General features: G+C 33.5%; 4 protein-coding genes across 7 annotated transcripts; 2 read left to right on the forward strand and 2 right to left on the reverse strand.

Moving 5' to 3' along the window:
- Window positions 1-205: 205 nt before the first annotated feature.
- On the reverse strand, window positions 206-28,054 carry LOC140048655 (mediator of RNA polymerase II transcription subunit 14-like). 2 transcript variants are annotated; one of them, XM_072093424.1, is made up of 40 exons: window positions 28,001-28,054; window positions 23,014-23,213; window positions 22,350-22,376; window positions 21,836-21,941; window positions 21,136-21,230; window positions 20,650-20,728; window positions 20,121-20,250; window positions 19,608-19,648; window positions 19,206-19,293; window positions 18,741-18,848; window positions 18,491-18,534; window positions 18,092-18,180; window positions 17,650-17,797; window positions 16,826-16,894; window positions 16,687-16,729; window positions 16,175-16,300; window positions 15,857-15,935; window positions 15,463-15,625; window positions 14,943-15,153; window positions 14,666-14,829; window positions 13,714-13,790; window positions 13,259-13,370; window positions 12,772-12,820; window positions 12,092-12,229; window positions 11,724-11,809; window positions 11,092-11,241; window positions 10,758-10,832; window positions 10,346-10,472; window positions 10,161-10,228; window positions 9,531-9,773; window positions 8,945-9,044; window positions 8,054-8,173; window positions 7,406-7,600; window positions 6,970-7,214; window positions 5,731-5,854; window positions 5,468-5,529; window positions 4,984-5,091; window positions 4,412-4,531; window positions 3,683-3,857; window positions 206-1,897 (listed from the first exon to the last, which is right to left on the reverse strand). In XM_072093424.1, exons 2-40 carry the CDS (start codon window positions 23,175-23,177, stop codon window positions 1,827-1,829), a joined length of 4,419 nt encoding a protein of 1,472 aa, XP_071949525.1. In that variant the 5' UTR covers window positions 23,178-23,213; window positions 28,001-28,054; the 3' UTR covers window positions 206-1,826. The 2 variants fall into 2 exon arrangements, with proteins under 2 accessions (XP_071949525.1, XP_071949526.1); XM_072093425.1 differs by lacking the exon at window positions 28,001-28,054 and having other exon boundaries at window positions 23,014-25,760.
- Window positions 28,055-28,302: 248 nt separating this feature from the next.
- On the reverse strand, window positions 28,303-40,749 carry LOC140048520 (uncharacterized). Of its 3 annotated transcripts, none has more exons than XM_072093258.1 (6): window positions 40,436-40,749; window positions 34,510-35,040; window positions 32,978-33,120; window positions 30,876-32,714; window positions 30,324-30,502; window positions 28,303-29,995 (listed from the first exon to the last, which is right to left on the reverse strand). In XM_072093258.1, exons 2-6 carry the CDS (start codon window positions 35,025-35,027, stop codon window positions 29,909-29,911), a joined length of 2,766 nt encoding a protein of 921 aa, XP_071949359.1. In that variant the 5' UTR covers window positions 35,028-35,040; window positions 40,436-40,749; the 3' UTR covers window positions 28,303-29,908. The 3 variants fall into 3 exon arrangements, with proteins under 3 accessions (XP_071949359.1, XP_071949358.1, XP_071949360.1); XM_072093257.1 differs by lacking the exon at window positions 40,436-40,749 and adding an exon at window positions 37,063-37,097; XM_072093259.1 differs by having other exon boundaries at window positions 28,304-29,995; window positions 34,510-34,955; window positions 40,610-40,748.
- Window positions 40,750-41,147: 398 nt separating this feature from the next.
- LOC140048519 (uncharacterized) lies at window positions 41,148-49,039 on the forward strand. The gene is made up of 6 exons (XM_072093256.1): window positions 41,148-41,222; window positions 43,157-43,689; window positions 43,861-44,003; window positions 44,345-46,204; window positions 46,526-46,710; window positions 47,334-49,039. Exons 2-6 carry the CDS (start codon window positions 43,169-43,171, stop codon window positions 47,583-47,585), a joined length of 2,961 nt encoding a protein of 986 aa, XP_071949357.1. The 5' UTR covers window positions 41,148-41,222; window positions 43,157-43,168; the 3' UTR covers window positions 47,586-49,039.
- Window positions 49,040-52,619: 3,580 nt separating this feature from the next.
- Window positions 52,620-58,780, forward strand: LOC140049666 (uncharacterized). The gene is made up of 5 exons (XM_072094615.1): window positions 52,620-53,147; window positions 53,378-53,520; window positions 53,706-55,562; window positions 55,868-56,052; window positions 57,451-58,780. Exons 1-5 carry the CDS (start codon window positions 52,627-52,629, stop codon window positions 57,475-57,477), a joined length of 2,733 nt encoding a protein of 910 aa, XP_071950716.1. The 5' UTR covers window positions 52,620-52,626; the 3' UTR covers window positions 57,478-58,780.
- The last annotated feature ends 13,309 nt before the right edge of the window (window positions 58,781-72,089 follow it).

A 72,089-nucleotide genomic window follows, 5' to 3' on the forward strand; every position in this document is an offset into this window, starting at 1 on the left:
ATTTTTAATAAAGAAATAGCATACAATTGTTGTATTCACTATTTCATGTTTTATTTAAATTTTTTTTTTTTTTATTTTAATACTGTAGTAGAACAGGAAAGAAGATAAATATGGGACTGCAGACTCTTGAAGATATAATTATTTTAGCAATCTGACCAACTTTCCTGTTTATTTTAAACACCTCTTACAATACATGGAAGTGTGAAATGAAACAAAAACAGAAAGATAATTCATTGAAATCAATGTAATACAATGATATATATATATAATAAAAACGTGATATAAAGCATTTTCCATCCAATTAAAAGAATTCTTTTCTTCTGCTGAAACTTAAATACACCGTTTCATGTATTCCTTTTCTTCATTTTATGTTCTTTCCTGTTGTGTAAATCTACATAAATAACATAAAAACAAATCAAATATAACATTAAATAATGATGCAACTATTCATTCATTTCAACAATATTTATGAGAAGAACTTATATATTTACAATGGTTTTTTTTATTTAATAGTATGACGCAGCACTATATTTTGTAAAAGATGATTCCCAGTAAAGAACTGTATTCAAATAAACAACGTAATGTTGTATACTGGGATCAGTTTGAATGCGTAAATATTTGTTTTCTTCCATCTACAATCCTGAAACGAAAGCTTGCTATCACTTGCTATTACAACTGTAAACAAGAAATATTTCTTACTAAAAACGCTGCTCGCTTATTGAAAAATATTTTTTATTTTAAATGTTTTTGAATGCGTCATCATTTTATTGTCGCATAATAGTTATTTTACCTGAAAAAATGAAATTTAAAGCAACAAATACTTAAATTGTCTGTCAGACAATGGTTTTTGGGTTTCTTTTCTCTTTTTATATGTGAATAAATATCATTTTTTTGTTACAGAAGTGAATACTCAATTTCTGTCACTTTAGTTAATTTTATTGCTAAGGTCAAGTCTGGGGTCACTTCATCACTCTAGATATTTCAAGTGTGAAGTATCCTATTACAAACACAAACTTTAATGGACTGTTTCGATAATAATTCAATGAATATCTGACAGTGAATATACCAGAAATGCTTTGGGATTTGTAATTTTAGCATGTCCTAATAGACTCTTTTCCCAGACGTTTTTTGGGTCTACTGTAGCATCTGGAATCAATAAATTATAGTGGAGTTTCCATTTTCGCAAAACTGTTGTCCTTAGAACTATAACTGCTGCTTGCTTTAGCTTCTGATTGAGTAGTCCTAATGGGACGTAGCGGGCTAGAGCAGCAGCGTGAAAAAACCCTACAAGTAGCATTCACTAAAGATTGATGATAGCACAATAAATGTTCTATATTTACAGTTGTAACTAATATTGGTAAACAAAGCAAAACAGCATCTAGTTATTCTAGATTGTCTACGCGACTATAAAACATCCCATACATATGTAGTTTAAGTTGACTGCACCACTAATGAGTATGTTGCCACTGATCCAAAAGTGTTTGTCAATAAAGTTATTATTATTATATACAGTTTTCTTTGAATCTCTGTTGCAATTCTGCCTGTATTCCTGCCGATTCTTGTACGCTATCATGTTTACCAGTTGGAAAGCTGTAGCAACTGGCAGAAAAGAAGCTACTGCATAGTATCAGGAGAGACTATACAGTATATCATATGGGATGAAAGTTGATGTCATAAGCTGTGATACTGCACGTTGTTTATTGTTGCTGGACATGATACAGCTCCTGAATTCTTAATTGATGGCATGAATGCCAACAATCATGCATAAATCTAGCATAGCAACTTAATTTGATCATCCAAGTAAAAGATAACAGTCTAACATCATTTCATACTTTTCCAGCAGGTAAATTTAGACTTCCCATCAGGTCTCGAATTGCTGGAAATATGGTGCATTCACCTAGAAACGTAGTACATAATAATTTAATAATTAAAAATACATTTTTTTCCTGCAAACTTCAATTTAATTCAGTTCAATTAAACATTTATTCTTAAAAAAATACAGAAAAAAAATTAAGATAACAATAAAAACAGACACAATTAAAAAGACAAAAGTAGAAACTTGTAGTAGGCCCAATAGTATATATAATAATAATAGTTTATTCTTATATAGCGCATATAAGCAAGCTCTCAATTAAATTATTTAAATTATGGAAGAGAATTTTAGTAAACAATGTTCAGTTTTTACGCAAACACTTGTTTGAGGGAAGCCTTGATAATTTCGGGGTGAAGATGATATAGAGTATCACGGTGTGACGTCACAACGATAGAGAGCGCTGCATGGTTGCTAGCCAACCAAAAAATGCGTTCAACGCTACTATGTTGATAAACTGTAAAGATCTGTATTTCTATCAAATTATGTATCTTAGCTTGATTTTTTTAACTTAAACTGTAGTTGAAGAATAAATAGATTTTTAAAAACAAATATTTAGTGATCTTTTGAAATTTTAGTTTGTTTTTATTGAAAATTATTATGTTTTAAAATTTTATTTTATTTTTTTATTTTATTCAATCAAAACCAACAGCGATAAATACCGCCACTAACAGGTTTGAAACATAAAACAATACAACATCAAAAACGGTTAACAATAAAATACTACTTCAATAAGCCTATTCCAAACCATTGGTGACTTCGGAGTCATTTTTGGTTGCGCTAGTAACCACGAAGCGCCACCCACTGTCGTGACGTCAGCACCGTGATACTCTATATAACTTGGGACCAGTAAATTAGTCTCAGTGTACTGAACATAGTACAACCATACCACATCAGAGTAGGGTGTAAACCATTTGAATTACTCACCTACCTACCTGACCTTCATAGTAAAATGATCACCAAATAAGTAAACACATTCAAAATATAACATTTTTTTGCGCCACGCCTTGAGGCAGTTATATTCAAGAGGATGGAAGCATTAGGAAACTGTATCACACAGAGGCTTATAGTTTACTATGGCTGGAAAATGGGTATTTGGAAACCCGGACTAGGCATGCGCAAACCCCAAAAAACTTCTGGGAGAAAAGGCTATTATGAGATACAGTAGGCGAATGGTGCGTATAGATGAAGAATTGTTTGATTAGTGAGTACGTTTGTGAGTGGCTGGGAAATTTGTTTACTGGAATGTTGGGGTATGTGGGTCTCTACGGCCTTAAGAAGTCTCTACCCTGGAATTTGTAAAGTTGGCCGAATATAGTTTAGGACTTTTGGGACTACTTCAGACTATATTTACGTTACACGAAACTAATTGATAATAAATCGTTATTTCTTAAATTACAACAAATTTCAAGTAACTCGCTTTATATCCAAATTTATTTTGATTTTGAAATTATGTTTATTTTAGCAACTTAGTGTAGTAATTTTGTAAAATGTTGTTTTAAATAATATTATAGAACAAACCTCCCAACAAAGTTTGTTGGTATCAGTGGATCTCAATCTGTAAGCATAGGTAAAGGTTAAAGGGTCTTTCACACCTGTTCCAGCACGGTTCCGGTCCGGCGGCGGATAATCCAATCGAACGTCAATGTTTCGTTTTACGAGGCCACGCGCATATCGATTGGCGCATAGCCACATGAAAACGAAACATTGGCATTCGTTTCGCCGGACCGGAACTGTGCCGGAACAGGTGTGAAAGGCCCTTAATAGGGCAGAAGTGGAGGAAAAGGTATAAAAATAATATTGAATACTTACTGCTATTCATATTGTATTCGCTCCAATGTTTCAATACATTTGAAACGAGTAGGGATGTAGGATTATTTTGTAGTGCTGGCTGCTCCAATTGTAGTGTTGAGTTATTAGGGTAGTGGACAATGGGTATGATGATTGATTGCGGTTCTTGGTTAGGGACATTTCTGGTTAGCTGGATCTGAAAATGAGCAAATAAGGGCAAATTAATTGAAAGAAGAATTACATAATTAATAATAAGCAGAAACACTTCCCATTTGCAAGGTTCAACAAAGCAAAAATGGCTTAAAAAATCAATTAAACTTAAATATTTGTTGGTATTACTGTATTAAAAACAAACAAAACATGAAAGAAAGAAAGATTTAATGGGTCATACAGGGTAGGGACAGACATAACAAATAATTGTATGATCCTTAAAGCTCTACCTACACTATCAAACTAGTTTAACAAAAAAAGTGACATGCCAAAATATGGTAGTGATATGACACCAACGTATATGGACACATCACATTTGTTTGTCACATATATGATATGTAGACCGAGCTTAAAACAGAGGATCTCTCTCTCATACATACAAACATTTTACACATTTTTGGTCCAATTGTTTTTATAAACTGCTAAAAAGAGGTGCATTTTTGTTTTGCTTATTGAAGCAGAACTCTCCTGTCTCAAAAATATGGTGCGTGTCTACCCTGTCCTCCAGCTACACATTGGTGTAAATGTACATTGACTTACGAAGATTAGTATCTTTTTGCTGACAACCACAGCAAGACTACCAAACCCTGCCACTGCTATATTGTTTGGTGGAATTGTCAAGCACAACTGTAAAGACCATTTCAGAGTTCTATCGGGAACCTGAAAAATTAGTATCACAATAATTAGGATTAATTCACCAAAGTGTTGCACTAACTATTTTTAAATAAATAAATTTATTATTAGAAAAAGGAGAATAGGAAGGGAAATTTTAAGGAGAAGTAAAAAAAAAATACACACAACCGCACACTCTTATAGAAAAGTGAGAGTTTTTGTAAAACACAAAAAAAAAAACCTAAAAGCCCTGAATAGGCAACCAAAAACTCTGAATCGCGTCACACAAATGATAGAGGTAGGCATGACCAGTTTTACGTTGACATAAGCACCTACGTAAACTCACAGACATTAATCCCTTTTTTAACTTTACAATTTTTTAGCAGCAACTTTTCGCGAACCATGTGTAAAGCACTCGTGAGCTGGATTAGGCGTATGGTCTACTTTTAAGAACCCTGGATGTAGACCATCTTGGTTGAAAGTAAATCTTGAACACTTACCAATTCCAATCTCATTAGCTGAATAAAATCATGTAAAATACGAGTTGGTGCGCTAATCAATCTCATGAAGGCATTCAGGGTGGTTACTTTGTATGGTGGACATGAAACCTATAAAAAGAATAAAAAAATACATTTTTCAAAATTAAATATGTCCTGAACCCACAGTATGTCAAGGATTAAGAATAGTAAGAATAAGTCCTTTCTGTGTCTATATTAAACTACTGTTAGGTTGCATGCACACTGATTATCACTGTAATTTTGAACAAGTTGTAAGTATGATAATCAATATGGAGTATATGTATATATTACATGGTTGCAGTGAGTCTATTGAACTTTTACGAGGTGAACAGCCAAATATATTGCTTAATTTTGTGCTCAATTGAATTTTTATGCAATAAGTGATTGACAATGGTATAATTTAAAAGTCTTAAAAAAACTATACACAAAAATATATAAGCCTACATTGATAATTATTGGGTCTTACCTTTACTTCAAAGAATCTACTAAGGACATGCATCTCTTCTGTGGTCCAATGATCAGAATTATCTGAAACATAATTTAATGTAAAATGATAAATGAATGTTGTTCCTACTCAAATGTACAAATGAATACTGCTGCTACATTCAGTTGTAGAAAGAGCGACACAAACACCCATGGGAAGCTACGGAATAGATTATTGATCATTATTGAATATTGGTCATTATTGATTATTGATAATAATGAGAGTGATTTGCAGTGGTCCCTTACCTTGTACTGGCTTTGCATGGAGCTGTAGTGTAAGGTTGACGGCCGGGTTGAATAACACTCTAAATAGCAGAGTATCCGACTTGAACTGAATAACACCTGGTTCTGTAGATGGGAGCACTTGTAACTAGAGATAAACAAAATTGAAAAGTAAATTATCAAAATGATACAGTCAACTCTAAATCTCTGTCTACACTATCAAACTTTATGTGCCATAAAATGTGATGTGCCCATATATTTACATGAAGTCATATCAATACTATTTGAGCATATCACTACCATACTTGGGCACATTCAAAATTGTTTTTTGACAAACTAGTTTGATGGTGTAGGCAGAGCTTAAAGATTGGTTTTCATTAGGATGCAACAGTGGGACATACATAGGCAATTTGACCAATCAGAAGCGACAGACTGTCTATCCAAACTGTTTGCTTGTAAATGATAAAATTACGTATATTGAGCATACGTCCATGGGTTGCTTCCTAGGGAACCATGCTTAACCAAAACCCATTGTTTCCTATTTTTCACTAATAAATTTAAAGATGTATTGTCCCTTTAATTGTCAAATTCCAAAAAACTTAATATAAAAAGATTGCGAAAAAAAGTGGATCATTATGAAGTATCATAATAGTTATTAACTTTCACTAAAAATTAGTCGAAAAAAAATTTACTCAACTGAAATACAGACGTTTTTTGGTTCAAAAAATAACTTTGACTTCCAGTCAAAGTTTTCGATCAAAACATATCTTATTAAATGCAATGCGCTTATTTGGCTACTCTGTATGCATAATCCTAAAACTTCCTCTCGATCTGTGTGAAAACACCTTCTCAACCGTGACGAGTTGTAAACAATCCTAATTAGCATCATGCATAATGTATACTCATGGTTTGAAATCTTTGTTTACTTTCGCTCGCGACTATTTTCCAGACGAAATGTAATCAAATTAATTTAGCTGTTAATTACGTAAAATTGTCGTTTTTGGCTCGAATTTTCGACTTAAAGTGAATAACTTTAATATTACTTTGATATGGCCAATTAAAATTTAGTATATTTTGACCTTCATTTTTTTGTGTTTCAAGGGACAATACATCTCTAAGAATTTACAGTTTAACATGAAAGTTGTAGTAATACAGTACTTTAATTTCATGTAATATCTTGTTTCATGTTGAAGTGTTGTGCAAATTTGAATGTAATACCAGGTGTCAATCACATATTTAAAAAGTCAATGAAAAAATACTTACCAATTCCAATTTATTTTGTCCAGTTGCATGAAGAACTCTCAGTAAATGTTTCTTAAGGTAGATAGCGGACAAAAAGCGTTCCAGAGGGCAGCATTGGTATGGTGCTGCACCTGTTGTGCTTGCTAGACCACCCGGTGTAGCAGGTGTACAAAGTTTGTGCAAAGCATCATGGGACAGAATTGTGGGAATGGAGCCTGCCCAAGAACGTTGTGGGAGGGTGCGTGATGGTTGACTCTGGACTGATCCTAAAGAAAACATTTGTATGAATTAAAAGGGAGACAAAAACACATAATATTTGATTATGTTTAATTTTAATTCAATAAATTGAAAATAATGTCCTCTAAATATTCCAAAACTCTCTGGATTTATACTAAAAATAAGAAAATATTAAAAAATAAAAGAAAACGAAAAGTTACAATGCACATTATTGACTTACCTATCATAGCCGGTGGCTGTGAGGCATGTTGCTGTATGGCATTACCAGGGGAATGTATATTAGCACTCCCAGGGCTTTGATGCCTGATGCTAGGTGATAGACCAGGTACAGAGGGTGAGGCAGGCCAGGTACGTGGGCTGGGCATTGAAATACTCATGTTGGTGTATGGAGATCCGTGACTCTCATGCATGCCTACTGTTTGAAACAACAATTACAATATTAGTTAATATTTGATAATAGTATCAAGGTGTTTATATTTGTATTGGTGATGGATGATGATTGTGAAGCTCTTTACTACTTGCTACAGCTCCTCTAACACTTGCAATGTCTTAATAAATTAGGATAATTTGCCTTTACATATCGAGATATAAGGAAAGTGATATTCCCACTGGGAAAACATACTTTTACTGGTCCCCAGTAGAAGACTGTTCTCCCAGGGTAAACCACTTTCCTGTCATACAATTTCATATCTATTTCTTCTACTGGTCCATAGTAGAAGAAATAAATAAAATAATAGTAAAATAGTTTAATGCAGTCTTCAGTAAAAGGTTGAGGGAGACGTATTACTGTTTCACTGATGTAATTAGTCAATAAACCATGTTAATACGGGTATGGTGGAGAATATTTATTATATTTTATACTGCTTACCTTGGCTCATAAATGGGACTCCGGCCGGAGATTGAAGGTTGACACTCATTGGTGATGGTACAGGTACAAAACCTGGAGAAGGGGCATGATGCATATTACCAGGTGACCCTGCAGCAAATGCTAGAAACAAGAAAGTAAGATTAATTATTAATTCATCATAGTCATCAGTGGCATCATCAGTTCAAAGGTTGACATCTTAGTTGTCCATTTTAATCTTTTCACTGTTCTCTTCAGCTATTTGTATGAATATGTATTACAATGTATTTAACAGGCCACCATCAGGACCATAGAAAGTTTTCTCTGAATCTGAATAGGAGTTGGTCGTAGCGTTAAATCATAAGTTGCTCCTTGTTCGTTTTACAGGAAAGTATCCCTTTAATAGCTGAAAAGGTGTTCCCACTGAAAAGGGGTGTTCCAAAGGCAGGATGGTAATGTATATCAAGAGCAGGGATGAGAGTGAGGAAAAAAAAAGATGTAATTTTATAATGTAGATTTTATTATTGAATGTTTATGGTAAGATCGAGAGAGATGAATAAGAAACGTGAAACGCATGTCCTCCAACTGGAAATTAGGCATTTGTGAAGATATTAACCCCGCGGCCGGTTTCATTACACAAATATTTGAACAGTTCATGGTTACTGAAAATAATACCATGTCAATATACAGTAAATAGCACCACCAACAAAGGCAATAGTTTGCTAGGAAAACAATCTCATTTATATTTAAAAATCCAGATCGTTTGACACCCGGCCCACCTAAAAAAAACTCTTCGGATTTGAAATAATATCGAGAGGTTCAAAATAATACTAAAACGCAGAAATTCACAGATATTTTTCATCCCTGCAAGAGAGTGGACAATAACATGTGTTCAGCAATAAATGATATGCTTACCAGGTGATGGTGTTCCAAGCTTAGATCCTGATGGGGATGGTACAATGCTTGGCGGTGATGCCAGTGGGCATGCTACACCTGGTGACTGTAAATTATATTGCTGTCAAAGAGAATAGTAATACGATTACATAAGATAACATTAAATTTGATATTATACAATGTCAGAGTGCGTTTGTACAGATGCGGCGCACTCAAGGGTATTTACAATGTTGGCACAGGTTCAAGGTTCTCCATGGCTATAGGGTAGAATAAGTCTTTGATAAAGATTTCAAACTGGAGGTTCAGTGTACGCATCTGGGCTGCATGCACTTTTACCCATTGCATATTTAGGAAGCGTAGGGGGGGGGGGGGGGGGGGTTTACTCCAGTGTGATACTGGTCCATCTCAGCCCTGTCGTTTGTGGTAGGCACTGCACTGTGGCTGCCATGGGAACCAAATAATACAAATTTCCTCAATTGAGAATATATTAATACAAAAAAAAAGTGTATTTTTAACACAATTACACATACAATTTGTGGATTTGTAATAAAAAAAACAAAAACAAAGCTCTTTATTCATGTTAAGTAAAAAAACAACAGAAATTTACTTGTTGCAAAACTGAGGTATGTGGGGAGGCTGGATGAGCCGGGCTATTACCCACTCCATGCATATAGCCAGATGTGTTGTGCTGCCCAGCACGTTGCAAAGGGCTCGCCCCTGTTGGTTGCTGGGCGGGTGGAAACAGATCCATAGTGTCCATTGCAACCGGTGATGGTGGGTTGTCATCTTCTGTGATTGATCGTCGCTTAGCATGCAGGACGGTGTCATCAACAAACATGTCAAGAAAGACCTGTAAAAGAAAATGCATTTAATATAAATTTGAAAGTTATTTAAAATAGATTAACATAGACATTTATGGTGATAAAGATATATTTTTGTTTGTCCATAAGATTGGAAAGGATTGTGAAGAAATAATATATATATAAAAAGTCATTTTATAGGTTTTTAAAACAAGACACTGTGGTTTGATGTTTTTTTTTCTTTGCACATGGGTTTTACGCTACAAGTTTTGTAAAATCCACTATTAATGGTATTTTTTTTCTTGATTTAATTCGTTAAATTTGCTATTTAATTTTCTATGCACCATAAATATAAATAAATGTTTATGAAATTAACGAAATGTGCTTACTGTAGAATTGTGTTAAATAAAGACGAAAATAAAAAATAAAAATCATACCTTAAGACTATGAGTCGGGTTGAGTCCTGTAACAACTTTACTTGTGTCAAATAAACTATGAGCTCCATCTGAAATTATTAATTGTTTTGAGAAAGGCTTATATTCAAGTATAAATGTGTCTTTGGACAAGACTTAGCAACAAGATATTGGAAGGAGTAATACTCAGAGTGGTTGATTGTACATACCTCTGATAGCGACCATGTTCTTTCCTCGGCATTGTACATCTATACAGTAGATATTTCTATACACAATTCTAATATGCATTGACGATTGGGGTACCACAGTAAATTGTTGCAGAGGGTAATGAGGGTGCTAAAAATAAAAATAATAAATAAAAAAACACACAAATAAGGATGGTTAATTCAGTTTGACATGCATTTATTATTATTATTATTTTGTTGTGATTCATTTTTGTTTTTTCACAAGATAGAAACTATAATATTTAAAACTATGTAGAAAATTGATGGATATTATAACAGTAGTGCATTTCAGTCATAGTGTGAATAGGGTATTGAGTGATTCTAACAAAAATGCACAATTTTCTAAAAAACTATATTTGACATGACAATCTAACTTCTAAAAGAAGAGATGTCTTACCATGATTGCGCCTAGTTCAGGCCGTTTTGGTAGCTTAGATATTGCCTGTAGAGGGCTGTATGTATCTTGCAACACCTAGGAGAGAAAATTAATTATGGTGAATAAGTTGACAAGTAGAATGGAAATCTGTCTACAAATGAAAAGAGCAATGGTTTTTGGTATAACATTATTTATAGGCCTGTTTTGTGGCACAAAAACCTGGCTATATGATCAGTAACATTTAATACCTCTCAACGTGATATAAAATCGATCAATTAAATGGCAATAACCGACTTTATTATATTTCTCTATTAAGAATATTCAACCTCTCAATAAAGGATATCGTAATCCTTACCTGCATAAGTTGCGCAATGTTTTGGTGCTGGTTGAACTCGTGACGGAGTTGCTCCGATATGAGGACATGACAGTTGGCAGCCTTAGCCGATCCTCCTGTTCCCAGCGGCAGCGTAAAACCTTTCCGGTCAGGCTCCCATCGGATGGTAATCTTCAAAATAAAACAATGAAACTTTTGCATTTTATTGAGTTTGTTAAACCTTTATTTAACATTTGACTTCATTTTGTCATTTGGTTGGAGGATTGTAGGTCACATGATATTATATAAATGTTCTATTGCAATCTGTATGATGTCATCGAGAGTGCAATATCGTTATATGTGCATAAATATTGCATTCATTTACAGATTCATTTTGGTTATACAGTGACAAGAGGCTAGGCTAATCATGATTATCCTGTAGTATGCGCTGTCTATAATAGGAGTTCCGCATTGCCGAATGGTTTAGGCCTTCGTTAAAGTAGGTGTGTTATACAGAAGTAGTGAATGTTTTAATTCATGCAATGGAACAAATAATCTCATTAGGTGAAAAATGAAAATATGTTATAATCTGTGATTTTTTACCACATGAAATTATTTGAACCATTGCACTGATAAACATTCATTAATTGTATGATAGATAACAAAAAACTAACCGTGTTTGATTTGTCCTTTCCGTAAGACATTGTCAGTCGCTTGTATGAGAATGACCTCACTTCAACATTTAGCTGATTTCCAAATTCTTAAAATAGATAAGTCAGTTAATTCAGATAATTGCTACTACTGTACTAAGAAAACAGTCAAATCAAATCAGCACTGTAAAAAAATGTGATGTGCCCATATATGGACATAATGACATCATATCACTACCATATTTAGATACATCACACCTTTTTGTCAAACTAGTTTGATAGTGTAGACAGAGCTTGAAAAAAGGGTCTTGGCATTGTGTGAACAACAAACAGTGTTGAGTTGGAGGTGTGTTCTATATTATCTAGTTATAGTTGCATATTTGACTAATTACCATTGAGGACTGGAGCAAATTCAAGTACTGGTTTGTACAGCCGTACAATAGCATACCACTCATGTAAAAACTGCCTCCACATCACAGATGTACCACCTGATGTGTGTTCATATGCAAGAGTCACATGACGAATAGGAACTAAAAACAAAACAAAAAGTTATAGCTAGCAGAAATTTAACTAGAGAAAACCAAAAAAAATTACAGTAAAAGAGTATGTAAAAATAATTATACTGCAGTTGCTGCAGTAACTAGATTTTGTTTACTCTTTCACCTGTCTATGCAATTATAACAAGCTTCTTCAAGCTGTTTAATGCAATGTCTGCCTCATAAACTTACACACTGAAAAACACTAAAACCATAACGTTTTAAAACATGTAGTTACGGCAGTAACTGCAAGATGAATAGTTTTTTAATGATTCTTAAATTAATTAATAACATGTTTTTAAAAACATAACATACATATCAGAAACAAATCTGTCCCTTACAGCATGTTAAAAAAAACCAAAAAGTTTGTAATTTGGCTGAGCTTAAAATATCTAGTTTTCTGAATGCAAAATTGAATATTATGAAACAGCTTGGGATGTTAAGTCAATCCTGGTTTGTAGTTTCCATTATTTAGACTGTCTAAATAACAGTTTTAATTCCAAAGTTAATTGTATTTTAATACACAGTATTCTTACCTTGCTCCTTTGGGTTGGTGCTTTTTAATGGACAATTTGCAAAACATAACTAAAAAGAGAAACAAAATATCAAAAAACTAATGCACAATATTAACTTTGCAACTATACGTATAATATAAAAGTGATACAGCATTAATATACTGCTCTACTGTTGATCAATTATGTCACGTTATTCTACCCTCTTGTTATTTCATTCACTAGAGAGAATGCAGTGTAATGTTATGGATATTGGACTAACATCTGGCAGGCATTGTTTCAAGACCTGCCTGTGCCATATCGCTTGTATCATTGGGAAAGATATTTTCCTGTCATTGTTGCCTTGTCATTCTTGAAAAGCTATTAATGTACCTACATTGTACATGTGCATGCTAAAAAACTTGTTACACTATTTGGAAAGAGTACAAGATTGGTCTTTGAGGGATCATTGTCTTGGATGGGGTAGAACGGTTTTACAAGTATAAAGCAAACAGATAATCAATCGACCGACCTGCACTTGCCATCTCATGCTGCTTGAAAGCTGAAGTCGGAATGAACAGCTGACTAAATTCTTAGCAAGTTCCTCTGCTGCGTGTGTACATGGCCCTTCAAATGGTGGTGCACTAAAAAAGACAACAAAAACAAGGAATATTAGATTTAATCAATTGTAGATCATATTGTTAATTTAAAAAATGGTAAAAATCATAAATTTGGGTCATGGTGGAAACTATCAAAACACAGATTACCTTGTAAGCATTTGATGACATTTAATGACAGTATCATTAATAGTGAAGATAGTATCAATAGGATCAAATGAAAATGATGGTTTTGATAACTTAATAACCAACCAAATTATTGTACAACTGTTAGCTAAGACACCACCATTAATGCTGTACACCTGAACAGCTTCATAGCGTGGCTATTGTCAAACATTAAAGTAAATGTATTTTATATATATCTTCTTACCTAGTTAATTTGACAACCAGTCCAACTCCTTCCCCTTCCACCTGTACACCTTGATTTGATATGTTGTTTTTACTCAGCTAAAATACAATGAAATAACAAAGTTCATAAATAAAAATTGTCACCACCATCATGATTGTCATCACAGGTTTAAAATACAGACAAGAAATATGTTCTTGGTAGTTCCACATTTACAATTTTCACACCTCCCCAAACAACCACCATCCTACGTCTCTGGGTAATATTCTGCATATTCCATTTTAGGCCATCTGATTATTTGGGATCATATATTTTTATTTATTTATTTATTCGGTATATAAAAATATATTACAAAACGACAATCAAGGACTGAAATGAAATGTATTACAAATGACTAAAAATTAGTTAAAATTGCTATAAAAATAGAAACATCTTAATAAAATTAGATATCGTACCATACAATTAAAAACATACATGAATAAAAAACCTTAAAACATTCACTTATTACATATCTAAAAAAGAGCTAGTGGTGCCTATTAATTATATCCACCATGGTGGGAACTGGAGACGACCTAAGTCTGCTGGTTTTACAATGAGGTACTTCTAGAAAGCGGTTGAATCTGAGAGACCGAGCTGGCTTATGAAGAGGGGGAAGTATTTCTCTAAACAGCTCGGATTTTAATAAACCTTCCCCGAAAGACAACACAAGTTTGTTTCCAACCATTGCTCAGCATTGTCTATTTCTAGAGGCACATGTAGCCAGAATCTGCTTAGATTTGTAGTGTTTGCTAGGCTCGTGCTGCCCACATATCATATAATTAAAATATTGATTAGGGATATATTAATTGTCTTCAGATCAATATGGGCTATATTTTGAAAAACACTAGTGTTTATACTACTACTACACAAGATTTTAAAAATAACGAAATATATTAATATTTCTGAAATGTTGGAATGATAATTTCGCATAACATACCTCTTCTAGCAATTGAACATACGGAATACGCATGTCACAAAGAGAGGTAATGTGTGATAGACGATCTTGAAAGTAATGTACATGATCAAATCGGCGCTTCTTGACAACTGAAAAATGCTGGTAACCCGCCAGAGCATGCTTCCTTTTATTAGGTGCCAAATGTCCTGCAAGAAAAAACATTGTATTAAGGTTCTTACATACAAATAAAACCATTGGAGCTTAAATTATTATTTTGTTATGACCGTTTTTTTTGGAAATTATAAGTTTGCTAGCTGACCTTGAAATTCTGTATCTGGACCATAAACCAAACTTTCTGGCTCGATAGGAAAGATAGACAATGGGGCTAAGAAACTTTTGGCTGTATCAGGATCCGATTGCTGAGCATCATGGGGTATTTGGTCATAAAAAGTCGAAGGTCGAACTCGTAGAAGGTAGTACTTGATCTGTGTTTCAAATTCTCCACCTTGTTCTGTGATGAATTCAACAACCTATACAGACACAAGTACAATACAAAAGGTAGAATTATAGTACAGTATTTATTCTGTTAGAATTATTTTACAGTATTTGATCTGTTAAGTTATAAATATTTTACATTATTTGTTCCATTAAAGTTAAAATTATTTTACAGTATTTGTTCTGTTAAGTTAGAATTATTTTACAGAATTTGTTCTGTTAGGTTAGAATTATTTTACAGTATTTCTGTTAAGTTAGAAATATTTTACAGTATTTGTTCTGTTAGAAGTATTTTACAGTATTTATATAAAATAAACTTTAAAAAAAAATATACTATAACTTACCACATAGTAATTGTTATGCCTGGTCAACTTGAGATACAAACGATTTTGAGAGACTTTGTTTAATGGATGATCAGCCGAGATGGACACTAGAGGGAGTCTTTCAAGGCAGATAACTGGCTGAAGCTGAACTGCACGTTTGCAATGTTCAATACAAATGGTAAATCTGTGTTGAATTAAAAATAATTCAATGGCGGAGTTCTGTTTCGTGTTTCATGGAAATAGAGGGTGTTATAACATTTTCGCTTCTATGGAATAAGCAATGATACCAACAACTCCTAATATGGCAGGGATATAGCATGTAATGCAAACACATCAAATCGAGTATACTCAACATTAACTCATGCAAAACACCAATTTTTTTGTAAAATTCACAAAAACTTTATAGTAAACCTACTTTAGACGTATTATATACTGGTAGAGTTTAGTAGGGTCAGAGTTCAGACATTCTTCAATTTCTTCAAGAAGAGCAGCACCTGAAAACACAATGTATTTCTGTTAGTGTTATAAAAAATGAATTTCAACAAAATTGAGGTTCTATTGGACCAAATATGAGCATGAATTAATAATAATTTGATTATTTTCCTACAGGCATTTCTCCAAGAACCACAAAATCTAGGTTTTTCCCTAAAAAGTCTAGTTTTAAAAATTAACTTTCAATAATATTATTTGTGTTATTAGAAATTTAGTATGTGATAAAAGAATGATTACGTACCAGCGTGGGCAACATGTGGCTGGAATAGACCGGTCTGCATGTCCACCGAGATGGTCAAGTGTTCTGCTTGACTGCAGGGTTCTAGGATTGCAATACTCAACACAGGTGGATTACCCTGGATTATAGCTGTTAGAAGAAATAATATAAATTATACAGAAAATAAAAATTGTGACAAGGTCTTTTTATTTTTACAAAATTGTTAATTTTGTTTATTTCATACACATCCAACGAGTAAGTCGCCAATTAGATGATGTATAGACTATTTTATAATTTATCGTGCTTATAAACAAAGTCTCAATCGAGGGAGTGGTGAGTTACAACTTGGGATTGGAAGGCAAGCATGTTAACCATCAAGCTACAGCTCCATTACATATTGGTAAAATGACTGAAATGTATTTCAATTGCTTCATCTCATTCAATGGTGTCATCAATTCTGAATTATATTTTGTAAACAATAACCTTATTTAAATGCAAGAATGATTTTACCATGTTTAAAAACACTATGTAATTACCTTTAGATGAGATGTTGGCTTTCTTTAGATCAAGTTGCAATTCCTACAAAAAGAAACATAACAGATACAAATTTAAACACTTTTTGTTTGTTTGTAGCAGCATATAGAAGCATATATGTCATATACATTTTTTATTTACCTTCAATTTAGCCTTTGACCGGATAAGAATGGATTCAACTAGAAGCCTTTCAATAGACAGCAACTCACTCTAAAAACATAATAATAAAAAGATTTCTGTGAGCTTGAACCCATCATAATTAGCCTACCTGGGATATATGCCATCCTCACATGCAAGCCCACACTAGTGGAGCTAGATGAGCCTAACTATTCCTTTTGTAAGATTAACTAATTCTTCCCACTTTATTTATGTTTCTGGCCCTTTAATTTGGAATCAATTAGATACTAGTATTGTTAACTCTTCCTCTCTCCCAACTTTTCGTAAAAAACTTAAGTAATTTGTTATCATTGTACTCAAACTAGACCTTCAAACTATTTTTGTCATGACTTTTTTATTTTATTTATATACAAATGTATTTTTTTTTCTTTTGTTTATGGGTCTTGCGTGACAAGTATTCTCTTCTTGCAAGATCCTCTATTAATGGTATTTTATGTATTTTCTCATTATAAATTATCATTCTTTTTTATTGTATTGTTTTACCATTGATAGAAACTAATAAATGTTGAATTATTATTATTATTATTATTAGTGTATAAGCCCATTACAGGGTATAAGCAAACCCAGGTGTATAAGCTCAACCTGGCACGTAAGACCACCTAGGTGTGCAAGCCCATCCTAGTGTGTAAGCCCACCCTTGGGTACCGTATAATCCCATAATGAATGTGTTTTCTTAGATAACGATTTCTGTTAATCGGGTGTTGTCTTTTAAGGCAACGAGGTCACCATAATACCATATAATCCAAAGGTAAATTAAAAGTTATAGAGCAATGAATGCTTTGGTTTACCTTGATTGCCTTGTTGACTATTGCAGCTTCTGATGAGGTCAAAGGTGGAGTATGCTTAACGTCCAATGGTTGTGACGAGTCTTTATCAACACATATGGTAACCGAATACAGCTGATTTTTGGACTTATCTAGGGAGCAGTTTTGTGCTCTGTAAAAAATATCACATATGAGTTATATATCACATATTGATTTATATATAACACCTTAATGAATTGGACAATTGTGGGTCACATGGAGTGCAATAGTATATAATATTTAATCGAGTAAGAATAAGAGTACTTATTTTTAATTTTTTTTTCATGTATGAATAATAATTAATTTCTGTTTGAATCACATTTTTCAGATAGCTATTTGCTATTGAAAATCACTAATGTATGCATATAAACAAGCCTTATCATATATTCATTAATCATTAGTAAAAACAATAAAATTGTATATCTACCTCCAATAGGCCAGTGTGAGATTCTGTGCTGCAATGTAACTAGTGGTTGTGATGTGCTCTCCCCACCTCTCACGTATCAAACGATGAGCCTAACCAACAACAAGGTGAAACATACAAGTCTTAATTACAATTTTTTAAATAAAAACCAATGGATTTTTACTATTTATCTAATCCCTTAAGGGGATGAGGTGGAAGTCCTATATTAGGATTTGTCTTTCTTAAATTAGACTTCTTCATCTTTAATATGCAAATACCAAAATAATTTCCAAAGTTTGTAAAATTACTACAAAATCTGATGTCTTATGTGTATAATTACAACAAAAAATTGTAAAAATGAATCAAAATAACAAAGATATTTCTGTTGCTAGAGAAAATAAATATGCAAATGAGTACACTCACCTGTGAATTGAGAACCTCTAGCTGCAAAGATTGACAAAAGCTATCTGATCATTTATATAAGGAATCTAAACTTTCAAAATCTACCTTTCTCTCTCATTATTACCTTAATTACAATTATGGAAACACCTACCCTAACAATTTTGAGGCATTTTGATGTTTGGATTTATTTTGTAAAAAGTATAGTGCCCTCTATGATTTGACCTTGCGTTACAAAGTATTCTAATAATCATACTTGAAGCTGAAAGGATACGGAGTAAGATATACATGTCGGCAAGTGGTTTTTCCTCTGTGAATAGTCTTGATTGGACCAATTGATGTAGATAGTGAACCTGCATGTTATGTACCAAGGCTTTGCCATCTAAAGTTAACAACAATCGCATTGTATCAAAAACACAGTAAATTCTAGAATAAATTAAAGATGTATTGTCCTCCAAAAACATGAAAAATTTAGATTTAAAAAACTTTGAATAGGCCATTTCTACTATATTTATTCACTTTCATAGAGAAAAAAAAGGGGAAAAATTACTTCACTAACTTTAAAAAAAGACAGAATAAATTAAATTTTTTTTGCTTTAAATTACAGATTCAGGTAAATATATGTTTTCAATCAAAATTTTGGTTAAAGTGAATAACTATTCTGTGACATTAAATGGCATATTCAACAACAAAAATTGTAAACATTATTTTAGCAAAATGTTGAGGGGTAGGCACATACCTCCTGTATCTGGGTCTTTGACTAAAATGTCCACATGAAGCAGCCTCCAGGGTATACTCTGGTCATCTCCCATTAATGTTAGGGTTGCCTACAACGAAAAGCAGACAACACATAATTACACTACAACAGACACTATGAATGATTTTGTGTTTTCATAAACGTATTAACATACTACTTAAATAACAAAATTACAAATGAACTACATCTTCTGATAGCTAAATTTTCTAGCTTTATAGACGTGCAAATCAAAAATATAATTGAAAAGGTTAAAACAAGTTTTATTAAACACTATGTGGTGTCGGTTTGTGGCATCAGTAATGTTATATACAAAGGTATACAGTATTTTGATTTAACAATTAAACAAAATTTTTAACAAATGTTTTCTAATATAAGTGTTCTTACTTCAAACTCCTGAGGAACATGGAACTTAACTGTGCCGTCAACTATATAAAAAAAGAAGAAATTCAATTATTTAAACACTGGATAAAACAGAACAAAGCTGTATATGAAAGCCCATTCACATCGACGATAAATGGATAAACATACATGACGTCATTTGATTGGATTTAAAAAAATATTATTTTTATCAAAGACAGCATTAATGGATGTAGTCTTAGAATGAAATGAATTTATTTTGTTTTATGTAAGAAAAGTGTATGTTTATCGTCGATCGTTATCGTCCTAGTGAGTAGCAGTCTTTACGCAGTTTCTCAAATGTACCAACAACTGCTGTTATAAAGTCAATGTTAATTTTGTTTGTCAGTTTTCAAAACAACCTGAGCAAATATTTTTCATATTAAATTAAATGATTTAGATTAAAAGTTGGTTGATTTGAAATAAAATCTCAGTTTTTCACTTAAGCACTTATTATGACTTAAGTAAAGACATGAAAACCTTGGACAATCCTGTACCTACCTATAGACAGATTTGAGAGTTGACTTGGCATCTCAGATGTAACCAGTCTATGTTGAATGATCTGGTTCAACCTCAACAAAACTGAAGTTTTTTCTGAGGCAGTTATTGGGTCTGCTGGTATAATACGGTCCTAATAAAATACAGTGTAATCATTTCATCAAAATTAATTTTAAACATTGTTTCAACCCTTAAGAAGTTTCGCTTGGATTAACAAACAAAAAAAAATAGATTTTTCGCAACAGAAATAGCATGCGCATTACTTATAATTCCCCTAAGAGTTCATTCGTATCAAGAAACCACCAAATAACGTTAATTCAAGCTGAAATGGACTAGTACACAACAGGGTAACTCCTACACCTCTGAAAGATGGACTGGTGTCTTTAAAGAAAAGGTGTGCTATACAGTATATGTACACTGTAACTCCAGTTCTACCACCAGAACTATTATAGTGGAGCAAAGCCTTGACTGACCTAACTGCTCGGCCACTCGATTATAACATTATATTATACCTTTATTCTATAAAAAATACCTTAATACATGTAGGTAGCCTTCTATATCTGCCAGTGGTCAACACATCAACAGCACAGGGTATTGAGAAATTTGGCAATCTATTGAATTCAACCATACAAAATAATAAATATCAGTTTTATTTTCAATCTCAGTCAACAGCAAATTAAATAATTTTAATAGTATTGAAGACTTTGGAACAGTATCTCTTTAAAAGGTATACACATCCAACAGTGAGCATCTAACTAATTAGAGGATGGATAAATTATTTTATAATGTATTGTGCTTATTATAAACTAAGTCTCATTTGAGGTTTAGGGAGTTGAGTCGTGAGTTACAACCCTGGTACTAGATCTGGATAGAACCCTAGACCTTGGGATTGGAAGGCAAGAACATTAATCACCAAGATACAGCTTCACAACATCTAAATTTAGAGACTTATTATACAATACAAATATTGATGACAGTTAGAATAAGCACTCAAGCTTAGGCCTAGAAGAGTACATACCTGGCATGTACAAGGTTTTCTCTAGCCATACGGGCAAGCATGTCTGCTGTGTCTACTAGTAGAAGTCCCTGATGGTCCAGAAAAGCTGATATAGCCTGTTATAAACAACTGTATGTTAATTCTTTTAAATACAGGTATAATCCTACTGTGGGGCATCAGCCAATGTAGTGTACAATTATTGATCAAGGAAACCAATAAGTATTATTTTCTTATTATTTGAATAATTTGTAATCTTATATTCTACTTGGATAAATGACAACATTCATAACCGTAATAATTGTGGTAAACCAAGTACTTTTATTTTTTTTATTTTATTTTTTTTTTATTTTATTCAATTTTCAGGTACAACAATACATGACAATACAGCGGTGCAGCACCCTGAGGATTGCCATGAGTGCAAAGCACTATCGAGATGGCTCTCCATATACTGCACTAGAACATATAAGACAAACATATACACAAGATGCTCTACATAAACAAAGACTTATTATTAAGTCGTTGGGAGTGGAGTTGTAAATTGTCATGAGAAAAAAAACCCTGACATATGACAGGACTTGAACCCAGGACCCTTAGATTGGTAGCCAAGCATCATAACCACCAAGCCACAGCTCCACTCCGAGCTTATTTTTTATAAACTAGACTTTGATCTACTATAAATAATGTTGTATTTATTACTACTTAAAATTGTTGATATACTTACTGCACATTTGTCTACTTTAGCAGCACTGCTTGCCCACTTCACCAGAGCCAGAAGCCTAATAAATGACTGCCGTGTTTTACTGGCAAACTTTACAATCTCAATTTTCCTAAGACACAAATGAAAATATACAAAACACAAATGTTGTGAAGCAAATATACAATGTTGCAATTATTTAAATGTTTACAATATATCTATTAATGATAATTTATTATTATTATTCAGCATAATATATATATATGTAAATCACAGTACATTAGAGTATAGGAAAATCTGTGGAAAACACTAATCAACACCCCTACACTAAGAGAACACTTTCCCATTAAATGAAAGAGAGGCAATATGTTTACATTAATGGTACACTATAGCTAAACCCCTATTCAGGGACAATTCACTTCTACGAAAAATTATTTACAGTACCACCGTGTTAAATTACCCTATTGGGTGGGGGGGGGGGGGGGGGGGGGAGACACTTTGTTGGGTCCACAGAAGGTTCTACTGTATTTAAATAACTTACTTTTCCATGTCCATTTTTCGTGGTAGTCTATATGAAAAAAGCAAACCATTAAAAATGTTAACATTGTATTTTTTTTATTTTTTTTTATTTTATTCAATTTTCAGGCACAACAATACATGACAATACAGCGGTGCAGCACCCTGAGTGCCATGAGTGCAAAGCACTATCGAGATGGCTCTCCATATACTGCACTAGAACATATAAGACAAACATATACACAAGATGCTCTACGTAGACAAAGACTTATTATTAAGTCTTTGGGAGTGGAGTTGTAAATTGTTATGAGAAAAAAACCCTGACATATGACAGGACTTGAACCCAGGACCCTTAGATTGGTAGCCAAGCATCATAACCACCAAGCCACATCTCCACTTGTAGTAGTCATACTAGGCCTATGTAATAATCTATATCTTATCTAATTTTAAAAACACAAAACTGCTACTGTATTAATTATTAATATGTGGCTTACTATTATTTTTCATCAAGAGTATTAATATTATGTGTTCAGCACAAACTTTGTGTTTGTAATGGAATTTTGAAAATTAAAAAATAAGTAAATCAAAAATAAGTCAAATCTAAAAATCATGATAGTCTATATCACTGATAAAGGCTGAACAATTTCTTATTTTGAATATACACATACAAGCATCATGTACAAACTTACAATTCTGAGAGCACTACAAGATCATGATATGTTCGTTGTATCAAGCTATCCAATAAAAAAGCTAACGATACATTTTGTCCCGCAGCATGATGTTGTGGGAATCCACCTATAGCGCCCATTGCCATGACGGCCATCTCTGATTGGTTGCTTTCAATGGGGGCCATGACTGTCTAACACGGTTAGATTTCAAACAAGGTTAGCTATGGAAAAAAATACATACATTTTTTAATTGGTGTGGATGGTGATGTGGACAGTTTCTTGAACAATCTCCAAGTCTTAGTCCAAGTCTTGAATGATATCTCAGACTTACTACCATGTACTAGTATGTTTGTAAATTGAAATATCAGGCACCTCCCCTCTCTACCGATAATATTTTGATTTTGGTTAGTTTCTTGTTATTTTGACTCATCCTCCCGCAGGGTGTGCACATTCCACCAATTGATTTTTTTTTAGGTAGAGAATAGAGGTATACTAGCGTCCAGGGCGTTTCTACTAGATTTCGTTTTTACGCCGAACTTACAATACACAAACGAAACAGTTAATACCAACGGTATCAGAAAAAAATACATTTAAATACATCTGATTGTTTAGTTCAAACACCTTGATAAGAAGTACACAAAATTATAATATAGGCTTCTTCTACTAGGCCTACTAGGCTAGGGGATCCAGTCAAGTCGCCCCATCGCAAAGTCGCCCCATACAAAGTCGCCCAATACAAAGTCGCCCCATCGCAAATTCGCCCCAAAACAAAGTCGCCCCGGCACAGTCGCCCCATCGCAAAGTCGCCCCATTACAAAGTCGCCCCATCGCAAATTCGCCCCATCGCAAAGTCGCCCCAACGCAAAGTCGCCCCATCGCAAAGTCGCCCACGGTTTTAATCATATTGGTTGCGTTTGATATCGATTGCGTTGTTACTTGTATACAGTATGTTTATCCTATATACATAATTTGTGTTTTAATTTTTATTTTACAGGTTTTAATGGAGTGATGTGCTTTTTTAAAAATCATTAAAAAAATAATCCCTTGTTTGAAAGTTCTAAAAAGATTATCCCTGATTTATAGTTTTGAAAATGTTAATTTAATATGATTTTAAAATTAGTTACCAGAGCCACAATTACGAATCTTTCTTCAACCTACGCGTGGATCATACCAGCTAATTTTTTAGGATAATATAATAAATGTATAAATGTGTAGTAGCCTAGGCCTTCGTATAGATTTACAGTAGTTAAAACAATAACAGTGTTGTAAGACAATGAGTGTTTAGGCTACTTATTGATCATTTTGCATCATTTGCAAGTTATGTGTCTTAATTTTATAATGACTTTTCAAAATAAAGAAATTAAAAAAAAAGGATTTCATCGCCGATATGATTGTTTTACATGCAGGTATTTTAGTAAAATTAAAACGCTACATTTTGACCATGGAAAAACCATCGTACAGTATCGTGTGCGTGTTTTTTAAAAAGGGGAATCCCCGACGGTCAGCAGAAAGACGTAGCAGCTGAGGAAACAGATACCAGAAGGCGCAGCTCCGATTGGTTTCAGAGAATGTTTCAGATGGCGAGTCGCCTTTTATTCAACAGCACAATGATCATTTTACTGAAGAAATTCTTTTCAACCCTTTTGGTTAGGCCTAGAACATTCTAATTATCATGCCTAATAAATATCCTCATATCGGGTATTTATTTAATTTTAAATTAAACAAGACAGTGAAGAGGCACGGAATAATACGTACACGGACGTACGACGAATACACACACGCACGACATCATTTACGACATATAGTGGGGATATGATGCAATTTTATAATGGATATAATGATGGGATTGCCTTTCCAGGCTTACAATCAATGTTCATTACGTAATACTATGTATATAATAGTAAACTGAATGTTTATAAATAAATTGTTTTACGTAATTTGTTGCATATAAAATAAAAGACACAGACGTAGCCTACGTTTCCTATAAAATATTTCACATTTAAATAATTATGTACTGTTAAATGACATTATGCTGGATAATATTATAATCTTAAACTATGTTTACAAATTATTAATATAGGCCTAATAATAATAATACATATTCATCGACCAAAGTAAAAATAATCTAGATCGTATAACATCATTTTATCGCGACCAAATTTAAACGCGACCGATTTCGAACGCGACTGATATCATCGTAAAACTCCGGCGGGGTTTCCCCATCTTCAGATGGTGCGTTGTAGTGCGACAACGGCGGAGTAATTACGGGGGTTTCCCTCTGGTAAGCTAGCACGTTAGTGCGACCGCGGAGTGATTAGTCGGGGGCTTCCTCTCTGATGATGGGGGTGCGTGCGTGCCGATCGTGTGACCTGAGACTACATGGCGGGGCTTCCCCTTTTTATGCCTTAAACGTTCCGTGTTATTTTGTGTATCATTGCGACATTTTACGCACTTGTAAACTATTTTTTAACGTTTTGGGGCGACTTTGCGATAGGGCGACTTTGCGATGGGGCGACTTTGCGTTGGGGCGACTTTGCGATGGGGCGACTTTACGATGGGGCGACTGTGTCGGGGCGACTTTGTTTTGGGGCGACTTTGCGATGGGGCGACTGTGTAAGGGGCGACTTTGTATGGGGCGACTTTGCGATGGGGCGACTTGACTAGCATCCCTAGGCTAGTACCAGCCCTTCATAGCTAGGCCTAGCCTAGCTAGCTATAGGCTACTACCTAGATGAGTAAATTAATGTTTATAATTAGCCTAGGCTAGGTAAATTGGCTTGTTTGGTCTAAAAAATGAAAGTGAACCGAATCGTTCCGGATTCACATGGCTTTAGTTAGCCTATAGCCTAGCTAGGTTACTTCCTAAATTTTTAAATTTAATTTACAGTCTTTCAAACAATATTACATTATAGAGGTAAGTGAAAGAATCATTTTAAAACAAAAATTATGAAATTTGGCCAATTATCACCAAAGATATTGCAATTTTAGTGTCGACCTTTTGTAACCCGATATCCCTATTATATAATGCATTATTATTGTTTCCCTTGTGTGTAATCAGTGTGTATTTAGCCTATGTAAACAAATACACAACAGAAAATTACCAAGTACCATTTGTATGAATATTTTTTAATAAACTTCTTACGAAACATTAGTACGGCAACACCAACAATTAAGTAAGTACTTAAATTTTGCAACGAGGTCAAAGGTCATCACATATGAGGTCAAAGGTCAATTTGTAATAAACACTAATAAATATATATTTACCATCCTAAAAACCCAAATTTTTTGAAGAAAACATACTTTAAAAGGTTAATAGATATAATGATGATATATTTGTATGTTTATTATCATAAGATATCATTGAATATCTACATAAATCCAAGATTTTATGTTGGTTAGCAGTTAAGTTCATACACTTAGTACAGTAAATTTAGAATATGGAATAAAATATTAACATTTTTCAATGCCTCAAGACCTTTGATGGTTTAAGTAAATGTTTAGATAATTTGTATGTGCTAATTTGGAAATCAAATAATCAAAGTGGAGTTTAATATGAAACTAATTTGATTTAATTTCTTTTCCAGGCTATAAGAAATACAGTTCATTAAACATTTGAATAGAGTTGTTTCTTCTTTAGTCAATTGGTTTCAATGGACTTCTTTACTGTACATCATCCAGAAACTGCAGAAATATTTATTCTAGAATGTAAAGAAAGAAAAGAAAATCAAGTTAATATTAGTGTTCAAATTAACAATATAGTGAAAAACTACTTTTCTTGAGTAATGAGGAATACAAATAAAAACAATATTCAAGGTTGACCACGTCTAGGCCTATATTAATTAATTAGTCTTGCTGAGCATAAGTCTAGTTCACATTATATATATACTGTATAAGCCTAGGAAAATAAATAAAAACATTTAAATAAAGTTAAAATAAAAATAAATTATTTTAGTTACAGTACTAATTAATAACATAAAAAAGTTCTATTTACTGTATTATAGACTAGAGGGCCTAGGAATAAGAGGGAAAAAAATCAAAATTATTTAATGGTTTGCTAGGCCTAAAAATATAAATTTCACTTTTGGTGTTGTTTTTATGGATATAACATAAAATAAAGGTAAATTTAATACAAAGAAAGTAAAATCAGACAAGTTAACTATCTTTAATAGTCTAGGCCAACAAGGTGACGCCATCTGTTTACTTTGCCTGCCTTGGAAAATCTCTCAATCAGCCTAGGCGAAATGTAGTGCGCCCTCTATAATGGCCTAGCCTAATCAATTTTTAAATAGGGTCACTTTTCGCACTCTCTCATTTTTTTGCGCTAAGGAATATAATAATCTAACAAACTTACCTTTATATTTCAAAATCCAAGGAAAACAGAGATGCGATCAAAAAACTTAATCTTTAATGTTTTCCGTAAGTAAAATCCGATCAAAAACTTGTTACCATCGTAAAATACGCTAAAAATTATATTTCGCGGTCAAAGGTCACTTTATATTTTTTGGCAAATATTCAAGACGTCATATCCGAAAGTAGTTCCAGCATAACTACAATAAGTCCGCCGAAAAACAAAAACAAACATAGGTATTCCCCTGTCGCGGAGGGACACATGTTTTGTATTTAAATTGTTGGTTCCCTTATACACAGCGCCCTCTAGCGATATTAAATAAAGCTAGCCTAGCTAGGCCGGGACCTACTACTAGCTAGCCCACGTCTAGGGCGGCCTAGCCTAATTTTAGCAAGCTATTATTTATTAGCCTAAGGTCCGCCTAGGCTAGCCTCCTCTAGCTAGTAGGGCTAGGCTCCTAGGCTACTAGAAGCCTACTACTACTAGCCTAGTAGGCCTAGCTAGGGCCTAGCCTATCTAGCTAGTACTAAAAGTCACGGTTGCCTAAAAGCTACGTTACTTTTTGGGCATTTTCACAATACCAGCTAGACTAGGATAACTTTAAAACGTTTCTTAACAACTTAAAGAATTTATTTTTAAATAAAACGTAAGAAAAATTACATTTTAAACAGAAAGTCTGCTCGATCTTCGATAGGAATCTTCCATATTTTCCTCCTCCTCCCTGTTATCTGTGTAAACATATGCAACAATACGGCCCAGAAAGGAAGATATCGATGCGAACCGTAACATTTCCATGAATTTAATGTTTTTGTTTTGTTTGGTTGATCGCGTTCCACATTACGTTGAACGCGTTCGATGAGTATTAAATGTGTTTTTACTTACATTGTCTTGATTTAAAAAAAAAAACATCCAAGAAATTCGTAAGCAGTTGTTATATAGGCTAGTAGTTTGTTAATTTGTTAGGTTGTTAAGAGCAGGAATACAAAAATAAGTAGATATTTTGTGCAGTGACATTTATTGACAAATTAAATTTATTTATGATATTCTAGTCCATGTTTCAATCATTATTTAAACAAAACAAATGCCTTATCTGTGCCTAAAAACAATCATTGCCATTTACAATAAAAAAACAAACTTTATTTGTTGTAGGCCAACATTACATAACACTGTGTACCTACTGCCTGTATCAATAATCTGATTACACAAATTACGATTACTATACTAAATTAATAGTGTAATGATAAATAAACACTATTTTGTATTGTGGCAATTCCACAAAAATATGATCTTAAAAGATAATCATCTTAAAATAATCGAGATCGGATGATATTTAAGGATTCAATTTCAAAGAGATGTAATGAAAGAAAAAGTCTTCACGAAAACATGAAACAGACAAGCAAAGTTGTAAGAGGAACGATCACAAAACAGTACAAGTTGAGTGCTATGAACAAGAAACGTTAAAATAAAGATATTTAGACAATTCATTGTCCGAGGTCTTTACATATTGCACGAAATGTAGGTCTAAACCAATAAGATAACAATAACCATAAAAAATAACATATAACTTAAAAAACGTAAAAAATAGGCCTACAAAATATAAATAAACACTTCAAATTCACATATTTAAATTCTTAATAGCAACAAAGTAAATATTGTTTTTTTTATTTTTTTTTATTCAGTATATTACACAGAGGCGCCTTACAAGATGGAACCACCTTAGCTTCAAGGCGCCTCAGATTAACAAATACAACATTTTAAATCAACTAACAGAAACATCAATCAAATCTTCCAGAATTAACAAGAAATTGTTGAATTTACAATATTAAAATAGCAATTAATAATTAAAATTAAAAGTGCATTACAACATATAAAAATGACATTAAAATATTTAAAGCATAATGATAAAATGTTATTTAAAAAATATAAAACACTAGCGCTGTGAATCATGTATTTATATATAGGCCTATTTATAATAAAAATTATCTGTTGATTTAGCGTTTTCTTATTAAATTCTCGGCTCCCATACAGTATACTACCAGGAGTCTCCAACCGGGAGCCATGGAGCCAGGGTTCCTCAGACCACCCCAAACAAAGACTGACCATTCATGTGATAATTCCAATTAACACGAATTGAATTGATTCGCGATATTCACACCCACTTAACACGTGGAGTAGAAAATTTGAATGTAACAATACCTAAATACACCCTTAGTAAAATGAATTCGTCCTTTAAAGTTGCAGGCGCAAAAATATGGAACAGTTTACCAATTAATATTAAATCGGCACCAACAATTACGTCCTTTAAGGCTAGATACAAATCTCATTTCTTTTCATAAACACTGTATTATATTTAATTAAGTTTCTCTTTTGTATATTTTGATTAAGACAGATGTAAAACAGATACACTGTTATCTGATTGTTTTATCCTGTATAAATATATTATTTATTATTATTATAATAATTGTATTTGTCAGCCAAAAATTTCTTCACAGTTACTTATGAATAGAAAGCAATGACAGTAGGCCTAAACATGAAGATTGTTTGATCCGCTGGTGACGTAAGAATGTTTCATGCAATGCAGCAGGATTGTGGCAGGTACCTCGAAAAACCACTACTTTCAGATTGAACATTAGTCTTTTCTTGATTGTCGGTGTCCTAAAAACAAATATACCATCATGGTGAATAAACTATTTTTACAAGGAAAGGAAAATAAATAAAATGAGATTGCCTCGCAGGCCTAAACTACGAGATGTAATTTGGGACTTGGGCCCATATGGGCGAGTGTGCCAGTAATCCTATCAAATATCGGCAATAGTATATGGTTAGCCTACAATATTTCTTCTTCTTTCTGTCTAAATGGGTGAGGGTAAACGTAGCTAAATATGTTATTTTGAGTTTGTGTATTTAATCCATCAGGTCAACTTATTTTCTGGGCAAAAAAAGCGAAACTTTGAAGGGAAGACTGAGAAGGAAAACTTCTTACTTTGAATCGTTGTTTCCAGCGTCTGATGTTATATTTTCCTAGTGAATTAAGTACATCAATTATCTCTTCTTTGAGGCTTTCATAGTCGAGGCTTCGTCGATCAGCTCCCAGACTATGCTCCATATTGTAGGCCTCCTCGAGGAATTCCATACTAAGACTGAAGCGGTTTTCCGCATCCGCTGAAGAATATAATAAAAAACCTTTATTATTGCAATGAGAGTTTTTAGACTCTACAGATCACAATGTTGGTCGGTCGGTTGGTCGGTAAACACTAACTTGAGCACGCGACTGCAGCCATGTATATGGCCTTGTTTTATATACTGCTTATAGAAATATAAAATACCAAAACATTGTAAAATAAGAAACAATTACTGAATAACCACACTTTATATATCGTCTCTAAAGATTCTTGAGGTGGCCGTTTCTATAATTGTGATACAGTATAAATTGGTGAAGGGTTGGCAATTTTAGATTTGCAATTGTCATAATATCGTTATTCCGATCTTTTTTATTCTGGCGTTATCATAAAGTAAACAAATAACAGTAACTAACCTCGCTGGGCCTCTGATATTTCTGCGGCTCTTAATATTTTCTTACCAATATGATGGTGAACACGACCAACAAAGTACAAGCACCTGGCCGTGTCTGGGTTTTCTTTCAAAATCCGTCGGCAAATACCCAAACTTTTCTCAGCATCTGGGAGAGCTTTTATATAATCTCCCTTTTCAAAGTTGCAAAGCGCCATGTTTTTCAATATTTTGGATCTATGTGAAATTTCTATACCCGGGAAACTATTCTTCTGTATTTTCCATGCCTTTTTGAACCATTCTAAAGCTTCGTCGTACTTTGCTGTTTTCTCAGCACCCTTGAGTCTATTCCCCCAACTTCTTAAACAGGCTCCCATATTCATGACATACACAGAATAATCAATATGTCCTTCTGGATAATTATCTGTAATTCTTTCAATTATGTCCAACGCCTGTTGGTGATACGATCTAGCCTCATGATATTTTCCCCGACGGTGTTGCAAATGGCCAATTGAGTTCAATCCACGCGCCGTCATTGTATGATCTCTTTCGTGTTTTCGTCGTAGAGCCAAAGATCGTTTAAGTGCATTCAAACTTTTCAAGTATTTTCTCTGTCCACTGTATGCTCGTCCTTTCACGTACAGACATGCGGCCTTAGCAATCATTGTATTTTTATGACCTGTATCTTCAGATTTTAGTTTATCAATCGTCTTCAATCCGTCGTTGGCAGCATCGACTGCCATTGGCAGTTCGGCTTGACAAATGTGCTGGTCGCCTAACCATGCACAGAAAAAACTATAACTTGTATAGTCTCTTTCTTTCTTGGCTAATTTTGATTTCTTTTCAAAATACTCAACTCTTCGATCTGCTTCAACCAACCCATCCCAGATAGCATACTGCCTTTCTTCTTCGGAAAAGTCAAATTCGGCAACAGTGTTTCTTGGTGAAATGTTAGCTTCCTGTTTAAGATATTCGATCAGATTTGATTTGTCACTCTGGAACCTTTCAAAACCCTCTTTGAAATTTCTATTTGCAAGTTCACAAATTCTATTCAACTTTTGATGGTAATGTTGAAAAAATGCTGCCTTGGCAGTATCAATACAGGTTTTCAAACACGGATCTTCGCCTATTGCAAAGTTGCAGGTCTGCCTCACCAATGTGTGGACAATGTACTGATTACACTCGCCTTCACACGATGCAATGTTTTTAAATTGATCTAGCTTATCAAACTGCAAAACTCCGTAGGCGCAAAGTTCCTCTAGATGCAAACTAGTAGTACTCTTCTCTTCGTCAAGAATAATGGCAGCTACCTCTCTGTAAAAGAAACTTGGAAAGACGGCCAGCTTAACCAAATATGACTTGCAATTGTTATCGAGTTGATTAAACATGACATGCAGGCAACTGAGAACACTCTCTGTTTGTTCGATACCATGATTGTCAGTTTTGCCATACCTGTGCTCAAAAACTTTCTGTGCTGGAGTCGGGTTTTTCAGAAGTTCCAGTAGCTCTTTTGGTTGCATATGTCCCAGTTTCATACGACTGGCCACCGTTCGAATCGCATGAGGGTTTTGGCCACAAGCAAGTACCAAATCTTTACAGATAGCATCGTCGAGCTTTCGTAGCTCAGACGAGCGACGAAGAAGGGACATGGCATCTAACACTTCAAGAGGTTTTATTTCAAGTTGATGAAAGCTGTTTACCGACAATAAGGACTCATTATCAACTCTGTATCTTGATGTGATTAGGAATTTTACTCTCTGATTTTTCTCGGCAACAAACTCACGAAGAAAATTGATGAAGTCATCACGTGGTGGTATTCTTGGCTTCAAAACGTCGTCCGCATTATCTAAATAGATTATTGTTTCTGAAAAAACAGAGTAACATATACGGTAATATATCATGGTAGATTAAAATAATTATTCTGGATAATGTTACAATACACGCCTGTTAAAAGGTTTTGTATACTGAGAGTGCAACAACGATACATATTTTGATGAATTTTCTCTTAAATTTAATTTTATGGTTACAGTAAAATCTCATTAATATGAGTTATTGTAAAAAAAGTGACAATGATGTTGGCGGCAATGGTCAAAAACGAAAATGCCAAATGATGTGTATAACTGGTACCTAATTTATTTTCTCGTATCCAGCAAAATAATTCGGCAGCGTTAAAGTTAGATGGTACCATGTCTTTGATACCAATTGCGTTCATGATGGCAGCTCCTACTTCACTCAATGACATTAGGTTCCTCAAGTTGACAAGATAAGTTCTGTTAAAAAAGAAATCGAAATAAAATTTGCAATACAATAGCTTGTAGGCTCATTTTTATTAATGTATTACTTATCTATATATAAATTTACGTAAGGGCAAAATTCGATAAATCGCGGTTTATTTCTAGAATTTTTACTCGATGGTATATAAAGTTGGTTCATACTTTCGGTACTGATTTTAACCACCTGATGTAACCCTGTTTACTAATTAAATTGAGTTAGATAATTAGTTATTGACGATTAAAACGAATTTAGGTTCAACGATTTGCCCCAAATAGGGGTGTTTTCCGATCGTGGTATACACTGTCTAATGGATGTCCAACTTGAAAAATACCCGCACACAATAATACGAGGACGCTTCGCATTTTCCTATCTCCTCCTAAGATAATTGTTTTTAATAGCTGAAAACCGGTTGAACTGCTCGAGTACAGCATCATAATGTTGAAGACAGGCCGATTTTCTTTAAAAAATACTATTTTGATAGATTTAATTTACGTTTTTACAAATGTATTGATTTGCGATGAATGGAACATTCCAATCTCCCAGTCTGCCAGTTTGGTTTAACACAAGTAGGTAAATTTATGAGCCCTTGGAGAATAAACTTGCAATACTTTGACAATACAGTACTGCAAATACCTATTAACCATTTTTGGTCGTCATTTGAATCGAACATTTCTTACTGTGAATACTGTTAGATGTAAAAAAAATATATACAAACATTTCTTACTGTGAATACTGTTAGATGTAAAAAAAAAAAATACAAATAAACTTTATTACTGTGATTGTGGGTAGGCTCTACTGTTAGATATATAAACACGTAATATACAAATAAACTTTATTCCTGACATTTGCTTCTCAACGTTTGCATTAATTAATAATTACAAAAAATATAAACGTCGTAGTGGTGTATCGTTACATGTACTTTACTATTTCAATCGACTATGACAGTGACAGTTTTAACAAAGTATTAAATCGCAAATGTTTTACTATATTTAGTCACCGTTAGTGGTATATTATTTATAGGCCTATAAAAATGAAAACAATATTTCGTTACTGACGTGGATAAAGAATATATTTAAAAATTGTTCCTCTTTGTACCTATCCTCTTTCCCATCCCTCAACCCTAATTAAACAATTTGGACTCATTTTGTGGTAAGTTTCTCTTTCGGAAGTAATTCCCAGGGTGCTAATTTTGGTTGACTACATAAATCATTGTGTCTACTTATTCGTTTCTGTAAACGACAATGTATTATAGTCCTGCGGTACGTGCATTTAAAATCGCCAGATTTTTTACCCTGAAATTACTGTGTATTCGAGAACCATCTGTGGGCACGACCATCTAGTTAACTCAAATTAAACTAACTTAAAGATGTGTTTAATGTGCTTACGTAACAACAAATTCTTCTTTTAAATATGCGGAGTAGATTGCGCAAGTCTGAATAGATAACTTTGTTTTTCCAATTCCAGGCGAACCGGCGAGAATCACACAACAACATTTTCCAGTTTTCGCAGCAAAAGCCTGTAAGATTTTGTGCAATTCTTTGTCTCTTCCAACAAACAAAGAATCGTGTTTTACTGACAGCAACCTGATGCGTTCTTTATATTCTTTTATTTTCGGTTTATACTCTTCAATCTCGCCTAAGCCAGTTTTGTTCTTCATACGCTCGTATACTTCCTCTAGAAATCTAGTATCGTCCTCCGAAATAATCCCATTGTCCCAGAGTTTCTCGAACAATTCTAGCGGTGTTGATAATTCATCGTAGACATCCTTGGCCAACTTATCTCTTGAGTATAGTTTAACTTTCTTGAATTCTTCATCTTTCATGCCATCATGCTGTTCAGTTAAGAATGCATAAAACGGATTAACAGTAACGGGAATTTGATCGTTTTCTTTACTTGACGTCATGATTTCCTTAGTCCTATATAATAAAATATGTGAAAAAAATATGGTCATTACAGTGGGACCAAAGATTGTATAGCGCCGCTACGCGGCGCTATACAATCTTTGGTGGGACAGCCAGTCGACAAATCGTGTCAAATTTCGACTCTGAGAGGGCGCCCTACTTTTCTAATTTAGTTCAAAATTGCTAAATTTTAGGGTGTTGGAAAAACACAATATTTGTAAATTTAGCTGATTATCGGAAAAATATTGTTAGTGAAATAAATTCATAAATGGTTTTAATATATTGTCATGTAAAATTAAATGTATTTGAACAAAACGATAATCTGTAATTTAACGGCAAAATCAACCAATGTCTTTTTTTCGAAATTGTACCCTAGAAAATCATTAAAATAAAATATTTAGAAAAATTGAACAGTCCTGAATTTAAAATCCCTGTTAGAAAAATTAATAATCTACAGAATACGATATTAAGATACAAAATTCGGTGGTTGGGATGCAGCTCCGACTATTCAAACTAAAGGTACCACTATTTGTTCCATCGAAAACTAGCGAAACCGCCATTTTGTAAACACATCGTCATCGTGTTTATGAATTTATTTATATTGAACGATATACGCGATGTTTATAATTGTCCGCGTATAAGAATTCATATAAATAAATACATTCCAATACAACGTATATTATTACTTGTTTATTTATCACAGTATACATTTTAGTTGAGGAATATTTATCATAACTATTATAATAGCTTTTATACGAGTCCGAGGCCTAGCCCTATTAGCGAGCGATTGTTCCAGGGGCGGAAAGTCACTTAGTGACGTTGTGATCGGGCGCGTCGGGCCTAGCTAATATTAATAATATGACCTGAAATAAGCGGCTAACAAGAACTGTTATATACTTGCTTACAATTGTTTTGTTATTGATGAACAAACAAGCAATTAGATTGAATAACAAATTATTTATTCATTTTTTTGGGGTAAAAACATGTACAAACTAGTACTGTATAATAGAAATTATAAAAATAGTAATATTAAACTAATACAGTATTAATAAAATATAAAATAGGCCTAAAATACAATAAATATTCAATTTTTAAGGTCTACCACATGACAATAACATAATTTACAGAGTATAGTGTAGTAGGTTTGCATTCAACATAAATATTTGTATTGTAATTCATCTAAATCCTCTGCAACATACATATATATTTGTAATTCAACATGCTGTTTTAAATAATTAAATTATAGTTTGGGTATGACAATGTCGATAGGTACCGGTGTCATCTTTTTATCCACTTCACTCTCAGTTTGAAGTCACAAAGACAAAGAACTCTGCATCATCAACGATTCCTGAAAGTGTCAGAAAAAATAATAAACATTATTTTAAAAAAACGTTAATGTCTGGTTGTATATATAATTATAATATAATATTATATGATGACATAAAAGTAAGGCAAATGGAAGCTGTATTTTATTAATTAAATTACAGTATTTACTATTATTATTTATATAATCTAGGCCTACTACTAGTACTAGTAGCCTGCTAGGCATCTATTGAGCCTAATAAATCAAATAATAAATGAAAAATAAAATAATAATATTAATACTGATTGAAAAAAAGGTTTTTTTTGCGGGGATCAGATCACCAGGCTAGGCCGGCCAGGACCAATGATACTCGTAATCAGTACAACTTAACGACTATCGGATCAGCATCAACACAGTACAACACACGTCTCGCTATCGCCTATACTGACACACGTGTCTCGCGTTGCCGAAACCACGCTCACAGCTAGGTCTCGCTATCGCCTATACTGACACACGTGTCTCGCGTTGCCGAAACCACGCTCACAGCTAGAAAATGTACCTACCTTTCGAGGCCTGAGAATACACCAACAAATTTTGAACAGGATAGAAATATATCATACTCGATTAAACTAATATTATTTTTGATAAAACAATTGATTATAATTGTTTTAATTTGTTGGGATGCACCTCCGACTATTCAGAAAATGGACAACAAAACAGTAGTCAAATCGTACCACATTTATAAATTTCACGAGTCCCGACTTCAGTCGCCGAATGTATTGTATTAGCTTCGGTTTCAGCGTTGCCAGCGATAAAATTTAAATTATGCCGTATCCTGTCTCAAATAATGCCAGATTGGGAAAAATAATGCCAGATCCCCAAAATGTGGCCCTAAACAGCGCCACCAACGGTTGTATGTCTAATAAACGTTTGTAAAACCCCAACTGACACAATATAGGGCCTAAATTGTATCCCTATGTCGTTGCAAATGACACAAACACCAAACCACGAACCCTTCTCCCCCCACCCCCCCCCCCCCAAAAAAATTTAGAATTTTTAAGCTGAAATATGAGAGCTGCTCGATCTTTGCACTTAATTTCAAATATGAAAGGATCTTAGCCCACCATAATTAGAAAATGGCAATTATAATTTAAAATAGGAAATAAAAATATATATTAAGTGTCTCCAGGACCTCAGCCCCACCATGGTTGATAAGAAAATTTTGAAAAATGCTGATGGCCGGAAATGCCACTTAATTTAGAATATGAAATAAAAATATATTTATTAGTGTCTCCAGGATCTTAGCCCACCATAGTTTGAAAATGAAAATAGGAAATCAAAATATATATTAATTGTGTCCGCCAGGACCTCAGCTCCACCATGGCTGGTGCTGAGGTAAGAAAATTTGGGAAAATAGAGCTGCTCAATGGGCGGAAATGGCACTTAATTTCAAATATGAAATAAAAATATATTTATTAGTACCTCCAGGATCTTAGCCCATCATAGTTTTGAAAATGGCAATTATAATTTAAAATAGGAAATAAAAATATATATTAAGTGTCTCCATGACTTCAGCCCCACCATGGTTGGGGCTGAGGTAAAAAAAATTGAAAAATAGAGCTGCTCGATGGGCGGAAATGGCACTTAATTTTAAATAAAAATTACCTCGCCCACATGGTCACTACTGGGGCTGAGAGGTGAAGAACATTTGGAAAAATAGAGTTGCTACGACGATGCAAATGGAACATAATTTGAAATATGGAAAACAAATTCTGCTAGAAGAAATTCTTTTTAAAATTAGAGCTTCTAATTAGTTACTGGAAATTGCCATTTCAAGGGTTGGGGTAGGGGTGCGGCCACTTATAATTATGAACTGAAACAACAAAACCCCTTTCATAATGTTTTCGTTCAATTGTATCTGTGGATCCAATAACCTGCATGGTCTCTGAAATAGAGCAACATAATTGGCCAATAGCTAGCCTCTTCGGATTTGTTGTGCTGCCTATATCGCACACACGGTAGTTTTCGAGCAGCCTTCCTATCCGAAGAGTCTATTTAAGTCCGAAACAAAAGGATGGAAGAACTATTGTACGGAAAACCCGAACAGATCTGTTTTGTACGATATGATATTGTGTAAGGTGATATGTATTAAATTTCAAGATTTAACAAAATATTTTATTTTTGTTCTGTGGTATATTATTTTTTTGGTAGTTCAAAAAACACAAAATTATGCCAGATTATGCTAAAAACGGCTAAATAATGCCGCGGCATTATGCCAGATGCCGTGGGCCTCTAAATAATGCCAAAAAGCATAATAATGCCAGAAATGGCAACTATGTCCGGTTTCTTTGAAGGAAACCGATTGGTTATTCAATAATACTTATTAGGAAATGCTTTTACCATAATAGGTAATGTTGGGCGGGTCTTAAATATTTATGAGAGCTTAAAATAAAACAGCACTTATTTGCTAGGCGACGAAAAATCGTGGTTTCAGTTTTCAACGATAGGTGGCGCTTCAAAATCGTCAATGCGGAAGTAAGTCGATTTTACACGATTTAACGGTCAAAACGCGAAGTGGCTTTCCCACTGATTAAAATCTACGCCATGTACAGTGTTGAAAGACGACAAAAATTATGTTTATTGGAATGCTACAACTTAATTGTGAATTTAAAGACTTAAGGTATAAGTTTCTATCTTGTATAAACGATATTCTCTTGAAGTGTAATTGTGAATCCAAAAATATTTTCACCACTCTCTCAAATTATAAAGAAGTCTACTTTCCAATTTCTGAAATCTTAAGAAAACTTAACTATATAATGATAGATGAATGGAGAATTGAATTACAAAATAAATCAAGTCTCCACATCTATGAAACATTAAAATCAAAACCTGGACTTGAAAATTACTTAATTGATAAAACTAATTTTGAAGGTGCTGCATTAAAATTTAAAGCTCGTTCAAATACTCTACCTTTGAATGATAGAACTGCAAATTGGAATATTGATAATAATAAAAAATGTAAATTGTGCGGTACAAATTCGGACGAAGACATCCATCATTTCATCCTTAATTGTCCAGCTTTAAATAATATACGTAATCAGGAATTATTTCATTTATATGTGGATATGTATAGAAATGGCAGCAAAGATATGTTTGATACTTTTTATACTTCTCCTGAAAATGACAAACTTAAATATATTTTGGGATACTCAGATAATTTAATTGATGAAGAGTGTGAAAATATTTTGGATAGTTTTTGTAAAAGATACCTAAAACAAGCATGGCAATTTCGAAATGATTCACTGAATTCCATGACTCAATAACTATGTTATCTACATTGCTACATTAAGTAAATTGAAATAAAAGTGGGTTGGGGGTTTTTCGTAATAAGCTGTGTTTATCAGCTGATTTTATTTTATTTTATACACTTTTACTATATCTTGTTTTGTATTCATTGTGTAAAGTAATGATCTACTGTATGTATCGATGTAAATTGGGGGGGGGGGGGGGGTTAGGATAGGGGTTGATAGTTGATTTTGCCTTTTTTTACTTTTCTGTTAATTGTTATATTTTATATTGTGAAGGATGCACCTTTGTGCTAAGTGTGCCACCGATCTAAAGGTGTAATTCCAAATAAATAAATAAATAAACACCCGTAATTTCTTTGTTGTCGTTTTGCTCACCTTTTATTTTCTTTATTTTCATTATCTTTATCATTGGTGTATATCATTGCTGTTCAATTTATTTCAGTAATTTGTTTTTTTTATTTGATTTTTCATTTGTTTTTGTTGTATGTTAAATCCATCATGAGATCTCCTCTTAGGTTAAATTTAACATGAAATAAAATAATAAAATGAATAGGATACTGAATCGGCATATACACTTGTTCCCAGAGTAGGCTACTCAACATTTTGTTTTAAGAGTAACCTTTTTTTAAATGTGACCACTTGGAGAGATGTCGAGTCGTGACGAAGTTGGAAGGGATATACTAAAATATGGATCCTGGACGGATATGGATCGGCTCACAGGTTACTAAAAGTGGAACTTGGTTCCTTTTATCCCACATTAGGTAAACTTGTACATATACTTCTACATATACTTACGTACCGTTAGCTCAGGCTTAATGATGGCAATATAACGAACGGAGTTGCTTAGGCCTATTTTGCTCGATTTCGATCGACTATTTTATAGACTATTCATTGGGAAACATTCAAAAAGAGGATACCTATCCACATAATTCTCATGCATTCGTAAAACCACGATTAATTTCTGTAGGCCTACCTGTCTGCTTGATTATTTATATGGAAAGCTTCCATTTTCTATCATTGTGACCCGGATTGAATTATGCAAGCAAAATCGATGAACCGAATGGTTTGTTTATTGATTGTAATGTTTTTAAAACAAATCCTATTCGTTTGTTTGGCTATTCGCGTTAACCTCATTACAAAACGCGTCGTTTAATCGGGGTAAGATTTCAGTTCAGCACATTGGTAGGCCTAATAATATTTGATGTGTTAACATAATTAACACGTCGTAAAATTCCGACACGTACCATGTCCCCAAAATGATAGTTTCAAGCCTGTCAGCTCCAATATTTACTATTCCATAAAAGTTAATACCTTTGAATTGTAATAACAGTAGATGTGACATCTACTGCAGTCATAGATTACATTTCGAAGGTATGTGTCATCATAATGTTTAGTTGACGCACATAATCATGCATTGACGGTAATTGCGTTTTTTATACTACATGCATGCATAGTTATTGAAAATTATTTTTTGCACTACCGTGTGTAATTATTGTAACCGACATAGAGGCCTATATTCAGTTTTCGTAATTATTCCATGATAGGCCTTCTCTACAAGGTAACGTAAAATAGCTGAAGACTTTAAGGTAAGAATCTACTTAAGCCTAGGCCTACTATGTTGGAATAATTATTCGTTAACTCTATCTATATGCCTATTCTGTTACATCGAATTACATTTTCAAATACCGTAACAATAACATTCAGTCTGTTGATACATAATATAAATAAAATATATAACCACCTCTTCAGCATAACGACGCCATTAAAATGTCGTTAAAAGGAATTGGTTCATTAGATATAGGTCTACTGTAGGCCTACTGCTCCGGGTTGCTAAGGTTTAATCGTTATAGGACGTTTGATCTCCTTATACAAGTACATACGAGGAAAACATTTAAAGACATATTTCGGATCAGGCTACTATGTAGGCCTACATAGGCCTACAGATTGCATGTTCTTTTTCGTCATAAAATCTGATCACAAACACTCAAAGGTCTAAAATGCAAATGGTTCAACAATAAATGCTTTGCATTTTCTAACTTCTAACTTTATTAATCTAAAAAATAGAATTTGTAGAATTGGGATTTTGATAACCATATCAAGATGATAGATATACTTAAAGATATATTGTACTCCTGAAAAAATAATATAAATTTGTGTTGTTAAATATGCTAGGATAATAGTTATTCACTTTGTGACCAAAAATTGGATAAAAAAAAAATATTTGTGACCTGAAAAACTGTAATTTAAAGCAAAAAATAGTCAGATTGGCTGCCAGCCAATTAATGTTTGCTTGAATATAACCGTTTGTTTGTCTTTTTATAATAAGTGAAAACGTTATTTTCCCGTTTTTTCTGATTTACTCTCTCAAAACTATAAAATCATCAATTCACAATCTGATTTTCAATTAATCTTCATTTTTCATGTTTTCACTCTTCGCTGTTTATACTCACTTGAATTATTTTATCTCCCAACAAGAATGGCTGTCTACCCCAGCACTATACCACCACTAATACAACATTCGACCTTGCAAATACTAGAATAACTCTTTTATTTAAAATAACAAAAGCCTATTATTAAAAAGAGCTAGACCTATCATATTATGTAAAACGGAAACATTAGCATAATATAACGGCATAACGTATGCAGATGTGATTTTGTAAGTTGTAATAGCTTAACTAATATTTCAAAGATTCCATCATGAAAAAGGAAATCATTTATTATAATAGTTCTTCCACGATTCCATGTACCATGTTTTACCAATTCTTTTTATTTGTGCCTATCCTCCACGGTATACATTTCTCATAAAAAATAGGATTGAGCATTTCATGAAATAGTATTTTCATTTCTCCCTGATCATACTTTACTGTATGATGTTACTGATTTAAATAAATCAAATGTTTAAATTCATGGGCTAGATACTGTACAATGAAAAAAAAACTACTGTTGTTCATAGTTATAATTAGAAAAGCGTCTATGAATATATGTAGTAGGCATATGTTCGCCAAAGCTTAAAAACAAATCACATAGGTACTGTACTGTATTAAATATTTTTTTAATTTAAAAGGTATATATCACAGTATTGTATTTACAACACATTTCTATTTGTACATTTGCCATGATCTACATTAGACCAAGAATGTTCATACAATTTATACTTTATTTTATCACTTTTTTTTAACTATAGGCCTACATATTACCATTATTCCACCCCGTATTCAAAACGCCTCCCTTCCGAGTAAACTCCTCTCTCGAATAAACTCCCCCTTTTTTAAAAACCGTCCTGAGCAATTACCTGTAGGCGTTTATTCGAATAAATACGGTATTTTTTACACGACCGTTTTCCTTATCGTTTTGTTGATCGTTGAAATAATGGTGAATGAAATTAAGTCTTAATTTCTTCACCATCAATGTAGTATTGCCTTTGAGACGAAGTGTACCGTATACACCAAGTTAGTATTGAATAATTCGCTATTAAGATAAGATATTCCGTAATTACGTATTACATTTGTTATATTTACAGGAGAAATGGGTCATGGCGTCAAATAATGAAATCGATAATATTGCCATCACTGTTAATCCGTTTTATGCATTCATAACTGATCAACATAATGGCATGGTCGATGAAGAATTCAAGAAAGTTAAACTCCATTCAAAAAACAAATTGGTCAGGATTGTCTACGATAAAATAAAAACACCACTAGATTTGTTTGAGAAACTCTGCGATAATGGGGTTATCTCGGAGGACGATACTAGATTTCTGGAGGAAGTATACCACCATATCCAGAACAAGACTGGCCTAGATGAGATTGAAGAGTACAAACGTAAAAGAAAGGAATATCAAGAACGTATCAGGTTATTGTCAGTAAAAACCGATTCTTTGTTTGTTGGAAGAGACAAAGAATTGCACAAAATCTTACAGGCTTTTGCTGCGAAAACTGGAAAATGTTGTTGTGTGATTCTCGCCGGTTCGCCTGGAATTGGAAAAACAAAGTTATCTATTCAGACATGCGCAATCTACCCAGCATTTTTGATAGAAGAAAAAGTAGTTGTTACGTAAGTATAACGTATTGCTATTAAACTACTACATGACGTATTCTAATCTTAGTTTCCGTTTTTGTGTTTTTAGATACTTAAGTTATAACCGAAAGTTTGTAACCAAACACATTATTTAATAATCATATTTTAAAGACGACTTAAATATCTTATATTTTATATTTACTACAGTACTTATCTTGTAAACCTAAGGAACTTAATGTCATTGAGCGAAGTAGGAGCTGCTATCATGAATGCAATTGGTATCAAAGATATAGTACCATCTACGTTTGATGTAGACGGGTTATTAGAAAAGATACGAGATATGAAATCAGGTATATTTTAAATGTCCTTTTCCCAGAATGTTATCAATACAAAAAATAAAAAATTATAGGCAAATAAGAAATGGAATATGTGCTAAAAATAATTCCACAAAGCAAAATGATTACATTCATTTTACTTATTCTACTAATAGAAAAATATTTTTAAGACTGATTATTATACTCAATATTGAAATTGGACTTAAAAAAACTACAGAACGGTAAAATTAAAAACTACTACTTTACAGTCAATACACAGTAAACGCACTTAATTAGGCTTATATATCGAAGAGATGGTTAAATAGGGGATTCAGTAACTAAGTTACAATATAGTATACAAATATTATGTTTTCCAGAAACAATATTCTACTTGGATAATGCTGATGATGTTTTGAGACCAAGACGTCCTGTGCGTGACCACTTCATTAATTTTCTCCTTGAATTTATTCGAGAAGAAAATCAGAGAGTAAAATTCCTAATCACAACAAGATACAGAGTTGATAATGAGTTCTTATTGTCGGTAAACAGCTTTCATCAACTTGACATAAAACCTCTTCAGGTGTTGGATGCTATGTCTCTCCTTCGTCGCTCATCTAACCTTCCAAATCTTGATGACACGATTTGTAAAGATTTAGTGTTTGTTTGTGGCCATAACCCTCACGCAATTCGAGCTGTGGCCAGCCGTATGAAACTGGGACATATGAAACCAAAAGAGTTACTGGAACTTCTGAAAAAACCGACTCCAGCACAGATAGTTTTTGATCACAAATATGGCGCAAATATGTCTACTGAAGGCCAGGAGATCGAACAACAGGAGAGCGTCCTCAGATGCTTACGTGTTGTGTTTGATCAACTCGACAACAAGTACAAGTCATATTTGATAAAGCTGTCCGTCTTTCCAAGCTTTTTTTACAGAGATGTGGCTTCTATCATTCTTGGTGAGGAGAAGAGTTTCACCAGTTTGTATCTACAAGAGCTCTGTATCTATGGTCTTTTGGAATTCGATAAGCTTGATCAATTTAAAAACATCGAATCTTGTGAAGGGGATTGTAATCAATACAATGTTCATACACTGGTGCGGCTCACCTGTGAACTTGAGACAAGAGATGATGAGTCTTTAAAACCATTCATTGATACTGCCATGATAGCATTTCTCAATCATTACCATCGAGTGATCAATGACATCTGTGAACTTGCAAACAAACATTTCAAAGAAGGCCTTGAAAAGTACCAGAGTGATAAAATCAATCTAGTACAATACCTGGAACATGAAGCAAACAGAAAACCGGCAAACACTGCAAAAGAATTGAACTTTTCGCAAGAGGACAGACGGTATGTTGTCTTTGATGGCTTGGTCGAGGCAGATCGAAGAGTTGAATATTTTGAGATCAAATCACGCATAGCTAAGGCAGAAGGAGACTTGATCAGTTACAGCTTTTTATGCGCATGGTTAGGTGACCAGTATATATGTCAAGCCCAGATATTAGAAGCACATAAAGCCGCGGATAACGGATTGACGACACTTGATAAACTAAAATCTGGAGACAGAAGTCATGAAAATACAATGATTGCTAGGGCCGCCTGTCTGTACGTGAAAGGACGAGCATACACCGGGCAGCAGAAATACGAGGAAAGTTTGATGGTTCTCCACGAATCGTTAGCTTTGCGACGAAAACTTGAAGGAGACCATACGATGACCGCACGTGTACTCAACACAATTGGGCACGTGTTCTATCGTCAGAAAAAACTTCGGGATGCTCAGCGCTATCACGAAGAGGCATGGGAAATGATTGACAAAATCACAGGTGGTAAACCAGAAGTACATATTGATTTTTCTGTGTATGTCATGAATGTGGGAACCTGTTTTAGAAGCTGGGGAAATAGATACACTGATTCTAAGGAAACCGAAAAGGCCAAAGAACAATATGACAAAGCTTTAGATTTTTTCAATAATGCTTTAAAAATGCAGCAGAGGAGTTTTCCTGGTCTAGAGATTGAACTGACGTCAAAGATTCTTAGGAATAGAGCACTTTGCTACTTTGAAATGGAAGAATACACCAAAGCTCTACCAGATGCTGAACGAAGCTTGCGTATTAGCCAACGGATTTTGAAAGAGAACCCTGACACAGCTAGATGTCTGTACTTTGTTGGATGTACTCACCATCATATTGGTAAGAAAATACTAACAGCCGAAGACTTATCAGAGGATGAGAAAGGTAAGTTCTGTGAGCAAGCGGGAAAAATAAAATTATCTTGTCAAATTTCAAATTATCGGATATACGTGATATGACATAAAAACTATTATAAACTATTCTGTTACCCTATAGCACTCTGGTCAGTATTTAGAAAATTAAAGGCATGTATGTATTTACATTTATTATAATCGTTTAAGTAGTTTATATCAGCTAATACTTTTACGCTTTTGTTCGAGAGCAGTAGCTGATATAAACTATTTAAAAAATTGCAAAACGTTCAGCGTGTTTCCAAAATGTATATCATTATAACCAATTCCATTTGTTATAATAATTTTTCTTCAGCGGATGCTTACAATCACTTCAGTCTTAGTATGAAATTCCTTGAGGAAGCCTACAATATGGAGCATAGTCTTGGACCCCATCGACGAAGCATTGACTATGAGGACCTCAAGGAAGAGATAATTGATGTACTCAGTTCACTCGGAAAAGACGAGGATGCCACCAATCTCTGGGAACAACGATTTGCGGTATGTTTTGTTTTCTAATGAAAACAGATGAAATTTTTTGATAATGAAAAGTATTTAAAATAAAGTACTAGGGTCAGATTTATCAAACATCTTTAGAAAGAAAAATTTAATTCAACTTAGGTCAATTGTTTTTGCTTTAGTCAGTTTGTTTACAAATAATCTAAGCAATTATTTTCTTAACTCTTAGATGACGAAGTCTATTCCATAAGATACCATGAAAAGAACTGGTCTGATAAATACAGCTTTTCACTCGAGTACTTCTTAACAAAAATATTGATATTTTAACTTACGGCAACGTGGTGTAAATTTAGCTCATGAAACTCTATTCCTTGTCGAATCATAATCATACAAATAGATCACATCACAAATATGACGATATGTTTAATATCCTGTAATTAAACGTGTTCTTCGATCGTTGTCGACATTTTAAACCAGTATCTGAATTTGCAAGTTGTTTGAAATAAATCATTAAAAAAATGAGCTGTAAAGTTATGAAGAGAAATAGCCGAAATATTTTATTTTTACGAAATTAACTATACCATTATCAATAAACCTGCGTTTTTCTTTTTTTTAATTAGTTGATCAGTCAGTACATTCACGATATCATGTTTTTCTGTATTTAGGAAACAGACCAACAAGATACTACTGAAAGTTATCATACCTGTTATGAACATATCGGTGCACCAACGCAACCAACTGAAACCACTAAAGAAGAAGAAGAAGATGATGAACCTATGGAACCACATGGATCAACGGATGAAGAAGGTGCATCGTTGAAACAATCAGAGGGACCTAAAGAAGAAGATGTTGTAGCAGGTGGAAAGAGTTACACAACTCGAAAATTGTTTAAGATGGACAAGTGCTACGTTGCCTAAAAAAGAAATCTGATTTTAGGTTTATTTAAACGGAGATCAAAACATGAACCATAAATAAAATAATACAGTTATAAAATTTAAAATAAAATGTAATGACAAAAAAGATCGATGTTTCAGAACCAACATGAAACAATTCTCAAGAATAAATGAGAGAAAATGGTTCCATGATGGTTTCGAAACGTCAATCTTTATTGTCATTAAATTTTATTTTTAAGTTATAATAGTAAACGTCTCTTAATTCGTAAGTTACATTCCACAGAAAAAAAAATCGAACCAATAAACCAATAATTACTGATTGTTAAATTAGTTCAGTTAGTTTTGTTAGACATATTTTTATAGAATGTTTTGGCAGCAACAACTGCTTAGCACTTATTAGCACCTACACGAAATTAGTTTCAAACTTATTTACATTCCAATTGTTATTATAGTAATTAATATACTTTTTTTTAATCGAACCTTGTCTAAATGCAATATTAATTTAATATTAAGGTCTAGATAACTGAGGCCATCGATTAGAAGGAATACGGCCTAGATTTTGACGACTTAGAATTACCTTATTTAAAAATGTATATAATGCAATTAGTGGGAAATAATATTAATAGCCGCCTATAATATAATTTAACATCTTGAAATCTTAAATTATTTAAAATTTTCAATAATCCATTTCTATTTAATTATTTAAAAGCTTTATATTCGTGTACAGTATTAAATGTGCATTTTTACTATGTGGACGATGTATCGATACATGTTAGAAGGATGGAATACGAAGGGTTACCTGTTAGTTTGAGGAAGAAGCTGTTTTAGAGGTATCTGTTCACCCATTGTCTCTCCCTTCTCCCTTCAGTGTGATTAATTTAGCTGAATTTAGTGCAAAATTACTAAATTAGTATGTACTTGGTATGGCTTACATATTTCACAGAGTAAAGGTTGGTAATCACGGCTAAATCTATAAAAGAAAGTTACGGTATATACTGTTGGTCTGAACATTTTTTTTATTTTGAGACAGAATTTCAGTATAACAAGTTTAGTTTTCCGTATCTTCAATTAATTATTACTTAGACTAGTAATTTCTGTAGTATATGTCATGTCTTTTGGTGATGGTGTCGATGATTTCATATAATGAAACTGTATCAATGGGTCTTATTTTCTTCTTTCAAAATTTGTGTATTGCTATAAATAGTAACTAAATGTGTAGTCTGTGCTGCTTAAAAAAAGTTTTTATTTAGCCTATTTGTTTTGAAAGGAATATTATTGAAATAAAACAAACCGTATAGGCCTTTAGTATACAGTTCATAGCAAATTAGAAACCAGCACACACAGTAGTTGATCTTGCACACATCAAGCAAGTTTGACGAATAATGTGTATCACAGTAGTGATTTTAAAAGGGACAGATAGAAAAAACATAAAAAGGTACAAACACATTATAAAGAAAATGGTCCAATAAAAGTCAAATAGCAGCAAACTAAAGTGTTATTTGTTGTTTTTGCAATTGTGTTACAATTAAGACAATTCATTGCATTATGTCATGTTTTCTACAGTTTCAATGTATAACAATTTTCTTTTGCCGCCTTGGGAATTGTACCAAATTTTGTTCCATTAAAAAAAGCGATTAGGACTCGAACCAATCGAGGCAGAATGGAAGAAGACTTACGTGCAGTCTAACGGAATGTTGCGCACACTGAACATACACAAGAAGCGACACGCGGTAAGCGTCAAATATAAAAGTCGAGCAAAGCTTGAAAAACTTGCCCAAGGAACATCTCAAGTCTTCGCGCGAGCATCGAGTTCACCACTAAAATAGTGTGCACCGGCCTTCCGGACTACTTGCTCGTTTTAGATCGAATATCTTTTATTTTGCTGGAAAAGCTACTCATTGCGTTACAGATGTATTGTCCCCCAAAAACATGAAAAATGAAGATTATTAAAATCAGACTCTGAATATGTCATTTTGTTGATTTAATCAATGTAATCACTTCCGTAGAAATAACCCCCATCCCCGCCTCCTACTTACATTTTTTTTAAAGTAAATATAACAAATGCATTCGTAAAACTCCATTATTAATCCGTGTATTTGCTGATTGATTATTAAGACCCGGATTAAATTATGCAAGCAAAACCTATGAACCGAATGGTTTGTTTATTGATTGTTGGTAATGTTTTAAAAACAAATTATTTTCGTTTGTTTGGCTATTCGCGTTAACCTCATTACAAAACGCGTCATCGGTGGTAAGTTTCAGTTCAGTAAACATTGGTAATGTTTAAGCAGGGAAGATGTAATTTAACTCTTCCCTGGCTTAAGTGTTCTTAACACGTCATCAAATTCTGATACGTGCCATGATAGTTCAAGCCCGTCACTATTCACTAATTCAGAAGTTATACACTTTAAATTGTAATCTGTAATACAGTATAACAGTAGGTTAATCAACATAATGTTTAGTTGACGCATAGAAGCATGCGTTGACGATTATTGCGTTTTATTATATTGTAGGCACAGTAAAACAATATTGAATATGTAATTGTGTTTCCGTTGTAATCTCCAAAGCAACGTAACTAGATGTAGGAAGACTTTAAGGTATGTTTAATTCAACCTATATCCTCTTCGTTTCACTCTATATATAGTCATATAGGATAGTCGGTTAGGCCTACATCTGCTGCAATTACATTTTACATATTTTCAAATAACAATGAAATTACGCTCTGTTGATATAAAATACATTTCAGCATCATGAGGCCCATAAATAAAAAGGTCATACAAAGGGTTTTGTTGGTCTATTGAATGGAGTATAGACGAGTATAGTGTAGGCCTAATGTAGGTAGGTGGGAAGTTCTATATCATTAATGGACGTTTTATACTGTACATTCACACTACCAGGAAATCATTAAAAGACATTTTGTGGCCAACATGTAGGCCTACATGCATGTTTTATATTCTCTATCATCATAACATCTTATGACAAACAATTAAAGCTTTAAAATGCGAACTGTTCATATTATTGATCTGCATTTTATATTAATGGCAATGACAAGAATCTACTTAGATGTTATATAGAACAAATAATGTTTTTATATTACCTATTAGTGCGATGGTAAAAATAATTTGGTGAAATATGAAATTCTATTTTTACTCGAGCTTCGCCTCATAAAAATAGAATTTCATCTTTCACCACCTGAAATTATTTGTACCATCGCACTCATTATTTGTATAATAAACGAATTTAGGCCAGACCCGGCGGCTATTCCTAATGACTTACTAATGAAACAAAAACAAATTGAAAATATAAAATTCTTAGGATTTTAATATACTATAAATAAAATGAGAAAGATACCTGAAATTACATATTTACTTACTTAAATAATATCTATAATTTATTTCTTATATCTTTCATTTATTATCATAATTTTGCGACACGCATGGCTAGTCCACTAAACACTAAATCACTCCTGTATTAGTCGTGCAAAGAATAGGCATTGAATGAGATACAGTGTTGGCTACAAGGTAGAAAAACTGATAGATTAAACGGTACTGTATATATGCTGGTATGTTTTAGATTGCAACAGCATAAATTGCAAGAGCTATTATATTCTGGAAAAAGGAAACGTATCTATACAAATATATTAATAGACCTATACAGACGCGCTTTTGTATAATGAAAAAAAAACCCGTTTTGATTGTTGTAATTTATTTTACAGAACTGAAAATAGTTTGTTATTTTAATGGTATTCCATGGTTATCAATGACTGCAGATTATTACACAGTTATCTTTATGGTTTATATTTATTTTACATAGTTGTAAGCATTTATCATAGCTCAGTTATTGTACCATTCAAATTCATGAGCGGTCCAAAGTTTCAATCAATATTTGTATTATATCTGTTGAAGCTTTGAAAACAAATTGTATAATATAGATAAGATATTTCTTTTTGATTAAAAATGATTAAATAGTGGTCCATATACAAGGAACCAATCTCTAAAGACCAGAGAAGTACTAGGAAGACCACTGTTATTTATAGTTTTGAAATATGACCCTGATTAGTGAATACATTACGTTCTAAATTATTATTAGTTTAGTCCAAGATATTGTTTAGTGTATCAGTTTTATTTTTATTATTCAAAATTACATGTTATTGTCTCCTTTACCGATAATAAAAGAAAACGAGATTTGTTCAGGAAAATGTAAACAGAAACGGAAATTGTTTAACATTATATAAGTAGGGCTATGATTTGTATGTTGCTTGTTTAGGGATCTTACGATTATTTTAAAATTATAATATAATTCCTAAACAATATAGTAATGTATCTGCTTGTGTTCGTTTATACGCGAATTTTGCAGTAGGTCAACAAAAATAGGCGTTTCAAAAGCTGATGTTATAGATATATTAATTAAGTCATCCATCAATGGACCCGTAAACAAAACTGTATCCTCAATCAGCCATACAAGTCTGTGATACAGCAACAATTGTTGTTGTCGATTATCTTTTATGATAAAAATGGTGAATGAAATTAAGTAAAACCTTTGATACTCACTGCAGTCTTTCAGACGAGATGTAAGTATATGTATATGTTAGTATTAAAGAATTATATTATAATAGTATACACACAAACGCCTTTATCACGTGGAAACACCGGTTCTCGTCAGATCACCGAAGTTAAGCAACGTTGGGGCTGGTTAAAGTTTGATTGGGAGACCATCTGGGAATATTGGGTGCTGTATATGGAGCTGGCGTTAGGCATTTGAAATCAGCATTGCTGACTCTTATGGCAGCCCCTGCATCTAGTATCTACCTCAGACGTATTGGCTTATGCCTTTCCTCTCGTCAAGGTGGACACTTGACGAGAGAAGCCCTTGATCAATGTTAGCACCAATCAAGGTGCTTTAAACAGTCCTGACTTTGTTTGTATCATCAAACCTGTTAGTGGCGGTAATTATCGCTGTTGGTTTCAATGAAATAAAATGTCAAAAAATAAAATAAACATAATCGTTATAGTTATAGTTATAGTTCCTTATTACATGTTTGTTATATTTACAGAAGAAATGGATCATGACGTCAAATAATGAAATCGATAATATTGCCGTCACTGTTAATCCTTTCTATGCATTCATAACCGATCAACATAATGACATGGTCAATGAAGAATTCAAGAAAGTCAAACTCCAGTCAAAAGACAAATTGGTCAAGATTGTCTACGATAAAATAAAAACACCGCTAGATTTATTTGAGAAACTCTGCGATAATGGAATTATCTCGGAGGACGATACTACATTTCTGGAGGAAGTATACAACCATATCCAGAACAAGATTGGCCTAGAAGAGATTGAAGAGTACAAACGTAAAAGAAAGGATCATAAAGAACGTATCAGGTTATTGTCAGTAAAAACCGATTCTTTGTTTGTTGGAAGAGACAAAGAATTGCACAAAATCTTACAGGCTTTTGCTGCGAAAACTGGAAAATGTTGTTGTGTGATTCTCGCCGGTTCGCCTGGGATTGGAAAAACAAAGTTATCTATTCAGACATGCGCAATCTACCCAGCATTTTTGATAGAAGAAAAAGTAGTTGTTACGTAAGTATGTCATATTGCTAACTACTACCTATTTTAATTATAGTTTCTGTTTCAAGTGTTGTAGATAATTAAATTAAAGTCAAACAGTCCTTGGGAAACTTTAGTAACTGCACATATTATTTAATAATAATAAATTATTTCTTTCAAATTTATGAATAGTTACATTTTAAATACAACTGAAATAGTTTATATGAAAGCCATTATTTTTTACTACTACTTTTTTTCTACAGTACTTATCTTGTAAACCTGAAGAACGTAATGACAATGAAAGAAGTAGGAGCAGCCATCATGAATGCAATTGGTGTCAAATATATATTACCATCTACGTTTGATGTAGACGAGTTATTAGGAAAGATACGCGATATCAAATCAGGTATACTTTAAAATGTCTTTTTTTCCATCCAACAGTAGACCCAAGGTTCAAGTTCAAAACCCGAATCTGAAGCCCTACACATGTACATTAGAAAACCTATTTGATCACTTTAAAATGATATACTATTATACTATGTATGGTATTAAGTTACAATATTATATAATAACATTATGATTTTTTTTCAGAAACAATAATCTACTTGGATAATGCTGATGATGTTTTACGACTAAGACAGCCTGTACGTGACGACTTCACCAAGTTTCTTTGTGATTTTATTCGCGAAGAAAATCAGAGAGTAAAATTCCTAATAACAACAAGATATAGAGTTGATAATGAGTTCTTATTGTCGGTCGACAACTTTCATCAGCTTGATATCAAACCTCTCCAGGTGTTGGATGCAATATCTCTTCTTCGTCGGTCGTCTGGGCATCCAAATCTTGATGACACGATTTGTAATGATTTGGTATTTGTTTGTGGCCATAACCCTCACGCGATTCGAGCTGTGGCCAGTCGTATGAAACAAAGGAATATGAAACCAAAAGAGTTACTGGAACTTCTAAAAAAACCGGCTCCAGCTGGAAGAGTTTTCGATCACAGGTATGACGCAAATATGTCGACTGAAGGCCAAGAGATCGAACAACAGGAGAGCGTTCTCAAATGCCTACGTGTTGTGTTTGATCAACTCGACAACAATTGCAAGTCATACTTGATAAAGCTGTCTGTCTTTCCAAGCTTCTTTTACAGAGATGTAGCTTCTATCATTCTTGGTAAGGAGAAGAGTTTCACCAGTTTGTATCTACAAGATCTCTATATCTATGGTCTTTTGGAATTCGATAAGCTTGATCAATTTAAAAACATCGATTCTTTTGAAGGGGATCGTAACCAGTACAATGTCCATACACTGGTGCGGCTCACCTGTGAACTCGAGACACGAGAAGATGAGTCTTTAAGACCCTTTTTTGATGCTGCCATGGTAGCATTCCTCAATCATTACCATCGAGTGATCAATGAAATCTGCGAGCATGCAAACAAACATTTCAAGGAAGGTCTTGAAAAGTACCAGAGTGATAAAATAAATCTAGTACAATACCTGGAACATGAAGCAAACAGAAAACCGACAAACGCAAAAGAATTGAACTTTTCTCAGGAGGACAGACGGTATGTTATCTTTGATGGCTTAGTCGAGGCAGATCGAAGAGTTAAATATTTTGAGATCAAATCACTCAAAGCTAAGGAAGAAGGAGACCTGATAAGTTACAGCTTTTTATGCGCATGGGTAGGTGAACAGTACATATGTCAAGCCCTGATATTAGAGGCACATGAAGCTGCGGACAACGGTTTGACGACACTTGATAAACTAAAATCTGGAGACAGAAGCCATGAAAATACAATGATTGCTAAGGCCGCCTGCCTATACGTGAAAGGACGAGCATACATCAGGCAGCAGAAATACGAGGAAAGTTTGATAGTTCTTCATGAATCGTTAGCTTTGCGACGAAAGCTTGAAGGAGACCATACGATGACCGCACGTGTACTCAACACAATTGGGCACGTGTTCTATCATCAGAAAAAACTTCTGGAAGCCCAGCGCTATCACCAAGAGGCATGGCAAATGATTGACAAAATTACAGGTGGTAAACCAGAAATACATATTGATTTTTCTGTATATGTCATGAATGTGGGAACCTGTTTTAGAAGCTGGGGAAATAGATACACGGATGCTAAGGAAAGCGAAATGGCCAAAGAACAATATGACAAAGCTTTAGATTTTTTCAATAATGCTTTAAAAATGCAGAAGAGGAGCTTTCAGGATCAAGAGACTGAATTGACAGCAAAAATTCTTAGGAATAGGGGACTTTGCTACTTTGAAATGGAAGAATATACCAAAGCTCTACTAGATGCTGAACGAAGCTTGCGTCTTAGCCAACGGATTTTGAAAGAGAACCCTTATACAGCCAGTTGTCTGTACTTTGTTGGATGTACTCACCATCATATTGGCAAGAAGATACTAACAGCTGCAGACGTATCGGAGGACGAAAAAGGTAAGATAAATGTGTCCGGCCTTCTAGGAGCAAGCGGGAAAAATACATAATCTTGTCAAATTTCAAATGAAACAAGGCCATATACATGGCTGCAGTCGATCGCGTGCTCAAGTTAGTGTTTACCGACCAACCGACCGACATAGTGAGCTGAAAATGAAAAAATGACAGTAGTTTTAGATGACATATACAACTATTCTATTACCCATAGCACTGTGGTCAGTATTTGAGAAATTTAAGAATAGAAATGTAGGTATATACCTACATTATTATAACCAATTTCATTTGCTATGATAATTTTTCTGCAGCGGATGCTTACAACCACTACAGTCTTAGTATGAAATTCCTTGAAGAAGCCTACAATATGGAGAATAGTCTGGGACCCGATCGACGAAGCATTGACTATGAGAAGCTCAAGGAAGAGATAATCGATGTACTCACTTCACTCGGAAAAGACGAAGACGCCACCAATCTATGGGAACAACGATTTGCAGTATGAGTTTTTTTTTCTATCAAAAAAAAGTATTTGAAAATAAAGTACTGGGGTCATAATTATCAAACACCCTTAGAAAAAAAAATCACCTTAACTTGGTTTTAAGTCAATTATTTTGCTTAGAAATAACCTTAGCAACTACTTTCTTAAAGGAAAGGAACACCCTGGGCTAAATGTGCCACTGTGCTTATAGATAAATGTAATAAAAACATGATTACAATGGTTCAAGGTACAATAGTAAGCAATTTAGTTAAAAAATAGACTTTTAAACGACAACATATCGGAAATTGAACAGCGCCATTTTGACAGGTTAAGAGCAAATATGTGACGTCAGATTAGGTGGACGCATTCAAGCAAATCCAAGCGTCCATCGTCTTAGTACAGTATTTCAATATGGAAGTGCGGGATATAACCATAAATAAAATCAATTAAATAGCCTAACATACCTAATAATTCGGAATATGGCTTGGAGTTTTTATAATTCAGAAAATTTGGAACCAGAATATACAGAAAGAGAGTTAGTTTTGCGTTGTGCAGATGAGGAAAAAAGAAGAGAAGAAGAACATTCTCGAGCATAACAAGCCGTCGAAGAATGGTGTACTTGCGGCCAGTGTATCTGTACTGTATGCCTTACTAGGCCTAGAACTCGTGTTGAACGAAAATAAAGTAGACACTGCATCGTCAACAGCCTTCGTTTGGAAGGTTTACCAGTTAATTCCCCATCCAAATCCCGTTTGAAACAGCTAGGCAATAAAAGTAACAATAGATTAATAATAGCTGAAAGATTTACGAATTGGCTTGCAGAAGAAAAGATCGAGCGAAGGTTTGTTTACCAAGCCAGCGCATGCTCATACCGCGTCATCGCCGTCCTGCATGACCGCATGTCGCGTTATTAGCCAATCATATTAGCGGATTCGCTTATCCAATAGAAGCGCCGAATGCAACCGCGAATCTTAAAATTTTCGTCGGCCGTATCTGACGTCACAAACAGGCTGCCATGAGCACAAGATGGCGATTTTCAAATGTCTTGAAAACAGCTTTAAAATCCTGTTTACTAGAAAACTACAAATCCGATTTAAACATAAATTGTTCTGAATATTAAGTTGGTAGGGTTACTTTTATAATAGTTAGGTAAAATATTAGGTTGTTCCTTTCCTTACTTAGATGACGAAGTCTATTCCATAAAAATACCCTGAAAAGAACTGGTCTGATAAATAAAGCCGTAGTTCTTCTTCTTAAAAAAAATTGATCTGTAAAGTTGTGAAGAGAAATAGGCCAATAGTTTTTTTAAACAAAGTTAACTATAGCATTATTAACGAACCTGTGGTTTTTTTCTTGTTTGAATTAGTTGATCAGCCAGTAAAATCACGATATCATGTTTTTTTTTTCTGAATTTAGAAAACAGACCAACAAGATACTACTTAAAGTTATCATACGTGTTATGAACATATCGGTGCACCAACAGAAACCACTAAAGAAAATGACGATGAACCTATGCAACCACATGGATCAACGGATAAGGAAGGTACGTCGTTGAAACGAGAGAGAACAACGAAAGAAGAAGATGCTGTAGCAGGTGGAAAGAATTACACAACTCGAAAATTTGTTAAGATGGACAAGTGCTACGTCGCCTAAAAAAGAATTCAGATTTGAGGTTAATTTAACATGAAACATACATAAAATAATAAAGCTATACATTTCCACAGAAAAAAGCCCGAACCAATAGGCCTATAATTACTGAAAATTGATGAAAATAAACAGTTAAACAAAAACCTGTTGTCTGACCAGGGAAGTTAAATTAGTTAATTTTAATTTTTAATAATTCGTTTAACCTCTAATAGTTAGGCCTAGTTGTATGGGAAAATGTACATAGGCCCTAACTCTTCATGATTGTTAAATTAGTTCAGTTAGTTTTATTAGACATATCTTTATAAAATGCAGCAACAATTGCTTAAAACTTTTACGGAATTATTCTCAATTTATTTACATTCCAATTGTTATTATAGTAATTGATATACTTTTAATCGAACCTTGTCTAAATGCAATATTAATTTAATATTAAGGTTCTATACCTTGCATAGGACTAAATAACTGAGGCCACCGATTAGAAGGAATACGGCCTGAGATTTTGACGGCTCAGAATTAGCTTATTTGTATATAATGCATTTAGTGGGAAATAATATTAATAGCCGCCAAATATAATTTAACATCTTGAAATCTTAAATTATTTTTAATTTTCAATAATCCATTTCTATTTAAATTATTTAAACGCTTTATATTTTTTTTTGTCTTATGTAGGATCGACCCACTTTTATTTCTTCATCAATAAAATGTTCGTTTACAATGAGTACATTGAGCACATGAGTAATGTAATGATACAATACAATATAATTGACATCAACTAACTTTCAGTACAACTGATATCTCACTCCTACCATTGCATTTTATATATAATAGTATAAGGAAAGAAAAAAAAAATTCCTCTATGTTATACACTCTATACGCTTTATATTTGTGTACAGTAATAAATGTGCATTTTTACTATATGGACGATGTATCGATACATGTTTAGAAGGACGGGATACGATAGGATACCTGTGTGTTTAAAGAAGAAGCTGTTTTAGAGGTATATATATATTATATATTCTCTCTTCATTGGCACTTTTAAGGTTTTTTTTTAGTATGTGTGCCTTGTAAAGTTTATTAAACAAATAAATAAAAAATTAATTTAAGGGAAAATTCCTGAAAATCTTTGTTACTCTCTTATTTTGGCAAGTATTTCGCTCTGTTTCTAAGCGCCAAATGTATTATTAAGGGAAATTGGTCTATTGAATAGAGTTTTATACTTTAGGCCTGCACTATGTATAGGAGGTATCCTGTATTTACACTTCCACAGTAGGATTACATGTTCTGTAGGTCTACAGATAAATTTTGTATGCACAAGTGTTCAATATTGTATATGTAATATCTTGTAATATCCAATTTAAGCCCGATCTACTATTAATTACTAACTAATTAAGAAAAACAGTAAGAACTAGAAACACTATGTTCAATAGAACATAACCCCAGTCAATGGTGTGGACAAATCATCACGAGTTAAAGTCTCAGTAGATGACTTTTTTTAAATTTTATCGCCAAACGCGAGTGTTGCCACACGAAAATTACACAGTCAATATCATCGTACTCGAGAATTTACTGGATTTTATATGTTTAATGACAGGGACACGACAATTGCGCGAATTACTCAGTCAATATCATCGTACTCGAGGATATATACGATTTACGATCCTCACAGCGGTAGTTATGTGATGCAGTTTCAACCAATCACGTTCACGTATTTACATAGGCTATGTAATATAATTATTTATTTGTTACCCTGCTTGTTCACGAAATACGGTAAATATCTACGTTCTGATTCCATATTCTGATCCGCTTGACTGAGTAAATGGGCGTAATAATACGGAATTATATCTCATACATATTGACCAATCGGATTACAGAATTCACGTACACTAAGAGATAAAATTAAATATTACCGTATTAATTCTTTTATTTAGACTCATCAGGGAAGTTACCAAGGCTATACATGACGTTGACAAAAATACATTATTCTATTGTACATTGTGAATATGCTGGTATATACCTTAATACATTCTAGAAATATAATTGCGTTTCTATTATAATTAAACAGGGTTATCGAATATGATATTGATGGACTATGTAATTGTGGTAACCGACATATTCAGTTTTAGTATGTAATTGAAGACACTCTCCAAGGTACCGTAACTAGCTGTAGAAAAACGTTAAGGTAAGAATACTTAAGCCTACTATGTTGAATGCAACCTGTATATCCTCTTCGTTTAACTATATCTATATCTAAATCTATGCCTATTACATAGTTCCTAATCTAATTACATTTTACACACTTTTGTCCCCCTGAAAAAAATAATTCTCAACATTTTTTTGAATATGCCATTTAACATATAGTTATCCACTTTGACAAAATTGGATCGAAACAAAATGTTTACCATGATCTCCAGCCTAATCTATCTCTTTCCTTCTCCACTGTGCGCCTCCAGGTTGTTTTGGGTCGACCCACACGACGCTTCTCTTCTGGCATCCATGGTAATGCAGTCATACAATGGCATTCAGGATTCATCCTCAGAACATGGCCTATCCACCTCCACATTTCCATTTTCATTTCTTTGCTGATTATTTTAACTTTCGTTTTAGTCATTATTTTTGCGTTAGACATAAACTTATGGCCATTTCATTTTTAAGATTCGTCGTAAGCATTTGAATTGAAAGATATCCAATTTCTTCTTGTCTCCCTCATTGCTTTCCGTATTCTATTATTGATGTCTTCACCACTACTAATAATGGCGCCTAGGTATGTTAATGTATTGACCTCATTTAGCTCCTGGTCGTCGATTTCAATTCTATTGTAATTCTTGCTGTTGATCCTTAATACTTCTGTTTTCTTTGTATTTATTTTAAGCCCTGTTTTTGGCAGTTGTTTTCCTCGTAATCCAGTCAACTACAATCAAGAATAAAAATCCAGACATCACATCTCCCTGCTTCACTCCTGATTTGACTTCGAACCACTCTGACTCTACTCCATCGTCCAAGACGGCACACTTTTATGATTTTATTTGGTATTCCATAGATTTCCAGGACTTTCCACAAACTTTCTCTGTGCTTTTTCAAAATCCACGGAAGTGATATATAAGGCAGACTGCCATTCTACAGCTTGTTCAACAATATTTCGTAGAACAAATATTTGCTCCACCGTGCTTCTGCCTTTTCTGAAACCTGCTTGCTCATCTCTTATCATGTTATCCAGCCCATTGCTTATTCTGTTAATTAACACTTTACCAAACACTTTGCTAGGAACAGAGGTAAGTGTTATGCCTCTCCAATTCCACATTCGGTAAGGTCACCCTTCCATGGTAATTTATGATGAGCGCCTGTTTTCATCTACTTCTTTTTCCCATATAATGTCTTAAATAAATCTTCAAGACATTCAATTGTTATGTTAATGTCAACTTTTAGCAATTCAGCTGTAATTTTATCTAAGCCACCAGATTTATCATTTTCCATTTTCTGAACTGCGGTTCTGGTTTCTGCTTTAGAAATATATTCAGTTGAGATTTCATCTATGGTTGGATACATAATATTATCTGTATCATCTGCAACTGTATGTTCTGGAGTAGGCCTGTTAAAAATCTCTTCAAAGTGCTCTCGGCCACCTCTCTTTCTTCTCTGCCTCAGTTGTTATCACATTTCCGGACCTGTCCTTTACTAAATTGGTTTCTTTTTTGTCTTTTCATTGCTCAACGTCTTTGTAATCTCGTACAATTCTCTCAGCTATGGTTGCCAGGTCGCCTGCCCATTTCCTCTTATCTTTTCTCATGCTTTTCTTAACTTCTTATCTGTATCTCTGTATCTCTCTATGAGATTTTGTTTAATTCTATCTGACTTTGCTTGTTCAATGTCTCCTTAATTTTCTTCTTTGGTCGACTATCTCCCACGAATCTTTCGTTATCCATGTTTTTTATTTCTTTTAGCCAAGTACTTCTTTTGCAGTTTCCTTGTATGCATTTACAATGCTACTCCATTTTGTCTCCACGTCTTCTATTTCGTCGAAATCTTTTAACACTTCAAATCTGTTATTTAGTTTGATTGAAAATTGCTTTCTCGTATCTGGATGTTCAAGTTTAGTGTCAAACTTACTCCTGCTACTTCTGTGGTGGTGTTTTCTTTTCAGTTTCAGTTTGATTTTTGATGGTCACTTGCGATGTTGGCACCTTTCACAACACTCCTTATGGATGGTCTGTGTTGCCTACTAACCAGTATATGGTCTATTTGGTTGTGTGTCGTTCCTCCTGGGGATGTGCAGGTATATTTGTGTATATTTCGGTGTGAAAAGATTGTACCAGTTATCACCAAGTTGTTTAGACCGCAAAAGTCGACAAGTCTTTCTCCATTATTGTTTCTTTTTCCAATGCCGTGTTTCCCCATTATACTTCCGTATCCGTAATTTTCCATTTCCACTTTTGCATTAAAATTTCCCATTACAATAAGTAGATCGTGTTTTGTGCATGCTGTCCGTGACCGATTGTAATTGCTCGTAAAAGTTTTCTTTCTCCTCTTTGGTTGAATCATTTGTTGGTGCATACGTTTGGATGATTGACAATTTCATGAATTTTGAGAAAACTCTTGCGTATATAATTCTGCTATTTTATTGGTTTCGAGTAGTGATTTCTCATCTCTCATTTCTTTGACATCGTCAGTGCCACACCGTGACGATGTGTCGTCTTCTCTCCCTGAAAATAGTATGCTCTCTCCTGTGCTAAGTCGGACTTTTCCAAATACTAGCCATCTGCATTCACTGACCCCCAGCATATTTTGAACCTATCCATTTCTTTTGCCAGTTGTGCTGATTTACCAATTGTTTACAATGTTCTGACATTCCAACACCTAACATTTGTAATTTCTTGTTTCTTCATTTTTCATGTTTTTGGGGAACAACACTTTAAATAACAATCAAGTATACGCTCTGTTGATACAAAATGCATTACTACCCTTACAGCATCACGGCGCCATTAAACGCCGTAAAAGAAGAATTGGTCTTTTGAATAGAATATCATAAACTGTAGGCCTACTGCGCTCCGTAGGTTGCTAAGTTACACTCCTAAGACGTTTTATCTTGTACACTTTAAATACCAGAAAAACATTAAGAGTTTCTTACGCCTCCATAATTTCCATTTAAATGTACCAAGTTTTACTAATTACTATCCTCCATGGTATAATTTTCGCTTAAAATAAATAAATATATATATTGTTTTACTATAAATTGTATATATATATTTTTTTACTATAAATAATAATATATTATAAACATTATAATATTTTTACAAATCAAATTTTTTAATTACATTCTGAATATCCTTCTATAATGTTTGCCTGTATTAAAAAGATGTAGAATAGTAAAAGATGACTTACTTGAATTTGTATATAAATAAATAATTGTTAATCTCAACGAATAATGATAATTATAATAGCTCAGTATATTTTATACTTTTTAAATTTCTATAATCCTTTCTTATTTAATTGTCATTGTTGTGTATTGTAAATACAAAGTCTGTAGTTATTTCGAGGCTTTTCGATGTTTGTCTAGCTGAAGTAGTAGTAGTAGTATGTGACAAAATATTTATCTTTTATTAAGTCAAAACTCCGTCTGGAACTCGGACTACTGCAAACGTTATATCAACATCTATGTTGATTGTTGTTGAAAAATAATTTTCATTTAAGGAGAAAGCAGCAGTTTTCAACTAATTTAGTTGATTGTATACAATATCTTCCAATAATTTACCTACACAATATTGAAAACACGTAGGCCTAATGGCACAAGAAACCGGAAATTAAACACAATGGGTTAGGGTTTAGGTTAGGGTTTTTGTAGTAGAATAGGCCTAATAGGTTTCAATTAAAATAAAATATTAACAAAATGTTGATTTTCAATAATTATGGATTACAAACCACTCGTGGGTACATTATATATTTCACAATGTATAAACAAAAAGTCTAAAGTCACGCATGCTCATGGTACCGGGAATTTCCAAATAAATAATTATATTATTCACAATTATAGTGACACTGAAGGACGACGAGTTAAGGGTATCTAAACATTTCTGATAACACCTAAGATGCCTATTTACGTGTTGTGGTTTATGTCTAAAATCGTAAGCAAACTTTCTGGAAACTGTAGGCCTATAATTGAGATGCCCGTAAGCTTGGTTCCCACTACGACAGCGCCCACAACTGTTTAAAAAAAGAGACCTTTTCGGCCACAAATGTAAAAAAAATCCAAATCAAATTTAGTGCTAGGCCCAATCAATTTTGATTGAGTTAATGTACTGTATTTATATATTGTATTGAGTTCTTGTTGTTTCAATTGTGTGTTCACGATACGTCTGTTAGGGTGGTTGTTAACGTTGCTTTAATGTACGTATAGTCAAAGAATATATATCACAAGAATGAGTAATCCGCAATTTTTGCATGAGAAATTTGTAAGAGAGAGTGATGCCCGCCCTCATAAGGGCGGATGTATAATAATAATACCCCATATATATAGCGCCCTTTTCATGAGTAATCATGCTCAAAGGCGCTTTACAAGCATTATTACCCCAGTATTTTTTGGAGCAAACACGTATGGAAACATACTCACATAATGCAGTCAGTAACCAGCGCAAAGTTGTGTCTTGTTCTAACCGGGTACCCATTTATACACCTGGGTGGAGAGAGGCAAACGTAAGTAAAGTATCTTGCCTACGGATACAAGCAATGCGGCGATAGTTGGATTCGAACGTAGGTCTGACGATCGGTAGTAGTCCACACTAAACAGACTAAATAAAACTTGATTTAATAGATACTAACATGTCATATTAAATAGAATTATGATAATTTATTTTGCAATTGTAAAACATTTTATATAACATATTTAATAACAAACTAGTGTACATTCACTTCTACAGAAAATTATTTACAAAGAAAGGCCGAACAGCAACATAAAAAAATCAACCAAGAACTACTCAGCACGGCCTATTCTTTGCCATTGCCGCGTAATAATCTACGCCCGGTAAATAAGTATTGTTTTTATGATATAAATTAGTATAAAATACATGTTATTAACAGGATACAATTTTAAATTTCATTAACATTTTAATATTTGTTTTACCAGAAACAAGTTAAATATAGAAATATGATTAAACTATCCTTCGTGAAACAACACGCCCGGTAGCGCCCGGTTGATGAAGCGAACTGTTTATTCGGCAGTTTTTACTAAATAAATTGCATGAAACGAACAATTAAACCGTCACAAAAAGTTGTATACATCCTCACTTATGGCGGCGCCCTACCACATGGACAATATTACTGTTACAGGGAAAATCGCGGATTACTCATTCTTTTCTATATATTCTTTGGTATAGTTCAAGACGATATTTGTTATTTGCGCATGCACGATACTTCAAGGTCAAGGCCATGTTATAAACCAACGAGTTAACATGCAAATATCGCGCGCACGAGCAGCAAATGGTAATAATCCAACGCGTTAACGACGACCCAATACCCTTTTTACACTATCGACTGAGAGAGGAACACGAGTTGAACTCGGAGGCAATTTCCATTTACACTAGCCAAAAAAACTGCGAGATAAACTGGAGTTGCGCCCATTTACACTACATCGATCACCCCGGTGCTGTCAATCAAATCACTATTGCAAGCGCACACGTGGAACTTAACTGACTATGGTGGTTTAAACGTTTAAACACAAATCGACAAATCTCATATAAAAACATAATAACCCGAATTTACACACAATTTATTTAATTTTGAATGTAGTCCAGTGTAATATTTTCTTTGTGGCTATTAAGATTATCATTTATTATTTAAAAATTAGGGCCTAACAATTATTTTTCTTTTTAAAATGACTGCATTTCCGGCTTGTAGACTGTACGTACATTAAATAGGCCTTAAATTGTTAGGTTGGCGTAAAAATAGGGTAGGTACGGTAAGTATTTAAAATAAAAATGTATTTTTAATTAGCATAACAATGTATCAATGAATAAAAATTATTATATGGAACTTTTTCAGTTCCTAAAAAAGATATCATTTTCATCCATTGAGACGTCAGTATTATATATATTTTCCCCTTTTTCAATAATTAGGCCAACATAAAATCGGCCAGGGTAGAGTTACACCAATATTACATTATTTTAGGCTTTCTGGTAAGGTAGAATGCACACGTCCACGAACAATTTCAATATTTTCAGCAGAAAAGAAAATCACAAATTTGTTTGTGCCTTTAAAAGAAAATAACGAACAGCACAATATATCGTACAATTATTATTTTAAGCAAAAAAAAGGTGTATTTTAAGCAAAAAACCTATTTTGTTTGCATAATATTGTATTTCTGTGACAACATGTTACATTTTCACGTCAATGACCTTTAACAGCTCGGTGTTGAACCACAAAAACCGTTTACACTTCGTGTATCCGGTGTAGATTCGACTACACCGGAGAAGGTACACCGGAAAACATTCAGCTTCGTTTCACCCCGGGGAGAACACACCGGGGTGGTTGGATTTTCCCATTTACACCAGTCAATAAAAACCACAACACCGGCGTTTAACGGCCCGGTGTACTAACAACAGCGGGGTTACACCGCTGTTACGGTGAACGAGTAAAAGGGGTATAACAGACTGTAGACTTCATTTGGCATTTTTTCGAAAAAAAAAAAGAAGGTAAAACCACATGAAACTGCTGATCAACGAATTCAAGAGATACTAGATAAGAGAAAGTGGAAAGATTTTCGGAATAAATTCAAAGATCTGTTACTATACCTTGTATCGGTGAGTGAGTTTTATCCGTTTAAGGTTTTCATTAAAGTCAGTTACAGTCATATCATCTGCATTATTAAAATAATGTTTGTTTGGTTTTATTTATTTATTTTATATTTTAACTAATACTTTTTTGTATTATAATGTTTAGTAAATAAATATAAATAATTTATTTTTTATTTTTTCATGTTTTCTGTGTTAGATTCAACCTACCAATTGATGATAAGTTTAAATGGCTGCAGAACTTCAGTGATCTCAACAACGAGGAAAAGCATCGACGCCCATTAGAAAACTCAAGTGAAACCATTTCTGTTGCAAGAAATATGTGTTTTAACATTGAAGAAATAGAAAAAATATATAAATGTTGCTGATTCACTGATTGACATTGGTTGACAAACTATGACAATGAGAAAGCAGATCAAATACACCAAGCGTTATTCTACTGTCTCCTTTGAATCAGCCTCTTGCACCTCTTATTATAGAATAGTGATTGAATCATATGAGACTCATCCAAATCACATAAAGCAAATTAAAATGACGAATTTAATAATAATCTGACAAATCAGCGAATACTGTAGATTTAAATTGTTTCCGCAGATTTTATCATTTTTGTATAAATTATTTTTATTTATCTCCGCGTACATTGTCGTCATTTACAATATTTAACAGCATACCAAAAGAAGCAAGTGCTTGTCAGTTTGGTAACAATTTAAATGCATTTAAATGTACGATACATACCAGACAACATTCAACTAAAATTATGTAAAAGAAGGTCAGCACCTCCGGTGGGGCACTCCCATGTGGGAATAAGGGGAAATCCCCTCTACTTTAATAGTGACGCACATAAGCGCGACCAACAATCAAAGTGACCACCACAGGAGAGGTATAACCAGGCCCGTAGCCAGTTTTTTTTTTATAGTTTAGGCCCCCCCCCCCACCCCTATTACAGCGAACCCCTATCTCTGACATGCCCAATAGCTCACCACATCTCTTAAATTCATCCAAATACGTGCCCCACAGTACAAAAGGTTATTCGTAAATTGAAAAATTCGTGAACTCGTTCGTGAATAACTCATACCTTCTTCCCTGTATGAGCGTACTATAGCGATACGTGTCTTTAAATTTCTAAGAGTTGCAAATGAATTGCCGATTTTCACCTGAAAAATAAATAGGAATTTTTGGTCCCTGGATGTATACCAAGTGAATGAATGATCAAACAATCGGCGGTTCCGCATAGGGCACGCACATCTAACATACGGCAACAAATGTTATCGTCCTTAAATATATTCCACGTGTGTGAGAAGGAAAAATGTTCAGTGACCCAAATACTTAGTGTCCAAAGCCCCTTTGACAGATCCTGGCTACGGCCCTGATAACAGGACATAAGGCAGGATGAACCCTGTTTGGAGGCACTATGTCATGAGCGACTCATGGTCATCATCATCATCATCATCATCATCATCATCAGCATTAAAATCGTCATTCCACATTTGGAAGTGGACTGCCACCAGGTCTCTCCATCTACTATGTTCTGTAATCTGTATTGTCCATTATTCAAAATAACATATTATCACTTGCCCCACGAATAACATTGCTATTTATGTCGTTAAAACGTTCCCATCTACTTCACAAAATGGATGACATTGTTCACAATAATTTACTTGAAACAAGTTTGCTCAATCTATTTCTATCTACCCGGTGTGTTTTTTCATAGCAACGGAATTTATATCATTTCCATATTTACGAGATGTATTTGTTTCTTCACTATAACGGAATTCATATCACTCGATTGCAAATTTCCTACTCTTTTCTCGTCCATCCTCTTCAAATGAACAAGCCCTCTTAGCTCAATTTATTGCGAATGGGTCATACGTGTCTTCGGATTTCCTCATTTCTTGTTTTGTCCAATCTTGTCTTATTGACAATTGCTCTGAGGGTTCTCATTTCTGAAGCTTGTATTCTACTTCAATCCGTTGTTGTTATTGCCCATGTTTCAGTACCAGGACTTTATCAAAGATTATCTTTTTTGGTTTCTTGGGTACACGGTCTATTTTTTTAGAATGGGATACAGAGCACCTTTCCCATTCTCACTGTGATATCCAGTCTATTTCCACCTTCTCTCATGATGATGTTTCCTAGAACCATCCTGGTTGGGAAGAAAATGGAAACATTGATCTTTTAGTTGGTACAATCGTATCAAACTTCTCAATTCTTTAACACTAATGTTGTTGTTTTTACTGTCTACTTTTAATTTATGCATAGGGAAAGTCACGCCGTCTCCACACACATAGACTGCCCAAATCATTATGCTACCTATAATACCAAATTTAAACTCTTGTAATAATTCACTTTAAAACTATACCCAGTTACTTTCTTGCTTGTGTTTAAAATCTAAAGAAAAATCTAAGAAAACCGTTGCTACAGTAGTATGACTATGTTATAATAATAATAATCCTAAAGGACATCCTCTTTTTGTTGGATTTACTAATAATTTATTCTAAATTTAGGTTTGTGAATCAAGATTACTATGTAACTAATTTACATATTTTTGTTTATTTGTATTAAAAAGATTCAATATAACTAAGTATGTTGCATCAAACAGCTCATTGTAATGGAGGGAAATATTGGAACATCTGAACAAAACAAACCTAAGTTCTTTAGAATTGTTAGTTTTAATTAAATTCACATATACTGAGTAGTATGAATGATGTTTAAGGTTTACTGTGCAATGTCATAACAAACATGGTAAGCTTCTTAATTAGTATTAGTTATAAATTATTATAAGATTCCAACAAAAAGGAGGACGAGTAAATAAACAATTTCTTTTATAACATAATATATAGTCATACTACGTTTACTTTGATTTGTTTTTATTGTTCAACTATGATTTTAAAATATCTAACAGTATTCTGTATAGCATTTGTCATTCATTTACCGGAGTTCTTTAAAATTGTGATATAGTTTAGATCTGTAAGTATAATACTAAATATTAATAATGATCTTGGTGATGAAAGATTTAACTGTGATGTTATTCATTAAAATTAATAGAATTATCTACTTAGGACTTGGTACAAAAAATATTCCAATACACCCAGTCGTTACCAAGTTACGCAAAGTCTTAACTTTGACCATATTGACCTTTTGGCCCCTGTACTGACCAAGCATTCCAGTTTTTTTGGCCAACAGTAAAAAAATGATTTATATTGATATAAGGAAGCAAAAAAAACCTTGTTGGCATAGTTTGCTAGAGGGTGCAGGTGAACCATTTCTGGCTCCGCAACTACTTTCTTCTTCCCTCAACCATTTCAAACACATAATCATTTTCTCCAAACTATTCCTATTTTGTAACTACTGTAGTTTATTTTATGAAACATATATTTGTTATTCACACTGTAATTTTCACTGATTCTGTAATAAAAATAATGTTTTTTATTCTAACTATTTGATGCATAAAGCCAATGCTTTTTAATTCCAAAGTATAGCAAACAATGTAACATCATTAAATGTTTTTGCAGACGAATATTGTTGGCGAAATGGCAAACGATGATGAAATAATTGAGAAGTTCGATAAATTCATCTTTGAATTCAGTAAAATTTACGAATCATATAAATTTAAATGGTTGAGATTCTGCTTATTTAACATACTGTGTTACAGTGACCTCATAGCTGCAACTTCAGGACATCAGTTTTTAAATTCACTAGAAGATGTTGGAGTTATTCCACACGATGATGTTCATCTTTTATTAGATATCGCAAAACTGTCACGTTTAAAAAAGGCAGAAGATCTTGTAATTGATTATATTAAAACAAATGGTCAAAATAAGGCCAAACCAGTGCTGTCAAACTATCGGAAAAAGAATACGGCCAAGATTATGACGGCTTAGAATTAACTTATTTAAAAATGTATATAATGCAATTAATGGGAAATAATATTAATAGCCGCCTATAATATAATTTAAGATCTTGAAATCTTAAATTATTTTCAATTTTTAATAATCCATTTCTATTTAAATTATTTAAAAGCTTTATATTTGTGTACAGTATTAAATTTGCATCTTTACTAGGCCTATATGAACGATGTTTCGATACCTGTTAGACAGATGGGATACGATGGGATACCTGCTAGTTTGGGGAAGAATTTGTTTTAGAGGTGTCTGTTACCCATTGTCTTCTCCCTTCAGTGTGAATAATTTAGCTGAATTTTGTTCAAGATTACGGCTAAATTAGTTTCCCGTATCTATAATTAATTATTACTTAGGCTAGTCATTTGTGTAGTAAATGTCTTTTGGTGATGGTGTCGACGACTTCATATAATGAAACTGTTTCAATGCGTCTTATTTTCTTCTTTAAATATGTGTGTATTGCTATTTAATGGTAAACAAATGTGTGTCTTTGCTGCTTAAACAGTTTCTATTTATTTGGTTTGGAAAGGAAAATTATCGAAATAAAAAATAAATTGTTATTTGTTGTTTTTGTAATAAGACAATTCATTGTACTATTTCATATAAAACGTATTTTTGTTTAGGGGACAATGCACAAATATCATTCATTCGTAAAACTCCATTATTAGTCCCTGTATTTGATGATTGATTATTACAACCCGGATTGAATTATGCAAGCAAAACCGATGAACCGAATGGTTTTGTTTATTGATTGGTAATGTTAATTAAAAACAAATTATATTCGTTTGTTTGGCTATTCGCGTTAACCTCATTACCAAACGCGTCATTGGTTCAGTAAACATTGGTAATGTTTAAGTGTTAAACTTAACACGTCATCAAATTCTGATACGTGCCACGATAGTTTCAAGCCCGTCACTATTCACTAATCCAAATTGAATTGTAATCTGTAATTTAACAGTAGGTGAGTCAACATAATGTTTAGTTGACGCACAGAAACCTGCGTTGACGATTATTACGTTTCATTATGTTGTAGGCATAGTAAAACAATATTGAATATGTAATTGTGTTTTCTTTGTAGGCCTACTCTCGTAGTAAAAAGTAACGTAACTAGCTGCAGGAAGACTTTAAGGTAGGTTGAATTTAACCTATATCCTCTTCTATTCGCTCTATCTATAGTCATGTAGCATAGTCTGTTAGGCCTACATCTACTGCAATTACATTTTACACATTTTCAAATAACAACGAAATTACGCTCTGTTGGTATAAAATACATTACCACCATTTCAGCGTCATGACGCCAAGAAATGAAACATCGTACAAAGGGGAATTGATCTATTGAATAGAGTATAGACATATATAGTGTAGGCCTAATGTGGGTAGTTAGGAAGTTCTATAATCATTAACGGACGTTTTATCCTGTACATTCACACTACCAGGAAAACATTAAAATCCATGTTTCGTGGCCTACATGTACATACATGTGTTATGTTATCTTTCATCATAAAATCTTATGATAAACATTAAAAAAACTGTTCAATATTATTGGTCTACATTTTAATAATATCTTATATTAATGACAATGACAAGAATATACTTAGATTAGGTTATATAGAAAAAATAATGTTTTTATATTTGTGCGATGTTAAAAATAATATAAATTCTATTATTAATCGGGCTTCGCCTCATGAAAATAGAATTTCATCTTTCACCTTCTGAAACTATTTGTACCATC

The sequence above is a fragment of the Antedon mediterranea genome, chromosome 5 (assembly GCF_964355755.1).
Source record: "Antedon mediterranea chromosome 5, ecAntMedi1.1, whole genome shotgun sequence".
NCBI classification, from domain to species: Eukaryota; Metazoa; Echinodermata; class Crinoidea; order Comatulida; family Antedonidae; genus Antedon; species Antedon mediterranea.

Coding starts and splice junctions, on each gene's coding strand:
- LOC140048655 (XM_072093424.1), bottom strand. CDS start 23,177: ATGGCCCCCATTGAAAGCAACCAATCAGAGATGGCCGTCATGGCAATG. Junction 12,821..13,258: donor GCATGAGATGGCAAGTGCAG/GTCGGTCGATTG, acceptor TTCTCTTTTTAG/TTATGTTTTGCAAATTGTCC. Junction 3,858..4,411: donor GCAAAAAGATACTAATCTTC/GTAAGTCAATGT, acceptor GCTCATTTTCAG/ATCCAGCTAACCAGAAATGT.
- LOC140048520 (XM_072093257.1), bottom strand. Junction 32,715..32,977: donor GATACGAGAAAATAAATTAG/GTACCAGTTATA, acceptor CTGTTTTTTCAG/AAACAATAATCTATTTAGAT. Junction 29,996..30,323: donor GCTGGAAACAACGATTCAAA/GTAAGAAGTTTT, acceptor ATTTGTTTTTAG/GACACCGACAATCAAGAAAA.
- LOC140048519 (XM_072093256.1), top strand. CDS start 43,169: ATGGCGTCAAATAATGAAATCGATAATATTGCCATCACTGTTAATCCG. Junction 43,690..43,860: donor GAAGAAAAAGTAGTTGTTAC/GTAAGTATAACG, acceptor TATTTACTACAG/TACTTATCTTGTAAACCTAA. Junction 46,205..46,525: donor CTTATCAGAGGATGAGAAAG/GTAAGTTCTGTG, acceptor ATTTTTCTTCAG/CGGATGCTTACAATCACTTC.
- LOC140049666 (XM_072094615.1), top strand. CDS start 52,627: ATGACGTCAAATAATGAAATCGATAATATTGCCGTCACTGTTAATCCT. Junction 53,521..53,705: donor GATACGCGATATCAAATCAG/GTATACTTTAAA, acceptor ATTTTTTTTCAG/AAACAATAATCTACTTGGAT. Junction 55,563..55,867: donor CGTATCGGAGGACGAAAAAG/GTAAGATAAATG, acceptor ATTTTTCTGCAG/CGGATGCTTACAACCACTAC.